Below are 72,089 nucleotides of genomic sequence, written 5' to 3' on the forward strand. Positions count from 1 at the left end.
GTGCATGTCAGAGCACAAACCAAGCATGAAGTCCAAGGAATTGTCTGTAGACCTCTGAGACAGGATTGTCTCGAGGCACAAATCTGGGGAAGGGTACAGAAAAATATCTGCTGCTTTGAAAGGCCCAATGAGCATAGTGGCCTCCATCATCCGTAAATGGAAGAAGTTCGGAACCACCAGGACTCTTCCTCGAGTTGGCCTGCTGCCTAAACTGAGCGATCGGGGGAGAAGGGCCCTAGTCAGGGAGGTGACCAAGAAGCCGATGGTCACTCTGTCAGAGCTACAGCATTCCTTGGGGAGAGAGGAGAACCTTCCAGAAGGACAACCATCTCTGCAGCTATCCACCAATCAGGCCTGTATGATAGAGTGGCCAGACAGAGGGCACTACTTAGTAAAAAGCACATGGCAGCCCACCTGGAGTTTGCCAAAATGCACCTGAAGGACTCTCAGACCATGAGTGACAAAGATTGAACTCTTTGGCGTGAATGCCAGGTGTTATGCTTGGAAGAAACCAGGCACCGCTCATCACCAGGCCAATACCATCCCTATAGTGAAGCATGGTGGTGGCAGCATCATGCTGTGGGGATTTTTTTTCAGCGGCAGACACTGGGAGACTAGTCAGGATAGAGGAAAAGATGAATACAGCAATGCACAGAGACATCCTGGATGAAAACCTGCTCCAGAGAGCTCTTGACCTCAGACTGGGGCGACTGTTCATCGTTCAGCAGGACAACGACCCTAAGCACATAGCCAAGATATCACAGGAGTGGCTTCAGGACAACTCTGTGAATGTCCTTGAGTGGCCCAGCCAGAGCCCAGACTTGAATCCAATTGAACATCTCTGGAGAGATCTGAAAATGTCTGTGCACCGATGCTTCCCATCCAACCTGATGGAGCTTGAGAGGTGCTGCAAAGAAGAATAGGCAAAACTGCCCAAAGATAGGTGTACCAAGCTTGTGGCATCATATTCAAAAAGACTTGAGGCTGTAATTGCTGCCAAAGGTGCATCAACAAAGTATTGAACAAAGGCTGTGAATACTTATGTACATGTGATTTCTTAGTTTTTTTAATTTTAATTAAAGTTGCAAAAATCGCAAAAAAACTTTTTACACGTTGTCATTTTTGGGAATTGTGTGTAGAATTTTAAGGGCAAAAATGAATTTATTCCAATTTGGAATAAGGCTTTAACATAACAAAATGTGGAAAAAGTGAAGCGTTGTGAATACTTTCCGGATGCACTGTATATGCATATGCCTCTATTTTTCTCTGATGACAATGTAGTAAACTTTGAAAAGTTGATGCAACCTGCTATTGTCTAAAGTAAGTTCCAGAGTGTTGCCTTCTGTGATATATACAAGTATATATATATTAGGGGTGAGCGGGTTCGGATTTCTGAAATCCGAACCCCCCCGATCCGAGGCCGATCCGAGTCAGGCTCGACTTTTCCCGCCTGACTCGGATCTGAAATCGAGGCAAAACGTCATCATCCCGCCTTCCGAGTCTCGCGGGTTTTGGATCCTATATAAGGTACCCGCATCGGCGCCATTTTCTCACTCGGCTGTGGACGGTGAAGAGGGAGGGTGGGAGTTAGGGCTGGCTGGGCTGTGTAGTGTAGTGCAGAGTAGTGTTGTGCTGTGCTGTGCTGCGCTGTGCTGCTGTTGTCCACTACTTCAAAGTCCATAGGGGCTGGCTGTGTTGTGCTGTGCTGCTGTTGTTAATAGGGGCTGTGTCCACTACTTCAAAGTCCATAGGGGCTGGCTGGACTGTGTTGTGCAGTCAGTTCTCCATAGGGGCTGTGTCCACTCCAAAGTCCTGTGCAGTGTCCCAGTCCTAAAGGGGTGCTGTAGTGTTGTCCAGGGGGTGCTCTGTCCATCAGGGGTGCTCCCCCCAAGTGCTAAAAAAAAAATATTTTCTGTGTTTGTGAATTGTGTGTGCAGTAGCCGCACGTGCATCAACAAAGTAGTGCCAAGCGTGCGCCTGTGTCATAAGTAAAGGGCCGGCTGGCTTGACCGTTAAAGGGTGCTGTAACCCCCAAAGTACACTCCAGTCCAAACCAAAAAAAAAAGTATTTTCTGTGTTTGTGAATTGTGTGCGCAGTAGCCGCACATGCATCAACAAAGTAGTGCCAAGCGTGCGCCTGTGTCATAAGTAAAGGGCCGGCTGGCTTGACCGTTAAAGGGTGCTGTAACCCCCAAAGTACACTCCAGTCCAAACCAAAAAAAAAATTATTTTCTGTGTTTGTGAATTGTGTGCGCAGTAGCCGCACGTGCATCAACAAAGTAGTGCCAAGCGTGCGCCTGTGTCATAAGTAAAGGGCCGGCTGGCTTGACCGTTAAAGGGTGCTGTAACCCCCAAAGTACACTCCAGTCCAAACCAAAAAAAAAATTATTTTCTGTGTTTGTGAATTGTGTGCGCAGTAGCCGCACGTGCATCAACAAAGTAGTGCCAAGCGTGCGCCTGTGTCATAAGTAAAGGGCCGGCTGGCTTGACCGTTAAAGGGTGCTGTAACCCCCAAAGTACACTCCAGTCCAAACCCCCAAAAAAAAATTTTCTGTGTTTGTGAATTGTGTGCGCAGTAGCCGCACGTGCATCAACAAAGTAGTGCCAAGCGTGCGCCTGTGTCATAAGTAAAGGGCCGGCTGGCTTGACCGTTAAAGGGTGCTGTAACCCCCAAAGTACACTCCAGTCCAAACCAAAAAAAAAATTATTTTCTGTGTTTGTGAATTGTGTGCGCAGTAGCCGCACGTGCATCAAAAAAGTAGTGGCAAGCGTGCGCCTGTGTCATAAGTAAAGGGCCGGCTGGCTTGACCGTTAAAGGGTGCTGTAACCCCCAAAGTACACTCCAAACCAAAAAAAAATATATTTTCTGTGTTTGTGACTTGTGTGCACTGTGGCTGCACGTGCATCAACAAAGGAGCAGCGCCAAGCGTGCGCCTGTGTCCCATAAGTAAAGAGCCGGCTGGCTCATTTCTTAAAGTGTGCTGTAACCCACAAAGTGCACTACTCTCCAGCAAAAATAAAAAAATATTTTCTGTGTTTGTGTGCGCTTTAGCCGCACGTATATATCAATATAACATAAATGGAGGACCAAACTTTCTCCGATAAAAATAAAATAGGGAAAGATCAAGAACCACTTCCTCCTAGTGCTATTGCTGCTGCTGGGAGTTGTTCATCATCCCAGAGAGGAAGTAGGAACATCACTACTTTTACTAAACAATTGACCCTCCAACAGTCCCTAGCGATGAGGATGAAGTACGACAGCAGTCATCCTTAAGCAAAACGTATAACTGAGGCCTTGACTGCTATGTTGGTGTTAGACGTGCGTCCGGTATCCGCCATTAGTGCAGTGGGATTTAGACAATTGATGGAGGTAGTGTGTCCCCGGTTCCAAATCCCGTCTAGATTCCACCTGCATCCTCAAAGCAGCAGCGACAAGCGTGCGTCTGTCTGTTAAAGGATTACATCGGTGACAGCATCCAATTAGGCATGTCAGACAGTCCGTACCTGTACTGGCAGGAAAAAGAAGCAATTTGGAGGTCCCTGTACAAACTGGCTCTATTTTACCTGAGTTGCCCCCCCTCCAGTGTGTACTCCGAAAGAGTGTTTAGTGCAGCCGGGAACCTTGTCAGCGAAAGGCGTAGGAGGTTGCTTCCACAAAATGTGGAGAAGATGATGTTCATAAAATGAATTATCAACTCTTCCAGGGAGACCAGCCTCCAGAACGTACAGAGGGACCTGTGGTTCCAGCGGGGACGAATTAATACTCTGTGAGGATGAGGATGTACACACTGAAGAGGGTGAGGAATCGGTGGATGAGGAGGATGAGGATGACATCTTGCCTCCGTAGAGCCAGTTTGTGCAGGGACAGATTAATTGCCAGCTTGTTTTGTGGGGGCCCAAACGAACCAATCATTTCAGCCACAGTTGTGTGACAGACCCTGGCGCTGAAATGATTGGTTTGTTAAAGTGTGCATGTCCTGTTTATACAACATAAGGGTGGGTGGGAGGGCCCAAGGACAATTCCATCTTGCACCTCTTTTTTTTCTTTGCATTATGTACAGTTTGGGGCCTTGTTTTTCAAACTGCCATCCTGTCTGCCACTGCAGTTTCACGCCTAGATGGGTCACGTGTTTGTGCCGCCCACTCGTGTCGCTTAGCATAGTCATCCAGCTACCTCGGTGCAACCTTTTGGACATAAAAACACTATTGTGAGGTGTGAGGTGTTCAGAATAGACTGGAAATGAGTGGAAATTAAGGTTATTGAGGTTAATAATAGCATAGGAGCAGAAAAACCTACAAATTCTGTGATTTTATGCTTTTTTTCAAAAAAATACAGATCCAAAACACAAAACCCAGAACCCAAAACACGGAAGGGTGGTTTTGGCAAAACCAATCCAGATCCAAAACACGAAGAAAGATCCAGATCCAAAACCAAAACACAAAACACGAAAAGTGGCCGGTGCACACCCCTAATATATATATAGTATATGCGTGTGTGTTTACTATATGTAATATATATTATTTATGGAAAACCAGGCAAAAAGTACAATAAAAAGTATTTAAGCAAGATTTATAAAATATAAATTGTAGTCGGCTAGATGACTGACTACTGCTGGAACCGTTCTCTATAATCTCAGCTATACCACATTGTAGCGTGTAGTGTGTGTCAGTAGGCTAACAGCATGAACTCTAACATGTGAAATGAGGAATTTGGGGGGCAGTTATTATCCCTACTACAGCATTGTTTTCAAAGTATAATGTTCTATTATGCATTTGTGGTTAACTTAAGCTCAGATTTCTATTGAAAACACAATAAGAGAATACCGCAGGCCATGAAAGGATGAAAGACAATATTCATTTAACGTAAGAAATATCAGGCAATTCCTGTAACAGGAAAGTGTTACTTTAGAAATCCCTGTAGAAAATCCTTTGTTTACTATGCTAAACAATAAAAATCCTGACATACTAATATTGCAATTGGAATTAATTTGAGAATCAGACATAAAAACAATCAAACTGGTGCGTATGCACAGTGAAATGCTATCCAAAGCATTGTGTTACATTACGTCCTTTATCATTAATTACAACGTGTAATGTTAACAAATTTTCAGTTGTAGACGGATCCCTGAAACAGAAAGTATTGAGATTAAATTATTTTAAAAAGAGAAAGATTTTAAAAACCTCAAGTAACTTTAATGTTATACATTTGGGCTATATTGATTACTTAAAGGTAGACTACTGTAACTCCCATAATTTAAATTTAAAGATAGAAATCATGAAGGTAAATGTATTGCCCAGTGCTATCCAGCTCCCATAGTTGATGATATCCATGGGGGGATTGGCCAATAAATCTTATCTATGAGACTTTTCACAATAGGTCAGTGAGTGAGAAGCAGCCAATCATCCTTTTTTTTCCATGCAATTCCATTTATAATTTAATATTTTTTGGCCACTAAGCAGGAGGCTGGGAAAGAGGTGCTCGTTATAGCCCTGACTTGAAATTACAAGCATAATGTGCATGGCAGAGCATGGTTTTGAAAGAACCACAATTTCTTATTTTATTGTTGATGTAATAGAATCCAGTATTTAATCATGTACATTTTGCTTTTTGGATTGTATGGTGGACACAAGGATGATTTCTGTATTGTGCAACGATCACATGGGTGATCTATGTATTGTATGGAGGCCTCAATGGTACTTTCTGTATTGGGTTATCTGTATTGTGTGGCTGCAATAAGAGTGATCCCTGTGTGTCCCTGAGTGACCACAGTGATTGTGTGGTGGTCAAAGGGGTGTTCTCTGTATTGTGTTGCAGAAACACAACACATCTCTATTGTTTAGTGGCCACTAGGGTACGCTTTGTATTGTACAGGAGTTAATAGCTTTCTGAATACTAGCCAAATGGTTCTGGTAAATGTTTTATATGATTATAGCTCTTTGACATATCAAGTTTTCATATATTTTATTGACTATATATAATCACAACCACATTAGACAAACCATATCTGCAGAGTTTGCATCACGTCCAATTTCCTGTTGCTGGGCCACTTTGTTGTGTTTACCACCTAGTCGAAAAGTTGCAAGACAATCACCAAGTAACCACAGATATACCCACTGGGCTTAGACTGTGTGTAATTGGTTAATTTTTCATACATTATGCACCTATAGATTTTCCAAACAGGACTAAATGGATAATAATTAAATATGGAAAGGGAAAGAATTTGATCTGTGGGAAATTCTATTTGAAGAGAAAGAAGATATTAATACAAGTGGCGACAGGTAGAACATAAATGGTGGCATTACAGTTAATGTATGAGTACAGAGATGGAGATCAAGATGTGTCCTGTCTTACGGTTGGTTCAGTCGCGCAAAGCATCATTCTTGCTCAAAATGTTATCATTTATTTGCATAAATAAAACAACAGGGAGCGAAAATCCTATATTGTTATCTTACACCGATCAAATTGATGTGTGAGTGCAACATTGGTATATTGTGCAACTGAGTCTGAATCTATGTAAGTAGGGCTCTGATGCAAGCGGCCGCTGCTTTTTCTCACACCAAGTTTCATTGTGCTTCATCTGGGACTTTGTATGTCTGTAAAGCCAATTCCTTTGCCATTAAAGTTGCAGCCTAGTGTCTAGTACACTGTGAGTGGCATTTCGCAGCATCTGTGATGCATAATTTACAGAAAAAATCAGTACGCTACCCTTCTCGGAGCGTCTCAGTTGCGTTTTAGCATCATGCGCTACGTGTTGTACGGACAACCAGTAGGTGAGGGCACATCTGTACAAAAATGGTAATAATTTTGGCATCTATTATTTAAGGTATTAGGAAATGAAGAATAAACTAAATTATGGAAGGCCAGTTTTTAATCTTTATTGAAAGAAGAAGCCGGATAAAGCAAAGGAACTGTAAACAAGTGGTTGGAAAAGCAAAATAAAAATCAGAAGAAAGGATAAAATTAGTAGAGAACCACAATAAAAAAACACATTTACACCTGTGCAGTGGTGGAAAGCATTATGATCTGTAGTTGTACTCAAAGGGGGGAATTCAATTGAACGCGTTGTTGTTTAGCTCCGGAAATGAGTGCATGGAGCTATTTCATTCGCCGCGCTGTAAACCTGCGACTAGAGGATTTCTGCACGAACCCTCCTGAGGTGCATAGAGCCCTAAACTTAAATTGGAAATTGCTGTTTACTGTGACTAAACCTCGCCAATAGTCATGGTAATCTGTATCACCAAGTGTCGGCTGCAGTGCGGACAATTGAATAGCTCCAGGCACTTATTCCCTGAGCTAAACATTGTGTTCAATTGAATTCCCCCTCAAAGAGTCTACTTTGACTGATAAATATATATGTAAATTTTGACCCTACCTTTCTCGTTATAGTCAAAGGTTCACCTATTAATAATATAAACAATAAACAGTGAAAAAGTAACAGAAAAGTCTGCAAATTGTGGCAGCTTCAACAATTCCTATTTGAAACTAAAATTGTGCTTTGTGTTGAATCTAAATATGATTTGCATGCATAAAAATTAAATATCTATGTTTCTTTAGAGAAATATTTTATATTATTTTTTTTTTAAATGTATTCATTTAAAAGCATGGAAATCAATAGGTATCCCAAATTAACACAAAATGTTTCAGGCATTTTTCATTTAATTATTATTATTTTTTTTGCATAATCTGTCCTTTATTACCACTGATTTCCTACTTCCTTTATGCTTAAACACAAAACAAAATGTACTTGGCGGTTAGCTTCACATTTCATGTTGGCTATAATCATTTATACGGGTTTACATTTAAATCACTGTTTAATAACACTAATTATATGCATTGTTCACAGATAATGGATAACAATATTGGTATAATATAATCCCATGTTCCCTAACAATATCCTTTCCCTTTTGCATGAAAACACATTGAAATTGACTTTAGCTTTTAATTAATCTTGTATGAGATTGCTCAATACCGGATTATCTATATATACATATTCTTGAAATACAATACTCGCATGAAAGTAAAGTGGTTATTACACAATCCTTTTTTTTTACTAGTTTCTTTTTATACACATAATAAGTATTTTGTTTTTCCGGGGCATTATATTGCAGAAGGCAAATATGTTAAATTATTTCTAAGATTAGAAATATACATTTAAACTTTCAGGTAAATAAAAAATCTGTATATATATATATATATATATCTCTATATATATATATATATATATATATATACACACTATATATATATATATACACATATACACTGTATATATATATATATATATATATATATATATATATATATATATATATAGGGAAAAACAGCGAAACAGCGGCACTCTCAGGACTTGAAAAATAAATGAGAATCACGACTCCAAGAGATCAGCGTCCAACGTTTCAGTCGGTGTGACTCCAAGAGATCAGCGTCCAACGTTTCAGTCGGTGTGACTCCAAGAGATCAGCGTCCAACGTTTCAGTCGGTGTGACGTTCTTGATAAAAGTCACACCGACTGAAACGTTGGACGCTGATCTCTTGGAGTCGTGAGTCTCATTTATTTTTCAAGTCCTGAGAGTGCCGCTGTTTTTCCCTATATACTTGGTCCATACACCATTAGAGGGCACCCAGGCAGGTACTGACTACACTGTGGAGTGCCGGCGTTATTTATATATATATATATATATATAACAGTCACAAAAACCGGCACTCAAGCTTAGTTGTAGGCTATAGACCAGGTGCACAAACCTAAATGGAGGATATGTAAAAAGCGCAGGGATAGGAGGCACTCTAGGACTTGTAAATGATGTAGACAGCAATACTCAATGCTAAGCAACGTTTTGGTATACAAAAACCTTGTTTCAAAACATAACACAATACACATAAACATAGAGAAGTATTTATAGAACATGAATATCACATACAGGGTCCAGACATGGGAGATGACTGGAGGGTGAAAAACATCACAGCCACGGCGGGCTGTAGAAACTAAATACTGTAGTTAAAGGTCTTTGTATACACTTGGTGTGCACATGCACTCGCAGTACACTCTGCTAAGTTCTGCTGTGTGTTTTGTTTACCCCCCGTTGCCATGGGCTGACTGGGCGTGTGGTGATGTCATAGGTGAGTGCTGGGCGTCGCCGCAAGGCAGCAGCAGCATGGGCTGTTGGGCACTTAATTGGTGAAGGTAATGTTATATAAGGTGAGTTATTATGTTACTCTGCATAGCCTGATGACAGTTTGAAATAAACCGAAATGTTACTTAGCATTAAGTATTGCTGTCCAAATCATTTACAAGAGCCGGAGTGCCTCCTATCCCTGCGCTTTATATATACAGTATATATATATATATATATATATATATATATATATATATATGCACACATACAAAGACACCCCCCTTTACAAATCCTGCATTTGCCACTGGCAAGGGCAGTACAACTTTTGCCCAGGATTGGGAATGGGTAAGTACAGCATGGCCCCATCCTGAGATGCCGCCATGGTGTTATGCTTTCATCTAAAACTGCGGTATGCCGGCCAGTCGCTTCCTCCATACTTGAATATGGGGAAGCAAAATCAGCCGAAAATAGCGATACCTACTACATAAATAGCCCAAAGCTGTGAAAAGCCCTTTTATCATGGCTGATAAAGGGCTTTTCACAGCTTTATAAATAGAACCTTTCCATCTTGTTAGATAAGGTGACACAGCCAAAATGTTCTATGAATGAAACAGTGCTTGATACGTTTCCTACACAACCTTCCAAGCAATAGAGGTGAAAGGGAAAAAGTTTTTGTGTCAGAAAACTGTCCCCGCTGCTACTCCTCAAAATAATTAATTAATAATTTTAGTCAACAAAATTAAAAAAAAGTCTCTGCATATGGCATTTCAATATGTGTTTTTGCCTATTTTACGGATGCTAAATTCAGTGGAAAAATCTGATTTTTTTCTATCATGTTTCATGTCACATTTATTAGATATAAACAAAAAACAAAAGCAGCAATAGCTATATCTGAAAAAAGAAAGTGAAAATTTCAATGAATCTCTTTTGAATTTAAATATTCTTAATATAGTCATTTATAAAATACTAATAAAACTACAGAAATACTTAAAACTTTCAGAAACTAAACTTAATAATCCAAATTAGGCGTAATGTAATTGTTCATAAAAGATAAAATGTAAAAAAACACTTTGCTTTAGGGAAATAGGATGTTGATGCTTTCTGTTTGTCTCAATGGTCTCTCTAAAAAGGAACCAGCAGTAGGGATGTAGTCTGGAAGCTGACGGTCTAAATGCCGACCGCCGGCTTCCAGACTTTCTAATCCCGGTGTGGTACTAATGACAGGCGTCGAATACTTGACGTATGTCATTATCCATACGCCGGAAGACCGACGCCCAGCATACCGAACGAAGGTAAGACGGGCATCGGGGGCGGACAGCCGTGTCTTAGGTTTAGGGCTCCCAGGGGGACTTAGGGTTAGGTACCCCCCCGGAAGGGTTAGGTTTAGGCTAGGGGAAGGGGGGTTAGGGTTGGGCACCCCCGGTGGGAGGTTAGGGTTAGGCACCCCCCCCCGGGGGATTTAGGATTAGGCTGCCGGGAAGGGTGGGTTAGGATTAGGCACTTAGAGGGGGGATTAGGGTTAGGCACTTGGGGGGGGTTAGGGTTAGGCACACCTAAGGGAGGGTTAAGGTTAGGGGGGGGAATTAGGTTAGCCACCGGCGGTAATACCTATTACACCCCAGCAGTAGACCCCCCATCATTGTAGGGTCCCAACGTCCTTTTAGCGATGCTCCATTGTCTGAATGTCTTGGTGAAAACGTTTCCCCTGTTTATCAGTTACATTATCCAGGTTGTCAGGGAAAAAGTTTAGATGGGAATGTAAAAAGTGAATTTTAAGTGACATTCTACAACCTATATTCTTGTAGTTGTCCAAAAGTTAATTCACTATGTACACGTAGTTAGCCTCTTTTCTGATGCCTAAGAATCCACGCAGATTTGCCTTGAAGGATGACCATGCAGCAGATTTCATTCCCATCAGTGTAGTGTTAAATATTTAATCTGTAAGTAGTTTCCTCATTAGGGGGCCAACCAATACGCCTTCTTTTAGCTTTGCTTCCCTTAACTTTGGGAACATTTCATTAAGATAATTGAAAGCCTGGCCTTCTTTATCCAGAGCTTTCACAAAATTCTTCATTAGTCCCAACTATTCAATTAGACGCGAAAAGTCGGATACTTTTCGCCTGTTGTATTTCCGCCTCATTCGCCTGTTTGGGACGCGAATTTGCGGCATGTCCGTCCCCGTGATTAACCCTTTTCAATTACAGAACAGGTGACAACGCAAATAGGCGAATGCATAGCAGTCGGAAAGTACTGAATAGATTGGGGGAATCAGTCTGTACCCCAAAATAAGACACACTAACACTGGAAATCATGGCAGATGTGTACTATTAGCCCTAATAAAAGTACCTGGTGTCCTTAATTTGTGTTAAAAGCTTTCTAAGAGCATATTTGTAAAAGTGGTGAAAGATGATAGAAAACAGTGTTTTTTGTGGAAAATAAATAGTCCTGTGAAATTTGGGGTACTTGAAAATGGGTGCTAGCAGATTTTAGTGTTTCCAAAGTGTACTTTTAAAAAATGTGAAAAATCCACCTGCTGCATGCACCTGCAATCCAAAAAACACCTGCCCCATCCCATACAGCCCACCAAGAAACCTATTTTGCTACTTTTTATCCTTGTCCCCCCACTTTTTTAATTTTTGCCCCAAAAATTACATGTCTTTTTTGGGTCTTCTGAGGTAGTTATTTTTTTGGGCTTATTTGACCTTTTTTTTTTTTGTGGGGGGGTGTCCAAAGGGTTTTGAATCATTTCCCAACAGTTGCACCCCAAAATAGAGATTTTGCACTTTTTTTGGCCTGCCATTCATTGAAGATACTTTTCCGTCTGTTTCGGTGCATTGAGTTTCCGCTTAGGCGAAAACGTTCTGGAATTGTATTTGGAGATAAGGCGCAAACAGGCGAAAAGCGGCAATAGGCAAAACTTTTTCGCCGATTTCGGCTTTTCGCGTCTAATTGAATCCGGTCCTAAATGTGAAGCGGAGGTAAAATGATTTTATGCGGCTCCACCAATGGAGTGCTCTTGACATTTTTCTCTCCAGCAACAAAGGTTTCTCTCTTTCTGGCCACATCTTTGTGATATAGGGATTGTTAGTGTCTCTGCTGTCCCATAGACACAGAAAACAGCAGACCTTGCCTTGAGGAAGAGCTACATACTCGAAACGCGTTGGAGGTAGAGTGGAGTCAGTTGGAGTGCGGAGGAGCCAAAACCACAAAATTGGAAACATCGGATGCTGGGTCCAAAAGGTTCTGAGGCCTTGATTTATATGCACCTGATATACCACTTTCTGGTAAAGCCTTCATCTGCACTCTGTGTGCTTTTTTATCTATCTACTATATAAAAACGAAAAAATGTGTCCTTCTGTCTTTCTCTACAAATCCACAGTTTACAAGCCACGATTGTGAAATTTTACAGGTCCTACTTCCTTGGAAGACCTTAGGACTGTTGATGGGGAAGTTTGTCACACTTTTCGTGAGGCCTGCCTAAGGAGAGGTTTGTTGGAGGATGATGTGTAAACAAACATTCTTAAAATCCCGGGCAACGCCGGGTACTCCAGCTAGTGTGTTATATTTTTGGAATAAATCTTGTGTCAATTATATTACGCTATGTTGGGATTTCTTTCCTTTTTCATATTTTCTTGAGGTTATATTGTCCTGGAGGATGTGTGGAATAATCAGCACGCAAATTATTCTTTAAGGGAAGTATTATTTCTTTAAACCATTTTTATGTCAATAAGGATATAGGTACAGTATATGTGATTAGTGTTAAGTGCCAGAATTTGCCCCCTATGTCATATATTACTATTTTTTCCGTTTCCTTGGTTGAAACTGAGGTGGTGAATTAGGCTGCTAAACATCTATACATTGAGTGCCATTTTTTTGTTTCCATATATATTATATAGGGGTATATTTACTAAGCTGTGTTAGGAGATAAGGTACCAACCAATCAGCTCCTAACTGCCATGTCACAGGCTGTGTTTCAAAAACGGCAGTTAGGAGCTGATTGGCTGGTACCTAATCACTGTTCACTTTATCCCCTAACACAGCTTAGTAAATAGACCCCTTAGTCACAGAAAACAGCAGGACTTTGTGTATCCACCTTGAAAACCTAATAGCAGTGCAACTACCTTTAAGTCACAACATAGATTCCATCCATGATCTTTATACTTGATTCTCTTCAATAACACATCCATACCTTCATAAGTTTCTTTCATGTCCACTGCATAGGCCAGAGAAATTTGAATTTGAAATTTTGAATTTTTTCACAATTTTTCAAAAACCTTACCTGATATTACATTTTTGATGGTATATATGGATTCTACGCACAAAATTACATGGTGATTGATATATATCATGTGAGATGCTAAATGGCTGTTGAGTAGTGATTTGGGAACCTTGATATTATTGCTGTTTAATACACCTGCAACTGCTTCCGCTGATGCATCTAAAAAAATTATTGCACATTTTGTCATTTAGTCAACTTAACTCAATAGTTCATGTGTTTAATTGTTTGAGGTATCAACATTAACATCAGTTACATTTTGCAATGTATTAGTCTACCATTGACGTATCTCTTAATACTTGGAAACTATAAACTAATAAAACTATAGTTGTATTCTGTGGAAATCGAATTATATTATCTTATACACAATGGACTAGATTATTGCAAATATGATTGTAGGCTGTCTAGTTGCATTGAATCACGGATGAAGGCATGGGAACGGGGGGGGGGCTCGCCCCCCAAACACTTCAAAGGAGCGACGGTCGCAGACTTTCAGGGCTGTGCAGCTCTATAGTAGGCTGCACCGCACATTACACTTCCTCCTGCGTGCGGTGCAGGGGCTATAAAGCACAGCCCTGACAGTCCGCGCCCCGGTCGCTTAAGTAAGATGGAGGGGAGGAGGTGTGGACTGGGGAGAGCCGGCAGTGGCGTCACAAGGGGGGTGTGGGGGGTGCGGCCCGCACCCGGGTGTCACCCGACGAGGGGTGACACCAACGTGCAGACTCCCCTTCAGTGACAGGAGCCGAGTGCTGCACTGTAGCATTAAGTGCAGCACTCGGCTCCTGACATTGTAAGGGAGCCGGGACAGCAACAAGGCACCTCCTGCACCCCCCCTCCAGTAGCAAGAACGGGACCACCGGTGTTCAGGTCGCAAGGCCACGCCTCCCACGAGGCCACACCCCTTTTCGGTAGCGAGCGGCACAGGTGACACCACGGGGAGGGATGCCACTGAGCGCCGGAACAATTTAATGTGCCCCCCCAACATAAAATTGTTCCGACGCCCCTGGTGAAGGTTATGAAGGGTTAATATGGAATGTAGTCGGCATCTTGGCGCACACAATGCCGACTGTCAGAATTCCGGCAGTGAGTATTAGGGTTGGGGGGGAGGGGTTCTTAGTGTTAGGCACTAAGGGGGGGGGGTTAGGGGTAGGGTTAGAGGAAGGAGTAGAATACTTACCTGCATGCATTGGAATTCCAGAATTGGGATTCCACTGCTGGAATTCTGATCGCGGGCATTATCAGCGCCAGGATTGTGTACCCAACCCGTTAATATTTTAGGATTGATCTAACTGCATGTTGATTATTAGTGTAACAAGCTCTCACCTTTCTGCTGACGTAAAGTGTTATATTACGGATGATAATGTCAGGCTAGTCTTCTCTGGCACAGTGCCCACACCCAAGTTTTCTGCTTAATAGCAATTAATGATGGGGATTAGTTATCTACCAGAAGTAGCTTCAGTAAACTATTACTCTAGATGTAGTGAACCCATCCCATCACCAGTATGGCAGAGGATCTAAGTCGCACTAGGTGTCTCGCACCATATGGCTCAAAAAGGATTAATGAATGAGGACACATCTGCACCTCCTTTTGGGTACATGTGCTGTACTGTGTGTTCTCAGTATAGTATCGTCAGACCTCTCTCACTGCACCGCATTGTGTACAGTCACTTCTATTATCTATCTTATATACCAGCTGTGCTGATCCTCTAGCTCACTGACATCAGTCACCGCAGCTTTAGTGTGCCATCTCTTGAGCTTTCAAAGCCTATGAAGTCTTTACAGAAGGCATACCTCTATTCTCAGCACTGACATTAGTTAAGACACTTCTCTATTCTAACTTGTTGAAACGTTTCAACACACATGTAAAGTAGATCAGCATTTCTCAAACTGTGTGTCAATAGTTGCTCCCTGGTGTGTCACGCGCAATGACAGTATGCTGAAATAAAACAAAAGGCCGGGTCCCGTAGGACACGCTCTGGCCAATCAGCAGAGCGAGGGGAGGAGAGTGCGCTTTACAGCTGTCCCCATTGCTCCAGCACGAGTTCTGGCCAATCAGCAGAGCAATGGGAGGAGAGTATGCTTTCCCGGTCTCTGCCCTGCTCCAGGATGCATTCTGACCAATCAGCAGAGCAGGCACCCGCAGACTCAGTAAGGCGGGAGACGAGACTAAGAGGAAATGAAGAGTAAAGGAGTAAACTACAATGGTTAAAGAGAATCGGGATGAAAAAAGGTGTTTGGTATTTAAAGAACCTATTGGAGTGAGTGCTTTAGGTATAAGGTTCATTTACATTTATATCTTACATTTTTTTTGTCACTTATTTAGATGTCACTCTTGTAACAGCAGAAAAAAGTTTGAGATGCTGTGATACTCTCAAACAATACAATAGACTAGCCTTACACCCAAAGTAACAAAATAAATTAACATATGATTGTACAACTTGTGTTCATTTTGTGGGTATGTTAAATGTTGAAGATTGTTTAGCAAGATTACAAATAGCTTAAAACTAAGGAGCTCATTCAGACCCGTTCGCTAGATGAGTTCTTTCGCTCCCTGCGTATGCAAATTTAGCTAAGTGATGGCATGACAAGGCATAAGTACGCCCACTATGTCTTGGCGCGTGATCACTTTGTGTATGCAGATGCCCACCTGCCTGTCTTAAGACGCCCACTAACGTACGTCATCTCCTGGAAGTGTATGCAAGCATCGTACATCGGGTACCATCGGACGCGACCGCATCGCTTGAGGTTGACTATACCCTACCTCAAGCACTGCGATCACTTGAATGTAAAAAACAGCAAGGTGACGTGTACAATGACGCTTCCTTTAATTATGCACGCCTTTGAAACTTCGTTGAGACGCTCAGGCACGCCTGCATTCGCACCTCCATTCCCCCGTTTCTAGTGGCCAGCCCGTCACCACACACACACGGCTTCTCCTGTCACTCACTATGCTGGGCTGTCTATGCTCGGCGAATGAACGCATCTTGATCTTTCGCACTGGTTCGCGCACGTGCACTGCGATGCATGCGCAGAGTGCGAACATCGGCCAGCTACGAGCGAACGCATCTTAGCGTCCGGGTCTGAATCAGCTCCTAAGTCTGTAGCAAATACACCATAGCTTTTGTTACACAACCAGATTGGCTGTACAAGACCCACCTATCATGTTGACAGGCATCATATTGATGGCTCCTCCCTCCCGGGTTCCCTCAGCCATATCTGACGCTTTTTGTATATCTATGATATACATTTTGATATGACTATAGGGTCTAATATTTATCAACATTTCATTGTAAAATTTCTTTTCTATGCTTTTTGGTTTTTCGCTAAGACCTAGTTGGACTCATCTCAATGTATCCTGTTATTGTTTTCATGTTCCGAAGTGACTTTACTTTTTATATTGTCTTATTGAACATTTCTTTGTACTGCACTGCCTCAATAAAAAATGTATTAAAAAAAAACCAAAAACCTAAGTCTGTGCTATTCTTATTTACAAGTCTTAAATAATATATATCGTGATTTCTTGACTGGAAAACTGAATTAGATTACCTGTTTATAAATTTTCCAGTGGTATATGAATGCATCATTAATTATACATAAATTATAATAATATGAATCATTAAGATTCTAAAAAAGATTAATAGTATATTTGCTTCAGTATTATATAATTAAAACCCTCTGTGCTATGGAAAACAGAGGGGGAATAGAGTGTTCCATAAAACTGACCAATAAAGGGTATTGCTTGGACATTTTACTAATACAACTATAAAGAGAGACAAGTCTGAAATACAAGTGTAATTGCACCTTAAAAGGACTTTTAGCTTATGTGCATGCTAACATGCCAGGTGTCTCTAGCATGGGTCTACCACAACCCTCATATTAGTACACCTTTGGAGGGGCGAGCTCAATACCAGGGGCACCTACAGTTCAAAGGAACCATAAATTCTACCCCCCCAGAGCTTCAATGCTTGCTCTCGCCTCAATGACAACCAAAAGATCAGTCAGCACCTGTGTTGCAAATATAGACAGAACCATTTAAGCTGTAACTGTTTCTAGTTATCAGTGCAGATCAAGAAGCTATTACAGTGCCAGTGTGGATGGTTCTTTAGATATTTAAGTGCCTGGAAGTCAATAGTTCTCCAAAAGCAGGAGAGGGGATCCTAACTAAAAATGCATTTAAGGTAGAATTGTTCTGTACAATAGGATGATAAAAGAACACTTACAGAAAAGATACAGTACTGTAAAGTAAGAAATAAAAATGTATTTATTATTGAAGTTGTTGGTTTTGGTGATAGCGGTTGCTAGGGCATTTATACCATAGCATCAGTAGGCCATGACCCTCCGCAGTCTGAGGCTTCCAGGGGGAAACTGAAAATGCGGGATCTGAACAAGACAATGACAAAAAGTTTAAAGATTAGTTACAGAAATTGATTTATTTATAAATGTGTTTCTACAAAGCATAAAGAGCTATAACTGTTTATTTATTTACTTAAGTTTGGTAGAATGATGCAATGAAAGGAAGCTCAATAAATAAAATATATTTCAGGTTTGGTAAAGTTGCTACGGTCTGTAACTTGCTAGACTTGTGGCATTATCAGGACATTTCTAAAATCGAGAGCTGGAAAAGATATAGGGGAAAATTTATGGAAAAATAATTAAAAATATAAATAGTTGTGTTGAGATGAGTAACCCAATCAGATGTTTGCTTTCATTTTGTAAACTTAGCTAGAAAAATTATAGTGAATGTGGGTGATATGGGAAGCATCACCAGGTTTCATAAATGTCCTCCATAGTTCCTTCCAAAGTCCTAGGGTTATATTTACTAAAGTTTGATTTTTAGAAGTGAAGTTGTTTCCCATAGCAAGCAATCAGAGTCTAGTTATTATCATCTAGAAGGTGCTAGATAGCTGATAAGTAGAATCTGATCGGTTGCTATGGGCAACAACTTCTAAATAGCTGCACTTTAGTAAATATCCCCCCTAGAGAGAGGAAATCATTTATGAAGCACACCTGATGCAGCGCAAAATTACTGGCTTTTGCTTCTTTGCGGCTCAATAATACATCAATGTGTACACAGCGCATGCGCGGTATAATCTTTAGGTAGCGCAGAAGAGGAAAACAATAATAAACTGTTGGTGTGAGACACCTTACTTCCCGATGCTTCAAAATATAATTTATTTAATAGTGAAAACCCACCCACAACTGCAACAAGTGAACCGAGAGGTAACAGGAGTTCTTCACAAGACACAAAGCAATTAGTTAATTGGAAATAAGCTCTGATGTGGGTGGTAATATTTATTCAATCAATTTAGGGCATAAACGAAGATCCACATAAAGTTGTGAGCAAAGCAAAAAGAATAAGTACTATCTGGAACAAACCATGCTGCAAAGCAACGGCTGCACATACATTTACTTTTTGTTGCATGCAGGGTAAGTACTGGCTGCTGTTGCATGTAGCCCACACATGCTGGGCAGCTTTATTTTTAGACTGTAATTTATGTATTAGTTAGGGTACACCCCCTCTCGCTAATCTAAGGGGTAAATTTACTAAGAATGTTGGGTTGAATTGGGCTTTTCATGCACGTTTGGCCCGAGCTGACAACTTGGAGATTTACTAAGGCAAACACGCTGGGAACCCGCATGCCAAACACGACTTTGGGCCGGATTCTCGGATGGACACTAATGCGATAGCAGCAGCTGCAATTTCACATGGTCCGCAGCTGCAAATATATGCTAATAGTTCCAAAGTTTAGCCCACTGCTGGCTTCTCACCTGCGTCCGATGTCGCGTACCAGCGTAAATATCTGTAACATCTGCGCACATCAACCAGCCATGCAGCCCTTGCGGAAGGTCTAACCTGTCTCAAATACAGAGGCTCTCCTGACACGCAGAGGGTTCTCATGCTGCGTAGGAGATAGCAATGGCCAATTTATGCATGCCCATGTAACTGCATTTAAACGGTCAGACACGCCTGCCTTTTTTTAACCCCCCCCCAGTTACCCCCTCCAACCGCTGACTACCTGTCATTCACTTTGTGAATTCGTTTTCTGCATGTGGAATCGCAAGACAATTGCTTCGCGTGTGCAGTGCGACTTGGACGCATGCGCAATAGCAGAAAAAAAATAGCTCGTTCAGCGTAATAATAAAAATCGTCATTGCGTACATCTCATATAGGCCCTTTATTCGGCAATAGAACATCAGAGCAAGCACAGACATCGTAAACCTAAACTACTGAAACAGTAAACACACACTCACCACACACACCCAAGGTACATACAAACAGTGACGAGACAAAAACAAAAAGGACACTGCATACACAAAGAGAATACAAACCGTAGAAAAAACTACTTACAAACACAGAAAGCTCAAAAAAAAATGCCCCAAACTCCTCCAAAATAGACCAAAAAACAAATTCTCTCTCTCCTTTCTCCACCAGAACAAACTCCATCCACATATTCCCACCACAGTGCACGTGTTTGAATGGATTGAGGGGTGTTTATTTGGCTTTGGTGATGGCACAGTCGCATCTGATGCCTTCTATCAATGGAAAAACTATAGGAAGTGGTTTCATCAGGTTCAAGCCTACATTTGTATGCGGAGTCTGGCATAATTTCTACTGTCCAATAGAGCTCGCGGCACGACACAACAAGATGGGTAATGCCATTGAAACACAATAGGCAAACGCGCTTGTTAGTAAATCCGAGTTTGAGCATAAAAATCTCATGCGAATCCCAGCATTGCCCAGAATTTTTGTACATTTTTGTAAAATTGTGTTTATGCCTGATTATTAAAATGGAAGTGCTATTACTAGCAAGACATGACTAGTAAAAGCACTGACCTTTTAATTATTGGGCATAAACACGAACAGAATAAATAAACCCCCAAATCTCTCTGCACATGTTACCACTGCCCCACCTCCAGTGCAGCATGGCTTTACCAAGATACACAGTTACTTGCCCTTTTTAGTTTTGTTCCCAACTCAAAATCAGCCCCAAAATATGAAAGAAAAAAAAATCTGATAAATAAAAACAATAAATAAATCAAATAACAATAAGCAAAATACTTATAATTAATTATGTTACTATAGTAATTTGTTTGCTTTGCGTCAGCCCCTCATTGAAGAGAACTATAAAATACTGTAGGAATAACTGGAGATCTTTGAATTTCTTTCAAATTAGTTTTTTTGGATGTGTTCATCGAATCACCTTTAAAGTTTGAAAATGTATTACAAGGTCTCAAACTTTAGATAGCCTAAAATATTTTGCCAAAATTTGAATGGCGCACGCCGATTACATCATGATTGGGCTTGTTTGAGCTTAAATGACTTGATTGTAATGTATTTTTGAAAGTATGAGGCACTTAGCCCAGTTCACAATAACCACGCATGTTATCTGAGCGTAATGGACCATGAACCTGCCCAGTGAGGACATGCACCCGTGTCTGAGCAGTCCTGTAAATATATTTGCCGTCTAATATTGTGGTCCCAATGTTTAAAGTCAGTCGGAGCACATTTTTATCATCTAAGGTAGCACAGTGGTCCAATGGTTAGCATTACTGCCATACAGCCCCATGTTCTCCCTGGGCCTGCGTGTATGGTTAGGATAATGTCTTTCTGACCAAAGTGGACCCTAGTGTGTGTGTTTCATAAATAATTTAGAATATGAGCTCCAATGCTGCAGGGACTGATGTGATTGGTTACATAGCACAGGCCCTTCCGAAATATATATGGAAAGTGATTTGAGCGTGATTGGGAGAAAAGCAATATATAAATAATACAATTACTATATACAGTTGGTTGCATTACTTCAATTCAAAGCTGTGAAATGGGACCTACCTGCAGGATGGTGAAAGTTGGCAGAGGCCCGGATTTAGGGGGTCATTCAGACCCGCTCGTGAGCGGCAGTACGCTCGCAAGCGGGTCGATGTTCCCCCACTGCGCATGTGCACGACGGAGGGAGCTCCGTCGTGCGCATGCGCGAGACCCGGCGAGCGACGGGCTCTCCATCGCTCCGGGTCTCACACCAAAGGGGGCGTGCTGTCGATGTTGATTGACAGCACGCCCCCTTTGGTGGGCGTGCCTGCCAGACGGAGGCGTTCCCATGGGAACGCCTACCGTCTCTAGCCGGCCCCACTGACATTACTAGTGATGTCAGTGGGAGTGATTTTGGCTCTGATAGAGCCAAAATCACTCCAGGGCTTGCGGCAGCGAGACCCTACCGCAGGGTCTCCGTCGCAAGCCATCATCATGGATGCTCGCTATAGCTGTGGGTGGTAACCCGCGGCTATGCGAGCATCCATAAGGATGCTCCAAAAAAAGGTAGGATGGCCCTGATTCAGAGCGAGCGCTCTGGTCAGAGCGTTCAGCTCTTTAGCTGGCAGTGTACTCAGAAGAGATGTTAGTTGTTGGCTCTGTGGAATATCGCAAATAAATAAATGTAATCACAAGAAATATCATATATATATATATATATATATATATATATATATATATATATATATATATATATATACACACTGTATATATTTATTTTATATACCTACCAGACAGTGCAGCATAAAACAAATAACATTTTGTACTTATTAACTAAAAACACATCTAATGATTTCACTCCTGTTTGGCAACATTCAGTAGAGTAGAAATGTTACAGCTACAAAACAAGTCTATTTGGTTACAGCCATGGAACACACAGGTTTATTCGTAAGGGAAATCTCTGGTTAGCATTGCTGCCTCAGTTATTGTTATCTAACAGCTTGCATAGTTTTCCTCTGGTTTCCCCAGTTTCCTCCCACAGTCCAAAAACATACAGGTAGGTTAATTGGCTCTTGATAAAAATGGACGCTAGTGTGTGTGTGCCATAAATATTTTACACTGTCATCTCCAATGCTGCAGGGACGGATGTGAACGATTCTATAGCGCTGTCCCTTCTGCAAAATATAAGTACTGTACAGTAATGTGCTTTGAGCGTAATTGGTAGAAAAGCGATATATAAATAATACAATTACTATATAAAGTTGGTTGCATTACATGGGCACCACACAGCGAGAGCGCAGTCATGTGTGTATATTCCTTCTATTCAAAGCTGTGAAATGGGACCTACTTGAAGGTTGATGAATGTTGGCAGTGGGCCGGATTCGCAGTCCGTATGCTGGGCAGCGTAGGCCGGCTCAGCAGTTATATTTGGGCCGATGTTTGCTCCAGGAATACTTTCATCTGAGCTGGCTGGCAGTGTGCTCAGACCAAAAGACTTGGCAGTTGTTGGCTCTGAGAATATATAAAAGAAATACATTTAAGCACAAGCAGCATCATATATAAAAATGCTTTATTTCATATACTTACCAGACAATGCAGCACAAAACAAATCTAATATTGCTTTTAGTAAAATATAAACACATTTATTGATGTGACTCTTGTTTGGAAACAATTAGAATATAAGTGTAACAACTACAAAACAAACTATTTAATTTCAACAATGGAACACACTGGTTCGCCGATTTAATTACAGTTACCCTCAAAGCGAGGATACAGATGGGTGGGAATATTGGGCCTGATTCAGAGCCAGTCGTAAGCGGCCGCTCGTTCGCTCCGAGCGATGTTTGCCCAACTGCGCATGCATACGGATCGTAATACGCATGCGCGAACCAGTCAGTGCGGCCGAAAATCGTTTGTTCGCTAAATAGCGAATGCCTGCTATTTTGAGTGACAGAATGAGGCGTATGTGGGTGGTAACAGGGGAAGGTGCTTGAAAACGGGGAGTGGAGATCCGATCGCAGGCGTGCTTAAAGGTCAAAACGGGCGTTTTATGGGTGTGCATAATTAAAACAGCAGCGCCATTGACCACGTCACTGGGTTATTTTATAGCCAGAACTGCTCGCAAAATTGTGGTAGCAAAAACCAACCATAAGAATAGCGAGCAGCTCATACCCTGGTCGATGTACTCGATTAATCTAATAAATAGCGGACATGACTTAGGATGCGAGCGGCCAGGGGGCGTAGTTATCCAAAAAACGACCGCAAGTTTTGTTCGCTTGTTCAGACCTAGAGGCGTGAACAGACCGCAAACAGCGAACGGTTCATTTGAATAGCCAGCCCTATTTTCTGGACGAGCGAGCGCTAATTGCGTCCGGCTCTGAATCAGGCCCATTGTCCGCTAGTGGATGCCTCTATCTCGAGGTTGCCAAAGTCAACACCATACAAACCCCTGGGCTACAGATATTATGGATGGAGAAATTGGGAGGATGGAGAGCCTCGTTACGTCCCTTAGGCCCAGCATGACATGCACGTCGTGTGTGTAATGAGAGCTGTGGACGGACTATTATATGGTCTAACTCTTAGCCGGGTTACAGGCTATTTGACCAAGAGCAGAGTTGCTCATCATGGTGGATCAGGCTGAGGACGCCCTGAGCAAAGCAGGATAATGTGATACTACGCTGTACTTAGCGGTGACACTTTCCCTTCAATATATGTGACACACATCCCAGTACACTAGTCACGCATGTTAGATGAGCACATGAACCATTAACCTGCCCAGTGAGGACATGCACCTGTGTATGAGCAGTCCTGTAATAGTAAAATCAACTGTGCATATATAGATGTGACGTGTAATGTTGTAGTTCCAACACTTGAAGTCTACCGACAACACATTTTTATCATTTAGGGAAACACAGTGGCCCAGTGGTTAGCATTGCTGCCTCACAGTTATTGCTATCTAACGGCTTGCATAGTTTTCCTCTGGTTTCTCCAGTTTTTTCCCACAGTTCAAAAACATACAGGTAGGTCAGCAGTTCTCAAACTGTGGGTCGTGACCCCAAAGTGGGTCGCGGCCATCTCAGCTTGGGGTCGCGACTCACATGGGGTGAGGTTGATGACCCCTCTGAGGAGAGTGAAAACAGTTTAACTGTCTGTTATTTCAGACTCCTCGGATCACTGGCTGAGAGATCCGAGGAGTCATCAGGCAGCCCCGTCCCACCCCAGTGCTCAGCTACTCTTGTCCTCCTGCCCAGCAGCAGAAACTAACACACAGGCAGAATGCCTCAGCAGCAGACATACTCAGAGGAGTCAGCTGCCAGACTCTCTCTGCAGTCTGTGCAGATGTTGTTAAGTAAGTGCAGCCTGGGGGACCACTGCTGCCAGGGTGGGAGGACACAGAATGTGTGTTGATTGTTGTGTAGGGAGAAGAAACTTCAGCAGGAGGAGGAATGAGGGGAGTGCTGAGCACAGACCATATGGGGGAACAGGGGAGCACACAGTGTGGGAACTGGAGGGGGGAACAGAATTTTTTTTAAATTAAAAACCCATTGCCTCCCCCTTGTCATCCACTGACTCCCCTTGAAACACACTGCACCATCTATCTTTCTCATCTACTACCTCCTCCTGTTACCCACTGGTTCTCCCTGTTACCCACTGTGTCCTATGTCACCCTTAGCCTCCCACTACCTCCCCAGTCACTCACTTTCTATCCTGCCACCCTTTGCTGTTCCTTGCCACCCACTGCCACCTCCTGTCACCCACTGCCATCCTCTGCTTCTCCCTGCCACCACTGAATCTCCGTCACCCACCAACACCCTCTGCCTCCCCCTGTCACCCACTGGTTCTCCCTATTACTCACTGTCTCCTATGTCACCTATTGCCTCCCCAGTCACTCTCTGCCTTTCCATGCCATGATCTGCCTCCCCCCTATCACCCTCTGACTCTCCCTGTCATCAAGTCACCCCATGCCACCCTCTGTCTCTCCCCATGTGAGCCACTCATTCTCTCTGTTACCCACTGCCTCCTATGTCACCCTTTGCCTCCCCAGTCACCCACTGTCTTCCCAGACACCCTTTGCTGCCCCTTGCCACCCACTGCTTCTCTCTTTCACCCACTTCCTCCCCATCACCCACTGCTTCTCGCTGCAACCCACTGCCTTCCCCTCACCCACTGCCATCCTTTGCTTCTCCCTGCCACCCACTGCCTCTCCGTCACCTGACACCCTCTGCCTACCCCGTCATCCACTGCTTCTCCCGATTTGCCACTGCCTCCTATGTCACCTATTGCCTCCCCAGTCACCCTCTGCCTTTTCATGCCACCCTCTGCCACCATCATCCACTGTTTCTCCCTGTCAACCACAGCTTCCCCGTTATCCACTGCCTCCTACATCACCCTTTGCCTCCCCAGTCACCCACTGTCTCCCCAGTCACTCTCTGCCTCACCTTGCAAGGACAGGGGCTTCGAAAGGAGCTCGTCCATGCAATGTCTAAACTAAATGATCGCATTAGCGCAGTGGCGTAAGTTCACACCAGATGCCCGGAGGCACGTTATAATTTGGTGCCCCCCTAAAACAAAAGGGAAAATAAATGTGGTGAATATCTATCTATCTATCTATCTATCTATCTATCTATCTATCTATCTATCTATCACTTATGCACAAATACAGAATAGCCTTAAGTGGGGTGACTATATTGTGGGCAATAGAGGAGGCGCCTCCATTGTCTCCCATAGTTCTGCCCCTGCATTAGCAGATACCTCACTTCAGTTTTGCGTCTCCATAGTGCTACTGTGCATGAGCGGTCTGCTGACCACACGTGTGGCAGTCATTCTGCAGTAACTTGCTGGGGTCCTGTGATAATTTTTATTGTTAGACGGGGTCCCATAGCAAAAAAGTTTGAGAACCCCTGAGGTAGGTTAATTGGCTCTTGATAAAAATGGACGCTAGTGTGTGTGTGCCGGAAATATTTTACACTGTTATGTCCAATGCTGCAGGGATGGATGTGAATGATTATATAGCGCAGCCCCTTCTGCAAAATATAAGTACTGTACAGTAATGTGCTTTGTGTGTGATTGGTAGAAAAGCGATATATAAATAATACAATTACTATATAAAGTTGGTTGCATTACATGGGCACTACACAGCAAGAGTGGGGTCACGTGTGTATATTCTTCAATTCAAAGCTGTGAAATGGGACCTACTTGAAAGTAGACGAGTGTTGGCATGGGCCAGATTCCCAGTCCGTATGCCGGGCAGCGTAGGCCGGCTCAGCAGTTTTTTTGGGCCGATGTTTGCTCCAATAATACATTCATCTGAGCTGGCTGGCAGTGTGCTCAGATGAGATTTGGTAGTTGTTGGCTCTGTGGAATATAGCAAATAAATACATTTAAGCACAAGCAGCATTGTATATAAAAATGTTTTATTTTATATACCTACAAGACAATGCAGCATAAAACAAATCACATTTTGTACTTATTAAACTATAAAACTCATCTAATGATTTGACTTCTGTTTGGAAACATTAACTAGAACACACATGTTACAGCTACAAAATAATGCCATTTAGTTACAACAATGGAACACACTGGTTTATTCCTAAAGTCCAGGTCCCTTGCCAATTATTGCCAGTCACCCTCCTAGTGAGGATACAGATGGGTGGGAATATCTTCAGCTTGTGGATGCCTCTATCTCGAGGTTGCCAAAGTCACCACCATACAAACCCATTGGCTACAGATCTTATGGATGGCGCAGTTGGGAGGATGGAGAGCCTCCTTACGTCCCTTAGGCCCAGCATGACATGCACATGTGTGTAATGAGAGCTGTGAACTATTATATGGTCTATTATCTAGTCTAACTCTCAGCCAAAAGGTCGACATGAAAATGGTCAAAACAAAAATGGTCGACACATGGATTTGTTTGTTTTTTAGCCCTAATCTTCACCCTAACCCTCCTGGTGCCTAACCCTAACCGTAGGGGTAGGTGCCTGACCCTAACCGTCCCTTCTAGTGCCTAACCCTAAGGCTCCGGTAAGTGCCTAACTCTAATCCTCCCTCCTGGTGCACACCCCTAACCGTCTTTGTAAGTGCATAACCTTAACCATGGGGGTAAGTGCCTAACCCTAACCCTCTAGTAAGTGCCTAACCATAACCTTAAAAAAATATATAATGTGTCAACTATTTATGTGTCGACCATTCCCATGTCGAAATTTTGACCCTGTCGACCATTTGTACCTGTTGACCTTTAGTTGTCGACCCTGTCGACCATTTGTACCTGTCGACCTATTGTCTGTCTAAAGGTGCCTACACACTTGGCGATGTGCTCACGATCCGACATTGTGTCAGAATTCCCCTTGAACTCTCCCCAGCAGTTCCCCGGCAAGCCGTGGGCACGATTTGGTGTTAAAAACTGTCCAATGTGACAAACGATCTATCGTGTCTCCAGTGCATTGTGACTGAGATTGTAAGATCTGCCCTACAGCACGGCAGATCTGAATATGCGATGTACGACCTGCGGGGACACGCATCGGCATCGTGATCGTGAGTGGACACTCACGATCTGGGCATATTTTACACAATTTGTCGTCACGATGCATCGGAATCGGGCAAATCGTGTAAAATATCGCTAAGTGTGTAGGCACCTTAACATCTGGTGTCTACCTATACATTGTCTATCTAATTACTGTCTATCTACAGTCCAGAACCCGGTGCAGGAACTAAAATTATTATATAGCATAGCCCATTCTGCAAAAGTTATAATGTGCTTTGAATGTAATTTTCACGTCCCGCTCCTCTGGATCAGATTACCTTGTTCATATGGCATCCTGGCATGTCCTGTGGTCCTGTGTGATTGCCATGTCTCCTGGTTATCCCTGTGCATGGCATTTCCTGCATTGCCTCTGTTTTAAGTTTGGCTGTGTGACTAGGCCCAGCTCAGTTTGGGTGCAGCCATCTTGACTCTCATCATGTGATCACTCCTGCACTTATCCTGGATCATGCATTACACCACATGGTCACTGCAGCCTATCCACTCACAGGACAGCCTGTTTGAACCCTTCCACTTCACCAGCACATAGATCAATAATTCATTGCCGATTACCTGGTTCTTGGTCTGCAGCTATTTTGCAGTCTCCACTTGTGGTTCCTGTGTTCCTTGTGTGTTAAGGTGCGTACACATGGTCAGACAGGGTGACGATCAGATATCGTTGTCTGATCATCCTGCATGTGTTGGATGTTCGATATCAAAAATCCAACACATGCATCAACCCCCCAACGACAATAACGACCCGCGATCAATGATCGCGAGTCCCTATAGTAAACAGGCTAACCTAGTCAATATCGTCCAGGTTGGCCTGCATGTACGGGTGATTGTCGATATCGACCATTCGTGCGCCCGCATATCGACCATCGTTTGCTCGTTTGAGGGGCCAGAAACTGGACGATTTGAATGATAGTGATATCATCGTTTTCATTATCGTTTAAATCGTACAGTTTATCTGACAGTGTGTATGCAGCTTTAGTTCTGCTAGATTTCTCTGCTGTCTGCAGCTACTCAGGGGGTCATTCAGACCCGGTCGTTAGCGCCGATGCGCTCGGACCGGGTCGATGGCCCCCCACAGAGCATGCGCATGACGGCGCCGGCGCCGTCGTGCGCATGCGTGAGACCCGCTATGACCGACAGCGCCGGTTGTAGCGGGTCTCGATCCAAAGGGGGCGAGCTGTCGATGTTGATTGACAGCTCGCCCCGTTTGGAAGGCGGGCCGGGGGGGTGGCAGTCCAAACGGAGGCATTCCCATGGGAACACCTACCGTTTGGGGGCGGCCCCACTGACATCACTAGTGATGTCAGTGGAGAGCTTCCGGTTCAGACAGAGCTGAAAGCTCGCCGGGGCATACGTCAAGGGAGACCCTACCCTAGGGTCTCGTCGTAAGCCCCGATGGTCGCGATGGTCTTGACCATCGCGACCATCACCTTAGGTGGTCGTAAGGCTGTGGGTGTTAACCCACAGCCTTACCACCGCAAAGGAGGACGTCTTGAAAATTCAAGACGTCCTCCCCTCATTCAGACCGACCCCACGCTCTGTGCGACCGGCTCTGAATGAGGTCCTCAGTGCTTTCTAGTATCAGTGCTACTGTAACCTTCAGCTCACCAGGCTACAGTGAAACCTAGTGACTCCTGTTTTCTTACATTGCTAGGATTCATTCTACAGTTCTGCCTCTGTGCCTGCGACACAATGCTTCTGAGAGACTCACTACTAATTGAGCTTTCCACCTGCGGAGCTTGATCTAATCTAATCACCTGGAGCTACAGCCTGCTACGTCCCAGACTTGCAGTATCCTATACCAGATCCAGCCTGGTTAATCCTGCTTCCAGCGTTGACCTGCTCTGCAGCACTACTGCTTCCAGCAACACCAGTTTTTGTTTGGTATTTTTAGTTACCTGTTCTAATCTGTCCAGCATTACTAAACGCAGCTCTAGTGTTACGCATTACCGGTTCCAGCCCGGTCAGAGGCAATGCCGGTCCCAGCCTGGCATCCATATTGTCTAACTGGTCCCAGCCCGGTACCTGTGAGTGTTAGCCGGTCCCAGCCAAGCATCCATATTGCATAACCAATCTCAGCCCTGTACCTGTAAGCATTAGCCGGTTCCAGACGTCATCCATATTGTCTAACCGGTCCCAGTATGGTTACTGTGAGCGCTAGCTGGTTCCAGTCTGGCATCCATATTGTCTAACCGGTCCCAGCACACTACTTGTGAGCGTTAGCCGGGTCCAGCCCAGCATCCAGCACTACCAGTCCCAGTCCGGTCACCTACTGGTTCCAGTCTAGATTCAATACCGGTCCCAGTCCAGTCACCCCCCTGTTCCAGGACAGCTCCGATTCCATAAATCTCCCAGTGCCAGCTGGCCTACAATACTGGTCCCAGTCCGGTCACCTCCTGGTTCCAGTCCAGATTCAATACTGGTCCGAGTCCAGTCATCTCCCAGTTCCAGTCCGGCTCCGATTCCAGTCATCTCCCGGTTCCAGTGCGACCACTCTAATAAAGGGCTTTCCTATTAACTCTACAATTTAAGCACCACATACACAGTCATCACACGTCAGCTCCACCAATAATGCCCAGTGGTCCCAGTACCTGTGCCCACACAAACAAAACCCTGATTCCTGACAGTGATTGGGAGAAAAGCCCTATATAAATAATACAATTATTGCCTGAAATTGGATTCATTACATGGGAACAGCACAGAGAGAGCATCATTACATGTATATTTTCTAAAACTGAAAACATGGTAACAGGTCCTACCTTAGGGGCGGCGATGGTGCAGAACAGGTCGGCTCAAAGGATGGTATAGACCGATGTTTGCTCCACCGGTACTTTTAGTCGAGATGGCTGGCAGTGTGCTCAGTCCGAGCGACAGGATAGTTGTTGTTGGCTCTATGAAATATATCAAATAAACACATTAAAGCAAGAGCAAAATATTTAAAATATTCCATGTTACATACCTACAAGACAATGCAGCATAAAACAAATCACATTATGTATTTATTAAACTAAAGACACATCTAATGATTTCACTCCTGTTTGGAAACAATCTTTAGAGTAGAAATGTTACAGCTACAAAACAAACCTATTTGGTTTCAGTAATGGCAGACACGTGCAGGGGCGTTTCAAGAGAAGAGGGGGCCCATGTTCAGTCTCCGTCATAGGCCCCCTCCTCTCAGTTCAGCAGCGCACTGAGCGCAGTACAGGCAGCGCCACACTTATAGACTCTAGGCACTAGAGTGTGCCCAGAGTCTATAGCACATGAGCAGGTCACTGGGAAAATGGGTGCGGCAGCCATTTGCCCTGTACTGCGCAAGTGCATAACAACGGGAAAATGGCCGCGGTAGCCATTTTCCAGACTTTTTTACAGCGATGTCGCCGACGTGGGACTCTGGAGTGGTAAGTATAATACGGGTGCAGGGTGTGCGGTGCGGACCTCCCCTGGACCCAGGGGCCAGTGTGCACTGCACACCCTGCACCCATTATAAATACGCCCCTGCACATGAGTTCCAGAATTTTTTGGCAGTTACAGGTTTTCTAGTGAGTATGCAGATCAGTGGGAATATCCTCAGCTTGTGGATGCCCATATCTTGAGGCTGCCAAAGTCACCACCCTCCCATCCCTGGGGCTGCATCGCTTATGGATGGCACAAACAGAAGGATGGAGAGCCTCCTTACGTACATTGTCGTTACTGATGGGGATTCTCTTAGGCCCAGCACAACATCCACGTGTGTTTAATGACAGCTGTGGATATATGAATGTTCTACCCCTCAACAAGGTTACAGGCTAACTAACCAAGAGCAGAGTTGCTCACCAAAGTGGATCATGCTAAGGATGCTATTAGGGCACAGGTTCTCAAACTCGGTCCTCAGGACCCCAAACAGTGCATGTTTTCCATGTCTCCACACTGAATCAAGTGAAATAATTTCTCCACCTGTGGACCTTTTAAAATGTGTCATTGAGTAATGATTACACCTGTGCACCTGCTGGGTGACCTGCAAAACGTGAACTGTGTGGGGGTCCTGAGGACCGAGTTTGAGAACCACTGTATTAGGGCATAGGTTCTCAAACTCGGTCCTCGGGACCCCAAACAGTGCATGTTTTGCAGGTCTCCTGACAGAATCACAAGTGAAATTAGCTCCACCTGTGGATCTTTTAAAATGTGTCAGTGAGTAATGAACACACCTGTGCACCTGCTGGGTGACCTGGAAAACGTGACCTGTGTGGGGTCCTGAGGACCGTTTGAGAACCACTGTATTAGGGGAACAGAATAAATGTCATACTACTCCATGCTTAGCGGTGACACTCTCCCTTCAATGTATGTGACACTCATCTCAGTACACTAATCACACATGTTAGATGGACCATGAACCTGCCCAGTGAGGACATGCACCTGTATATGAGCAACTCTTCTAAAAGTAAAATCAACTGCGCATATATATATATATATATATATATATATATATATATATATATATATGTGACATGTAATGTTGTGGTTCTGACACTTGAAGTCTACCGACAAAACATTTGTGTCATCTAGGGAAACACAGTGTCCCATTGGTTAGCATTGCTGCCTCACAGTTTTTGCTATCTAGCGGCTTGCATAGTTTTCTTCTGGTTTCTCCAGTTTGCTCCCACAGTCCAAAAACATACAGGTAGGTTAATTGGCTCTTGAGAAATGGACGCTAGTGTGTGTGTGTGTACCGGAAATATTTCACACTGTCATCTCCAATGCTGCAGGGATGGATGTGAATGATTCTATAGCGCTGTCCCTTCTGCAAAATATAAGTACTGTACAGTAATGTGCTTTAAATGTGATTGGTAGAAAAGCGATATATAAATAATACAATTACTATATAAAGTTGGTTACAGTACGTGGGCACCACACAGCGAGAGCACAGTCACGTGTGTATATTCTACAATTATAAGCTGTGAAATGGGACCTACTTGAAGGTTGACGAATGCTGGCAGGGGCCAGATTCGCAGTCCGTATGCTGGACAGCGTAGGCCGACTCAGCAGTTTTTCTGGGTAGATGTTTGCTCCAGGAATACTTTCATCTGAGCTGGCTGGCAGTGTGCTCAGACCGAAAGATTTGGTAGTTGTTGGCTCTGTGAAATATATCAAATAAAAATACATTTAAGCACAAGACACTGCAGCATAAAACAAATCTCACTTTGCACTTATTAAACTATAAACACATTTAAATGATTTGACTCGTTTGGAACCATTAATTGGAGTAGAAATGTTACAGCTACAAAACAAACTATTTTATTTCAACAATGGAACACCCCGGTTATTGTAAGTTCCAGGTCCCTCGTCGATTTATTGTCAGTTACCCTCCAAATGAGGTTACAGATGGGTGGGAATATCCTCCGCTTGTGGATGCCTCTATTTCGAGGTTGCCAAAGTCACCACCATATAAACCTCTGGGCTACATCACACTTGCCAACTCTTCCTGATGGTCAGGGAGACTCCCTGAAATAGTAGCAATCTCCCTGATTGCACCTTATCCCCCTTATGAAGCGGTTATTTAAAAAAAGAAAACAAAGATCCCTATGGCTACATAAATTTCGGAAAAGTATCAGTGTGTTTTCATCGACAAGTAGATTTTACTAACTGCTCACTTACATTTGGCTATAAATCAATTTTATGACACGCCGCCCAGATGGAGCAGTACACGCCCACTTTAACGCAGTCTCCTCTATGTTGCTTTCACAATCTCCCTGAAATACTTATGCAAAAGTAGGCAAGTATGGGCTACATCTCTTATGGATGGCGCAGTCGGGAGGATGGAGAGCCTCGGTAGGCCCAGCATGACATGCATGTGTGTGTAATGAGAGCTGTGGACTATTATATGGTCTAACTCTCAGCGAGATTATAGGCTAATTGACCAAGAGCAGAGTTGCACACCACGGTGGATCATTCTCAGGATGACACTTTCCCTTCAATGTATGTGACACGTATCCCAGTTAACTAATCATGCATATTAGATGAGCACATGGACCATGCTCACCTTACCTTCCACAGTCCAAAACCATACAGGTAGGTTAATATGATCTTGTAGAAAATGGACCCTAATGTGTGTGTGGCAAAGAATCTAGACTGTAAGCTCCAATTGTACAGGGACTCATATGAATGATTATGTAGCACGGCCGCTGCTGCAAAAGTTAGAATGTGCTTTGAGCATAATTGGGAGAAAAGTGCTATATATAAATAATACAATTATTGCCTAAAATTAGTTGCATTACATGGCACCGCCAGGGGCGTCTTAAGAGAGGAGGGGGCCGGTGTGCACTCACTGTGCGAGCCCCCCTCCTCTCTTCCCGGTAGCTGACAGCCGACTGACATGGCTGGCTATCCACCGGAGCCTTAGTAGACTCTGGGCACTAGAGTGTGCCCGGAGTCTACTGCACATGCGCAGAACACCGGGAAAATGGCCACGTTGGCCATTTTCCGGTGTTCTGAGCAGCGCTGACACCCGACGCGGGACCACGGACATGTAAGTTTAAAAAAAAAATGGGTGCAGGGTGTGCGGTGCGGGGCGCCCCTGGACCCGGGGGCTCATGTTCCCCGCACACACTGCACCCATTGTAGATACGCCACTGCGTCACCGCACAGAGAGAGCATAGTTACATGTGTATTTTCTTCAATTCACAACATGGCTACAGGTCCTACCTGAGGGGCGGCGACGGTGCAGAACAGGTCGGCTCAAAGGTTGGTTTAGACAGATATCTGCTCCACTTGTACTTTCATTAGAGATGACTGGCAGTGTGCTCAGTCCGGACGATGGAATAGTTTTTGGCTCTATACTGGACTGCAATTGTACAGGCTTGCATTGAAGAAGGCCTTGAGACAAAATGAGGGCTCTGTAGATGGCTTGGAGTTCCAATACATTGATTTGCAGAGTCGACTCTACTGATGTCCAACGACAGTGGTAGGAGTGTTGGCCGGTCACTGCGCCCCATCCTCTGAGACTTGCATCTGTTGTAAGAAGTACCCAGCCCGGGATCCAAAGGGGGAGACCCTTGGTCAGGTGGGATGTCTGTAACCACCAGGAGAGGGACAGACGAACCTCTAGAGAGAGAGAGAGAATCATTGTCTGGGATCTGATCCGCTACTGTTCTACCTGGAGAGGATCAGTCATTGTAGGGGTCTGGATGTAGAAGGTGGATACCATGGATTCCAGAATCTGCATTGCAGCATGAAACCGACACTCAACGACTGCGTAGGAATCTGCATAGCCGTAATTGAAGTGTGGAAATTTTGTCCGCCGTCAAGGAAGATTCTTTGGGCTTGAGAATCGAGCAGAGCCCCCAGATGAACCATCCTTTGTGAATGGTTCAGGGAGGACTTCTTCCAGTTGATCAACCAGCTGTGCCTCTGTAATAGAGCAATGGTTATCTGCATAAAGAATCTCTGGAAAGCGTGCTAAGAGCAGTAGGTCATCCAGGTATGGTAGCAGTCTGTCTCCCTGACAATGCAGGTACGGTGCCATGATGGCCATAATTTTGGTAAAGACCCGTGGAGCAGTTACCAGTCGAAATAGAAGAGCTTGAAATTGAAAATGTTGCTGTAGGACAGCAAACCGGAGATATCTCTGATGAGAGGGTGCTATAGGTACATGTAGGTAAGCATCCTGAATATCCAGAGAAACCATAAAGTCCCCAGGCTCCATAGCTAAAACAATAGAACACAGAGTTTCCATCTGAAACCTGGGCACTTTGAACTTGTATATGGACTTGAGATTGAGAATAGGTAAATAGGACCCATTTTGTTTCTGAACTAGAAACAGGGTGGAATAATAACTGTTCCCCCGTTGAGAGAGTGGGACTGGAGCTATTACCCCTGCTTGCAGTAAGGAATGAATGGCATTCTGGATGAGCAGGGCCTTGACCGGGTCTGCTGGTGGACCTGTGTAGAATAATTGGTGGGAAGGCCATCTTAGAAATGAGAGGGCATACCCATGACAGACCACTTCTTGTACCCAGGCATCTGTGGTGGTCTGACACCAGAATTGGGCGAAGCAAAGAAGTCGGCCTCCTACTCTGGGATCTCCCAGGGGGGAGGCCCAACCTGTCATGAGGAGAGCATGTCCTCCGGTTTGGCAGCTGGGTGTCTGGTACCACAAGTCTGTTTGTTCCTGGGTTTTGCAGCCTTAGTGGAAGCCAAGTGTCGAGGAAATTACTGACCCTTAGGTTTTCCTAGGGACCAAAGGATCTGAAGGATGTTGTCCGGGGTTTTGTAGTAGTTGCCGAAGGCAGGAAAGCAGACTTAGATGCTGCTAACGTGGCTACAATCTTATCCAATTCTGGACCACACAGAATGTCTCCAATGTAAGGCAAACATTCCAAGGCCTTCTTAGGGGTAAAATTTATTAAGATTCAAGTTTGGTCGAGATTTCAATCTCGGGTGAATTTAGGCATGTTTTTCATCTCGCAAAAAGACAACTCGGGTGAGTTTGGAAGAGATCTCTCTTTTCACTGTTAAAACTCGGGTGAGATCGCAAACTCGAATCAACTCACCGGTTGCTCACCTTACCTCCCAGGTTTCAAACCATACTGGTGGGTTAATTGTATCTTGTCAATAATGGACCCTGATGTGTGTGTGGCAAAGAATCTAGACTGTAAGCTCCAACTGTACAGGGACTCATTTGAATGATTACGTAGCACAGCCGCTGCTGCAAAAGTTATAATGTGCTTTGAGCATAATTGGGAGAAAAGTGCTATATATATATAAATAATACAATTATTGCCTAAAATTAGTTGCATAACATGGGCACCTCTCAGAGGGAACATAGGGCCTGATTAAGAGCCGCTCGTAAGCGGCCGCTCGTTCGCTCCGAGTGATGTTCGCACAACTGCGCATGCGTATGGGTTGTAATACGCATGCGCAAACCAGTCATTGTGTGCTCGCAAAATAGCGAATGCCTGCTAATTTGAGTGACAGAATGAGGCGTTTGTGGGTGGTAACAGGGGAAGGTGCTTCAAAACGGGGAGTGGAGATCCGAACGCAGGCGTGCCAAACGGTCAAAACGGGCGTTTTAAGGGTGTGCATAATTAACAAAGCAGCGTCATCGACCACGTCACTTGGTTGTCTTTTAGCCTGAACTGCTCGCATGATTGCGGTAGGAAAATCCTACCACAAGCACTGCAAGCAGTTCATACGCCTTTCGATGTACTCGATTAATCTAATAAATAGCGGAGATGACGTAGGATGCAAGCGGCCAGGGGGCGTTTTTTAAAAAATAGCGCGCACATGTTTCGTTTGCTTGTTCAGACATAAAGGCGTCAACAGACCGCAAAGAGCGAGCGCTCTATTTAAATATCCGACCCCTTTTTCTGAACGAGCGAGCGCAAACAGCGTCTGGCTCTAAATCAGGCCCATAGTTACAAGTGTATTTTCTTCAATTGGAAACATGGCTACAGATCTTACCTGAGGGGCGGCGACGGTACAGAACAGGTCGGCTCAAAGGTTGGTTTAGACCGATATCTGCTCCACTTGTACTTTCATTAGAGATGACTGGCAGTGTGCTCAGTCCGGACGATGAAATAGTTTTTGGCTCTATGGAATATATCAAATAAACACATTAAAGTACAAATAAAATAAAAGTCACATTTTTAAAAATATTCCATTGTATATACCTACCAGGTAATCCAGCATAAAATGAGTTCTGGTAAAACTTACCTTTGTTAACTCTCTTTCTTTGAAGTCCATATGTTCCACAGGGATTCCTTGGGGTGTAGGTAGTGGTTAAGGACAGGACACCAAACAGTTAAGCTTTTGAGCTCCCAGAAGGCTCCGGTCCTTCCCCCAAGGGTTACCTCGGGGATGTCCCAAAGCAGTATGCAAGGGTGTGGATGCTCCTGTGCTGAGAGGAGAATCCTGCATCCACAGTAAGCATCCTGACAGGCAAAGGTATCGAAGGCATAAAACTTAAGAAAGGTGTGGACAGAAGACCACGTGGCTGCCTTACAAAGCTGTTCAGCTGAGGCACCACGGCAAGCTGCCCAAGAGGGACACACAGAGCGAGTGGAATGAGCAGTGACAGAAGCCGGTACATGAAGGTCCGCCTGTGTGTAGGCCTGTCAGATAGCCATATGAAGCCATCTGGCCAAAGTCTGTTTTGTTGGCAGGTCAACCCTTCTTGTGGAATCCATAAAAAAAATAGAGTATCTGTTCTCCGAAGAGAATTGGTACGGTCCACATAGATCCTGAGGGCCCGGACCTCATCTAATGAGGCCTCACCTGCCGAGAGGTCTGGTGATTGAAAGGCCGGGACTACAATTTCCTCATTAATATAGAAATGAGAAACAACTTGGGAAGAAAACCAGAGCGAGCCCAAAGAAAAGCCCTGTCGTGATGAAATATTAGAAATGGGGAGTGACAGGAGAGCGCCACCAAGTCTGACAACCTATGGGTGGAAGCTATAGCTAGAAGAAAAAAAGTCTTCGCTGTGAGCCACTTGAGTTCCACAAACAGAGGGCATTAAAGGGCCTGGAGAACCAATGACAAATCCCACAGAGCCACTGGTGGGACATAAGAAGGTTGTATACGGAGGATACCCTGAAAGAAGGTGTGGACATCCTGTAGAGAAGCAATTCTGCACTGAAACTAAATAAATAGAGCAGAGACATGTACTTTCAATGAGTTAAGGCGAAGTCCAAGGTCTAATCCAGCCTAAAGGAAGGCTAGGACTTGAGAAACCCTAAACTCCTGAGAGTCATAGCTTCTAGTGGCACACCACTGGAAGTATGTATGCCACACTCTGTGATGGATGGTCTGGACCACAGAGTGAGAAAACCCTTTGGAACTTAGGAGGGATATTTCATGAGCCACACCATCAAAGACAGACGACCCAGGTCCAGGTGAAGGCAGGGACCCCGAGACAACAGGTCCAGCCGTTGAGGAAGTAGAAACGGGGCATCTATGGAGAAGATTGGAGTACCAATGCTGTCTGGGCCAAGCTTGTGCCACCAGCAAGACTGTGCCTCCGTCTTGCTTGAACTTCTGAAGGACTCAAGAAAGAAGGGAGACTGGAGGGAAGAGATACACCAGCAGCTCATGATTGTGTCAGGAGGTCATGAGGTCCACCTCCGGCAGGCCCCACCTGTCCACTAGGAGTTGAGAGACTTCTGGGTGGAGAGAACATTCCCCTGCATACACGTTGCGACAGGTGAGAAAGTCTGCTTCCCAATTGAGTACTCCAGGAAAAAACACTGTGGAAATGGCCTTGATATGACCTTTGGGCCATGTGTGAATGCGGTACACTTCTGCCATTGCTGACCGACTTTGAATGCCTCCCTGGTGATTATACCCAGGCATCTGTGGTGGTCTGATGGCAGAATTTGGCGTAGCAAAGAAGTTGGCCTCCTACTCTGGGATCTTCTAGGGGGAGGCCCAACCCATCAGGAGGAGGTTTTGTCCTCCGCTTTTGCTCCTGGGTGTCTGGTAGCCCAAGTTTGTTTGCTCCTGGGCTTTGCGGCCTTAGTGGAAGCTGACTTTCTAGGAAATTAGAGACCATTGGGAACCTTAGGATCTGCAGGACATTGTCTGAGGATTTGTAGTAGTTGTTGAAGGCAGGAAAGCAGTCTTAGATGCTGCTAATGTGGCTACTATCTTATCCAATTCTGGACCAAACAGAATGTCTCCAATGTAAGGCAAACATTCCAAGGCCTTCTTAAGGGTAAATTTACTAAGATTCGAGATTGCAATCTTGGTTGAGTTTAGGCATGTTATTCATCTCGCAAATTTACTATCGACAAACTCGGGTGAGTTTTGAAGAGATCTCTCTTTTCACTGGTAAAACTCGGGTGAGATCGCAAACTCGAATCAACTCATCTTCGTCTATGCAAAATATGCTTATGTCGCAGCCACTGGGAGATGTATGGAGACATTCACCTGCGGCTTTGCTAATCTAAGCACCTGCATAAATGTCACAGTATTGGTCACAGATCAGTCGATCATTGAACCTCTGAGTGACACTATGGCTATTCTGAATGGAACTAGGACAGCGGCACCAGTAAAGCTGCGTACGCGAGCGCTTGCAAGCGGGTCGATTTTGGCCCAGTGTGCATGCGCACGAGGGAGCTGGCTCCATCGTGCGCATGTGCGAGACCCAGATAGCGACGGGCAAGCCGTCGCTATGGGTCTCGCTACAAAGGGGGCGTGCTGTCGATGGTGAGTGACTGCACGCCCCCTTTGGTGGGCGGGCCGGGGGCGTGGCTGGCCAGACGGAGGCGTTCCCATGGGAACGCCTACCGTCTGGGGCCGGCCCCACTGACATCACAAGTGATGTCAGTGGGAGTGCTCTCGGCTCTGATACCACAAGGGTCTCGTCGCAAGCCCGATGCTCGCGATAGTCTTGACCATCGCAACCATCTTTTTGGCCGCTCACTATAGCTGTGGGTGGTCACCCAACAGCTATGCGAGCGGCCGGGAGGCCGCTAAAAAAAAACAGAGGGACGGCCCTGATTCAGAGCAAGCGCTCTGTCAGAGCGTCCGGCTCTGAATCAGGGCCAAAGACCGAGTCACTGGATCCAAAAACTCCCATAAAATGGCTGCGACGTGCCTGCGCTTTTCTTACCACCACTCTGTTACCACCCACACACGGCCCATAACCGTCACTTACTCTGCATCTAAATCCTCTCTGCGAGTGACATCATTGAGGCACTGGATGCAGACAACACTGACTCAGGCTCTCAGTGCAGAGTATCTCACCATGGTGGATCATGCTCAGGATGCCATGAGGGGAGCAGGCTAAATGCATACATGCCGACTATCTGGCTGCCCCTTCCGGAAGGGAGCAGCCAGATCGGCATTACTGGGGGGCGTGGCCAGCAAACACGGGCGGGGCCAGGTGATAAGTTTTTGCGGGCGGGGGCGGAGCCACGCGAGCGCGTCATTTTGGCCCCGCCCCCGCTACACACTGCCGATATTACAGCCAGTGTGAAGCAGGGGGCGGTGCCAAAATGACGCGAATCAAGTCACCGACCCCCTTCGCTGCCGGGGTTATAGAAGTTATTGCAGTGGGACAGGAGGGATCCACGGCAGCCGGGAGACTTGCCTGCCATCCCGGGAGGTCGGGAGCGGCACCCGATTTTCGGGAGGCACCCGACAAAATCGGGAGGGTAGGCAAGTATGGCTAAATGTCATACTACTCTGTGCTTAGCAGTGACACTTTCCCCTCAATATATGTGACACACATCCCAGTACACTAATCACACATGTTAGATGAGCAGATGGACCATGAACCTGCCCAGTGAGGACATGCACCTGTGTATGAGCAGTCCTGTAAAATTAGAATCTACTATGCAAATATAGATGTGACGTGTAATCTACTGTGCATATGTAGATGTGATGTGTAATCTACTGTACATATACAGATGTGACGTGTAATCTACTTGGGAGAATACAATTATTGCTCAAACATGGACATCGCACAGAGGGCCTGATTCAGACCCGCTCGCGAGCGCTATGCGCTCGCAAGCAGGTCGATGGTGGCCTAGTTCGCATGCGCACGACGGAGCCGGCTCCATCGTGCGCATGAGCGAGACCCGGATAGCGACGGGCAATCCGTTGCTCCGGGTCTCGTACCAATGGGGGCGTGCTGACGATTGTTGAGTGACAGCACGCCCCCTTTGGTGGGCGGGCCGGGGGCATGGCTGCCCAGACGGAGGCGTTCACATGGGAACGCCTAACGTCTGGGGCCGGCCCCACTGACATCACAAGTGATGTCAGTGGAAGTGCTTTCGGCTCTGTTTGAGCCGAAAGCAATCTGGGGCTTGCGGCAACGAGACCCTACCACAAAGATTTCGTCGCAAGCCCGATGGTCGCAATGGTCTTGACCATCGCGACCATTTTCCTGGCCGCTCGCTATAGCTGTGGGTGGTCACCCACAGCTATGCTAGCGGCCAGGAGGCCGCTCTAAAAAAACAGAAGGCCGTCCCTGATTCAGAGCAAGCGCTCTGTCAGAGCGTTCGGCTCTGAATCAGGCCCAGAGAGAGCATACTTACATCTGTATTTTCAAAGTATGGCTACAGGTCCTACCTGAGGGGCGGCGACGGTGCAGAACAGGTCGGCTCAAAGGTTGGTTTAGACCGATATCTGCTCCACTTGTACTTTCATTAGAGATGACTGGCAGTGTGCTCAGACTGGATGATGGCATAGTTTTGGGCTCTATGGAATATATCAAATAAACACATTAAATTACATTTTTAAAAATATTTCATTGTATATACTTACCAGACAATTCAGCATAAAACACATCTATAAACACATTTAATGATTTTACTCCGTATTGGAAACAATTATTAATATAGAAATGTTACAATTACGAAACAAACTATTTTATTTCAGCAATGGAACACACAGGTTTATTGGTAAGTTCCAGACCCATGCAGAATTTTTGGGGAGCTATAATTTTCTTAGTGAGGATGTGGATCAGTGGGAATATCCTCAGCTTGTGGATGCCTCTATCTCTAGGTTGCCCAAAGCTAACAGCGTGCAAAGCCCTGGGCTGCATCTCTTATGGATGGCACAGATAGAAGGATGGAGCGTCTCCTTATGTCCATTGTCGTTGCTGCAGGGAACTCTTTTACAACATCCACGCATGTGCAATGAGCTGTGGATATATGAATGCTTTACCACTCAGCAGGGTTACAGGCTAATTGACAAAGGGCCTTATTCAGAGTTGTATGCTAGTCCCGCTGCGGCTGCAACATTTTATACAGCTGCAGTGCAAAAAATGAGTTATGATAAAACTTACCTTTGTTAACTCTCTTTCTTCGAAGTCCATAGGGTCCACAGGGATACCATGGGGTGTAGGTGGTGGATAAGGACCGGACACCAAACAGTTAAGCTTTCAATTGCCAGGATGCAACTGTCCCTCCCCCTTAAACCCTGCCCCTGAGGCAAATCAATTTGTTAACAAACCCAAGGCAGGAGGAGGACAGGAGAGAATGAAGACTAGTACACAGAAGAATCACACTCTCATATCAAAGAGACAGGAAACCGTTGACCAGAAACATAACCCATAGCAGTCAGGTGCGTCAGGCCGGGCACCCTGTGGACCCTGACTTCAAAGAAAGAGAGTTACCAAACTCTAATTTTTTCCTTCAGGATCCGTAGGGACAGAAGACCACGTGGCCGACTTACAAAGCTGTTCAGCTTAGGCACCACAGTGAGCTGCCCACGAGGGTCCCACAGAGCGAGTGGAATGAGCAGAGATGGTAGCCGGTACAGGAATGACCTCCAGTGTGTAAGCCTGTGAGATAGTCATATGGATCCATCTGGCCAGAGTCTGTTTGTTGGCTGGCCATCCCTTCTTGTGGAATCCATAGAGAACAAATAGAGTATCTGTTTTCCGAGGAGAATTGGTACGGTACACATAGATCCTGAGGGCTCGGACCACATCCAATGAGGCTTCACCTGCCGAGAGGTCTGGTGACTGAAAGACCGGGACTACAATTTCCTCATTAATATGGGAACAAAAAACACCTTTGGTAAGAAAATGAGGGCGTGTCCGAAGAACAGCCCTGTCCTCATGAAAAATCAGAAATTGGGAGCGACAGGAAAGCAACCCTAAAATCTGACACTATGGGCGGACGCAAGAGCCAGAAGAGAGTCTTCGCTGTGAGCCACTTGAGTTCCACTGAATCCCGGCGTTCAATCAGAGGGCCTTGAAGGGCCTGGAGAACCACTGACAAATCCCACGGTGCCACTGGATGGACGAAGGGAGGTTGAATACGGAGGACACCCTGAAGGAAGGTGTGAACATCCGGCATTGGAGCAATTCTGCGCTGGAACCAAATGGACAGAGCAGAGACATGCACTTTCAGCAAGGCCAGGCAGAGTCCAAGGTCCAATCCTGCTTGAAGGAGGGCCAGCACTCTAGAGACCCTAAAAACTTGAGGGTCAAAACTTCTGGTAGCACACCGATAAGGGCAGAGGTTGGCTTACACGCTCTGAGCATTGTCAGGACCACCGAGCTAGAAAATCCTTTGGACCTTAGAAGGGATTTCTCAAGAGCCACGCCATAAAATACAGATGGGCCAGGTCCGGATGTAGAAATGGACCTTGAGACAACAGGTCTGGATGTTGAGGAAGTAGGAGAGGACCGTCTAAAGAGAGGCTGTGAAGATCGGTATACCAAAGATGTCTGGGCCAGGCCAGAGCCAGAAGCAGGACAGTGCCTCTGTCTTGCTTGAACTTCCAAAGAACTTGAGGAAGAAGGGAGACTGGAGGGAATAGGTATGCCAGATGGAAGGTCCACTTCACCGACAAGGAATCTACAAAGGCTGCTTTGGCATCCCTTGTTCTGGACCCGTACACTCACAGCTTGCGATTGTGTCGGGAGGCCATGAGGTCCACCTCTTGCAGGCCCCACTCGTCCACTAGGAATTGAGTGGAGAGACCATTTCCAGGCATGCATGTCGTGACAGCTGAGGAAGTCCGCTTCCTAGTTGAGAGCTCACAGAATTAACACAGCGGAGATGGCGGGAGGTGACCTTCGGCCCATGCGAGAATTTTTGACACTTCTGCCATTGCTGACCGACTTCAAGTGCCTCCTTGGTGATTGCTGTAGGCCACTGCTGTGGCATTGTCGGATTGCCCTTGTACAGGCTTGCCCTGAAAAATGTCCTCAGCCAGAGTGAGGGGTCTGTAGATGGCTCGGAGTTCCAATATATTGATTGTCATGGTCGACTCGACCGATGTCCAATGGCCCTGAAAGAAGTGTTGACCAGTCACTGCTCCCCAGCCCCGGAGGCTTGCATCAGTTGTAAGGAGTGCCCACTCCGGGATCCAAAAGGGGTGACCCTTGGCTAGGTTGGACATCTGTAACCACCAGGAGAGGGACAGATGAACCTCTGGAGAGAGAATCATTGTCTGGGATCTGATCCAATTGGGACAGCCATTCCATATGGAGAGCATTAGGTGTTGCGGAGGCCTGGAATGGAACTGAGCGTACTCCACCATGTCGAAGGTGGATACCATGTATCCCAAAATCTGCATTGCAGAGTGAACTGAGACACGGTGACTGCGGAATAATCTGCACACTGGTTGAAGTGTGGAGATCTTGTTGGTTGTCAGGAAGATTCTCTGAGCTCGAGAAACCAAAATAGTCCCCAGATGGACCATCCTTTGTGAAGGGTTCAGGGAGGACTTTTTTCAGTTGGTTAACCAGCCGTGTCTCTGTAGGAAGGCAATGGTTATCTGAAAATGGCATTGAAAAACCTCTGGGGGGTGTGCGAAGAGCATGAGGTTGTCCAGGTATGGTAGCAGCCTGACTCCCTGACAACGCAGGTGGGCTGCCATGACTGACATACTTTTGGTAAAGACCCGTGGTGCTGTAGAAAGTCCATAGTGCTATATATAAATAATACAATTATTACCTAAAATTAGTTGCATTACATGGGCACCGCACAGAGAGAGCATAGTTACATGCGTATTTTCTTCAATTCGAAACATTGCTACAGGTCCTACCTGAGGGGCGGCGATGGTGCAGATAGGTCGGCTCAGAGGTTGGTTTAGACTGATATCTGCTCCACTTGTACTTTCATTAGAGATGACTGGCAGTGTGCTCAGTTCGGACGATGGAATAGCTTTTGGCTCTATGCAATATATCAAATAAACACATTAAAATAAAAGTCACATTTTTTAAAATATTCCATTGTATATACCTACCAGACAATCCAGCATAAAACACATCTATAAACACATTTAATGATTTCACTTTGGATTGGAAACAATTATTAGAATAGAAATGTTACAATTCAGAAAAGGAGAGTTATGGTAAAACTTACCCTTGTTAACTCTTTTTCTTCAAAGTCCATACGGTCCACAGGGAGACAATGAGGTGTAAGTGGGATTTGGAGGGCCAGACACCAACAGCAAAGCTTTTTCAATCCCAGGATGCTCCGGTCCTTCCCCCTATACCCCGCCCACAGCCTGAGGGCAACTGAGTTTTGTTAACAAGCCCAAGACAGGAGCAGGATAGGAGAGAAGGAAGACTGGTACTCTGAAGAAACACACTCTCACACAGAGAAGGAAACAAGAGACCAAGATAATAAACCCATAGAAGGCAGGAGCATCAGGGCGGGTGCCCTGTGGACTTCAAAGAAAGAGTTAACAAGGGAAAGTTTCACTATAACTCTCCTTTTCTTCTTCAGGGTCCATAGGGATCCACATGGAGACAATGGGGATGTCCCAAAGCAGTTGTTCAAGGGCAGGGACACTCCTGATCTGAGAGGAGAACCCGGCACCTGATGGAAGTATCCTGAGAGGCAAATGTATCAAAGGCATAGAACCTAAGAAAAGTGTGTACAGAAGACCACATAGCTGCCTTGCATAGTTGTTCAGCAGAGGTGCCATGGTGGGCTACCCACAAGGGACCCACAGAGCAAGTAGAATGAGCAGATACTGTAACCGCCACAGTAAGGCCAGTCTGCGTCTAAGCCTTTGAGATAGTCATGCAAATCCATCTGGCCAGAGTCTGTTTGTTAGCTGGCCATCTCTTATTATGGAATCCATATAAGATGAAGAGGGAGTCTGATTTCCTGATTGAACTATTATGGTCCACGTAGATTTTCAGAGCACGGTCCACATCCAAAGAAGCCTCACCCGCCGAGAGGTCTGGTGATTGAAATGCCGGAACCACAATATCCTCATTAAGGTGGAAACGAGAAACCACCTTGGGAAGGAAGCCAGGGCGTGTTCTAAGAACAGCCCTGTCCTGATGAAAGATCAAAAAGGGGGAGAGACATGAAAGTGCCTTTAAATCCAATACCCTATGGGCAAATGCTACAGCCAGAAGAAACAGGGTCTTTGCAGTGAGCTAATTGACATCTACCGATTCTAGGGGTTCGAATGAAGGATCCTGAAGTGCATAGAGAACCACTAATAAATCTCACGGAGCCACAGTAGGGACAAAAGGGGATTGTATACATAGAACACCTTGTAGGAAGGTGTGATCATCGGGTAGAGGAGCAATTATGCGCTGGAACCAGATAGAGAGAACAGAGACGTGCACTTTCAGAGATGCTAGTTGGAGTCCAAGATCCAGTCCAGCCTGAAGATAGGCAAGTATTCTATAAACATTTAAAACTTGAGTAATATAGTAAAATAACAGTAGTAAAGTGCCTCTGGCACTAATCAATGATGTGGAAGAAAAAATATAAAATAAATTATACTATACTTGGGTAAGTGGAGGTCGTTCTGATTAACCAGCAATGACATATAAAAAAGAGAAAAAAAAAGGAAAAACATAATAGTGAAATTCGGCTTGAAGTAAAGAAATTTCTAAATTTATTAACATAATTCAGCTAAGAAGCCATAAAATTCCATAATTAGCTTAGAAGCCATAAAAATTGTACAATGGTGACAAACAAATAAGCTCTATAAAAGAGCACAATATAGAAACAAATAATATGAGATATGGTAAGAACTTACCCTTGTTATCTCTATTTCTACGAAGTCCATAGGGTTCCACAGGATACCTTGGGGTATAGGTGTGACGTCAGTCGCAGGGCACCAAAGAGTTAAGCTTTCAGCCTCCCAGGATGCACTAGGTCCCCCTCCTATACCCCGCCCCCGAGCCAAGGCACCTCAGTTAGTTACCAAGCCATAGGCCGGAGGAGGAGAAGGAAGAGAGAGAACAAAGATCTGGACACATACAAGAATCACATTCTCACCAGAGGGAGACGGAAAACCGGTGACCAGAGCAAAGCCCATCTGCAGCACAGGTGCGACAGGGCGGGAGTCCTGTGGAACCCTATGGACTTCGTAGAAATAGAGATAACAAGGGTAAGTTCTTACCATATCTCATATTTTCTACTTCAGGGTCCATAGGGTATCCACAGGATACCTTGGGGATGTCCCAAAGCAGTATCCTTTAAGGGTGGGGACGCTCCTGTGCAGAAAGGAGAATCCGCCGCCCGAAGGAAGCATCCTGAGAGGCGAAGGTGTCAAACCTGTAATACCTCACGAAAGTATGGACAGAAGACCACGTAGCAGCCTTGCAGATCTGAACTGCCGAGGCACCACGTCGAGCTGCCCATGAAGGACCCACAGACCTAGTGGAATGAGCCTTCAGAGAAGGAGGGACCGGTAGGCCTTCATGAAGATAAGCTTCAGAAATAGCCATACGGATCCAGGCTGCCAAAGTTTGCTTTGAAGCAGGCCAACCCTTTTTACGGAAGCCAAAGAGGACAAACAAAGCGTCCGACTTCCTAAACGAAGAAGTGCGGTCAACATAAGTCCTTAAGGCCCGCACAACATCCAAAGAGGCCTCACCCACGGAAAGACCCGGTGAGTTAAAGGCCGGAACAACTATTTCCTCGTTAATATGAAACTGGGAAACAACTTTGGGAAGAAACTCGGGCCGAGTGCGGAGCACTGCCCTGTTCCCATAAAAAACCAAGAAAGGGGGTCTACAAGAAAGAGCCCCTAACTCAGAAACACGTCTGGCCGAAGCAATGGCCAGAAGGAAAACAGTCTTAGCTGTTAGCCATTTAAGATCCACTGAGCCCAGTGGTTCAAACGGCGGTCCTTGGAGAGCCCTCAGGACCACAGCCAAATCCCAAGGCGCCACAGGTGGAACAAAGGGCGGCTGAATGCGGAGAACACCCTGCATAAAGGTGCGCACATCCGGGATTGTAGCAATCCTACGGTGAAACCAGACAGATAGGGCCGAAACCTGTACCTTCAAAGAAGCAAGGCGAAGCCCATGATCTAGTCCCGCTTGCAGGAAGGCGAGAATCCGAGACAGACGAAACTCCCGGGGTGCATAACCTCTCGGTCGACACCACTGGAAGAACGTATGCCACACGCGATGGTATATCCTCGCGGAAGACGGTTTCCGAGCTCGTAACATGGTCCGCACCACCGAGCTGGAAAACCCCCGGGACCTCAGCATGGCCGTCTCAACAGCCACGCCGTCAAAGACAGCCGAGTCAGGTCCGGGTGAAGGCAAGGACCCTGAGACAGAAGGTCCGGTCGTAGCGGCAACCGCAGAGGAATGTCCACGGACAGACCCTGAAGGTCTGAGAACCAGTGCCGTCTGGGCCACGCGGGAGCTATCAACAGGAGCGTCCCTCCTTCCTGTTTGAATTTCCGGATTACCCGTGGAAGAAGGGAGACCGGAGGGAACAGGTATGCGAACCGGAACGTCCACCGGACGGACAGAGCATCCACCAGAGACGCCCCTTCGTCTCTTGTGCGAGACCCGTACACCGGCAACTTGTTGTTGTGCCGGGACGCCATGAGGTCGATTTCTGGAAGACCCCACCTGTCCACCAGTAGTTGAAAAACGTCCGGGTGCAGGGACCATTCCCCCGGATGAACGTCCTGGCGACTTAGAAAGTCCGCCTCCCAATTGAGCACTCCCGGGATGAAGACCGCTGATATGGCCGGAAGATTGCGCTCCGCCCAAACCAGGATCCGAGAGACCTCTACGAGAGCCGCCCGACTGCGAGTTCCTCCTTGCCTGTTTATGTAGGCCACGGTGGTAGCGTTGTCCGACTGGACCTGCACCGGGCGACCCTGGAGAAACCGCTGTGCCTGCTGGAGAGCATTGAAGACCGCACGGAGTTCCAAGATATTTATTGGAAGCTCCGCTTCTGTCGGCGTCCACCTGCCCTGGAACAAGTGTGGACCCGAAACTGCTCCCCAGCCCCGAAGACTGGCGTCCGGTGTCAACAGGACCCAATTTGGAACCCAGAACGGACGTCCCTTGTTGAGGTGGGTCGTCTGTAACCACCACGTAAGGGACAGGCGAACCTCCTGGGTGAGCACAATCGTCTGGGACTTCAGAGACTGAGTCAGCCCGTTCCACTTGGACAGGATCAGGTGCTGCAGAGGTCTGGAGTGAAACTGGGCGTATGCCACCATGTCGAACACCGACACCATGGAGCCCAGTAACCTCATCGCCGAGTGTAAGGACACCCGGCGGCTGTGCAGACAACTGCGCACCCTTGACTGTAAAGCAGAGATCTTGTCCTCCGTCACGAAGATCCTTTGCTGTCCCGAGTCCAATAAGGCTCCAAGATGCAGAATCCTCCGAGACGGGATTAGAGTGGACTTCTGCCAGTTGATTAGCCAGCCGTGCCGTTGCAGCAGTGCAATGGTCAGGTCCAAGTGGCGTAACAGGAGCTCTGGAGATCCTGCCACCAATAACAGGTCGTCCAAATACGGCAACATGCGGACTCCCTGCAGCCGCAGAGAAGCCGCCATGACCGCCATCACCTTGGTGAAAACACGTGGTGCTGTTGCCAGGCCAAAAGGTAACGCCCGAAACTGGAAGTGGTCGCTGCTGATTGCAAACCTGAGGAACTGTTGATGGCGCCAAAGAATAGGGACATGCAGGTAAGCGTCCTGTATGTCCAATGACACCAAGTAGTCCCCAGGTTCCAGCGCCAGAATGATGGACCGTAGGGTCTCCATCCGAAACTTCGGGACCCGCAAAGACTTGAGTGCTTTGAGGTTGAGAATCGGACGATATGACCCATTGGGTTTCTGTACCAAAAATAGACTTGAATAGAAACCCTGGCCCCTCTGGGAGAATGGAACCGCCACTATAACTCCAGCCTGGAGCATAGTGTGCAATACCTTCCGCAGCTCCGTAGCCTTGTTCCGGTCTGATGGGAGACCCGTGGTGAAGAATCGAGCCGGGGGTCTGTGCCGGAAGGAGAGGGCGTATCCGTGGGAAACCACCTCCAGAACCCAAGTGTCTGTCGTAGTGGTCGACCAACACTGGGCGAACTGTAGCAGGCGGCCTCCCACCCTGGGATCCCCCAAAGGGAGGCCCGGACCGTCAGACCGCAGGCTTGTCATCTGGCTTGGGGGCCGGACGTCTGGTACTCCATGCCTGCTTCCGGGGCTTGACCGATTTCTTAGGGCCAGCCTGTCGAGGAAACGACTGTGGTTTGGGCCTGCCCTGGGCCCTAGATGACCGAAAGGACGATGGTCCCGAACCAGAAGGAGCAGCGGCCGACGGGAGACAGGCAGATTTGGCTGCCGCCAGCGTGGCCACAATCTTATCCAGATCCGGACCGAAGAGAACTTCTCCGGTAAACGGCAACGCTTCCAGACCTTTCTTGGAATCTACGTCCGCCTTCCAGGATCGCAGCCACAAGGTGCGACGAGCAGCTACCGCTGCTGAAGAAATTCTAGACACCAGAGTACTAATGTCTAGAGCCGCCTCGTTGATGTAGGTGGCCGAATCACGGAGATTGCCAATCAACTCCGCCTGATCGGCCGGACAGTCGGATTCAAAAGAAGCCTCTAATGAATCCGCCCAGCGCTCCATCGCTCTGGCAACCCAGCAAATGGCCATAGCCGGCCGTGCTGCCCCCCCTGCAAGGGAATAAGCGGACTTCAGGCAGATTTCTACCTTGCGGTCCGTAGCATCCTTAAGGGAGGACATGGATGGCATCGGCAATGTGGCACTACGGACAAGACGGGTCACGTGAGAATCCACCTGTGGAGGGGATTCCCACTTCGCAAAATAATTATCCGCGAACGGATAAGCCACCGCCAGGCGTCTCTGCGGCTGGTATCTTTTGCCAGGTTGTTTCCACGCCTCCTCTAAATGGTCCACCAACTGACCCGAAAGAGGAAAGACTGTGGCATCGCCCTTCACATCTTTGAAAAAGGCATACTTAGATTTAGCCGCTGGGGGAACTTCGTCCTCAATCACCAAGGCTGTGCGGACCGCCCGAATAAGTCCAGGAATATATACTTTGGACTTAGCATCAGCGTCCTTAGTATGGAGAGGTTCCTGATCGTAAGGATCTAGAATCTCCCCATCATCAGACGTCCCTTCGTCATCCTCATAAGGAGCGGACAGAGATGCCACCGGCCTTTTATGAGACCGCATCACAGACTCCCCTTGCAGCACATCCGACAAGTGCTGTACAGAACTCGTCAGGGAGTTAACCCACGCTGGCTCCTGAGAACCCGGGAGCGGGGAAATAGGGAGACTGTGGGGTACCACCAATTGTCGTGGGAACCCCTGCATGGGTGACGACACCACAGACTGCTGGGACAAACCCATCGGAGTAAACGCGGGCTGCGGAGCTAACTGGCCCACTAAAGCTGTTAACGCCTGAGCGAAACAAGCCCAGGGCGGCTCCTGTACCGGTGCTGTAACCGTAATAGGCCGCGCCATGGACAAACACTGCCGGCAAAGGCCCTCCGCGCTACCCTCCCCCTCCGCTAACGGTACTTTGCACGTGGTACACTGTAGCCGGAGGGGAAAATCACTTTCAGACATGATGGCACCACGTATGTGACCTCTCTCACCAATTAAGTATTAAATAGGCGAGAGACCACCCTGCAGCACCGCACCGCAAGGGCTTTAGCAGAAAGAACAGGGACAGTAATAAAGCTGACAGTTTAGAGAAGAAAAGATTACAAGCAGCAGCGCTAGCACAGTCACATACAATGCAGAAAAATAACAATTCCTGCACTAACAGCGCTGATCACTCAACTACACAGACACAGGGCCTGGTAGGACACAGCGCTGCATACACAGACCTGACCACAGCGGAGGAGAGGTATGCGGGGGGACCCAGACCACGATGCTTCCTTCCAGCGCTTCCAGCAGCGTTCACCATGCGTTCTGGAGAAGATGGCCGCCGAGGAGCAGAGAGGAGGCTGGCCTGGGGGAGGAGCGCTGCCACAGGACCAGTCGGCAGCATGCAGAGAGGGCTGTGTGCAGCGGGGGAGGCGCCGGCTGTGAGACAGGGAAGGCGCGCTCCCCTGGCATGCATTTAACCCCTGGGACGCCGCAGCGCTACCGCTCTGCTGCGGTCCGCTGTCCCAGGGGGTAGTGGAAGCGCAGGTTGGTCGCCTGGCTCCACGCTGCAGCCAGTCCCCAGGGAGCCCCCTGCCTGGGGACTTAGGACCATGTGATCAGCAGGGACCCACCGCGGGACCCCGCTGCTTACCTCTGTCCCCCTTGAATCCGGCCATGGTCCGGAGCATCTGGGGTCACCGCTAGCTGTGACCCCAGACGCCCACCAGCATCCCCGGATCAGTACCGGCGTTCTGGTACCGGCGGGGTGTAGGGAAGACAGCATGGACGTCAGGACTGACTGTCCATGCTGTTCATCCAGTTGTGCAGCCACAGCTGCATGAAGAATAAGCTTCAGGGGCTCTTCTAGCCCCCACTCCAACAGGTGCACCCGACTCCGGCCGGGCACCAAACTAAACTGGGGGCGGGGTATAGGAGGGGGACCTAGTGCATCCTGGGAGGCTGAAAGCTTAACTCTTTGGTGCCCTGCGACTGACGTCACACCTATACCCCAAGGTATCCTGTGGATACCCTATGGACCCTGAAGTAGAAAAGCTCTATGAGGAGCACAATGTCTAAAAAATATATATGAAGTGTCCGTATATAAGGACCCGTACCAGCAGTTAATGGTAAAAAACAGCATTTTGTTTGCAAGCAGGGGAATCCGGAAAGGCCCTGCGTGACTCATTGTTTCTCCAAAGGTCCCCTGGATTGGGTCTGGTTCCACAGCATGCAATTTGCTTATGCGTTTCGAGCGGTAATCTCTTTATCAAAGGACGCCAGTACTGAGCGAATTGAAGAAGTCGGCCTCCCACTCTGGGAGCCCCCAGGGAGAGGCCTGTCCCATCAGGCTAAAGGCTTGTCCTCAGGTTTGGTAGGTGGACATCTAGTAGCCCAGATCTGTTTGGTCATAGGCTTGGAGGCCTTAGTGGATGCCGATTGACTTGGAAAGGACTGACATTAGCTTTTCCCTAAGAACAAAAGGACCGAAAGGATGACATTCAAGACTTCTCAGTAGATACAGAAGGCAAGAACGTAGTATTGGAAGCTGCCATGGTAGTCACAATCTTGTCCAATTCTGGGCCAAACAGGATCTCCCCAGAATAAGGCAGAGACTCCAATGCCTTTTTAGAGTCCAAATCTGCCTTCCATGAGCGAAGCAAAATAATATGGCGGGCTGCCGCGGAAGTAGTAGATGCCTTGGAAGCTAGGAGACCAGTACCCAAAGCTGCTTCACCTATATAGGAGTCTGCAAAGCTTTTTCAATCCCAGGATGCTCCGGTCCTTCCCCCTATACCCCGCCCACAGATATGATATATGTAGGACAGCTGTTCCTTCAAAGCATCAGAAAGAAATGTATCATCTAGGGCCTCTACACAACTCTCCATGGTTTTGCCACCCAGGCCATAGCCCTGGCAGGACGAGTAATAGCTCCCGTAAGTATACAGATTTCAGGCAAGCTTCGATTCTTTTATCCGTGGTCTCCTTTAAGAAGGTTGCAGTATGGATAGGTAAGGTAGTATTTTTAATTAAGCGTGTCAAGCGGGAATCCACTGCAGGGGGAACTTCCCATTTAGTGCAATCAGAAGCTGGAAAGGGGTAACAGGAAATTAAGCGTTTAGGCAGCTGAAACCTTTTATTTGGCATATTCCATGCCTCACTCATATGATGATCAGAGTGAGGAAATTCTGGCAAAACTACCTTCTGCCATTTAAATAGTGTCTCTTTTGCCTTAGGAGTGGGTTCTGCCTCTTCTATCTGAAGAATAGATTTTACAGCTCTCACAAGTGCAGGAATATTCAATTTAGAAGGAGGTTCCTCGTCTCCCGAGGGGGAGTCAGAGTGAGAGAGGTCTGCATCTTCTGCCTCCCCAGATGATAAATCAGAATCTGATTGGTGGACTGGGAAGAAAACACAGCACGCTTAGTAGGTTTACTAGGTAAGGGTCTCTCCTTTTGCAGATTGTTTTGATAGGCTGTAGAGGTATAAAGCCAGACTCTGCACTGACGTAGAAAGTACGTCTACCCATGGGGGAGGCAAAGGATTTACAAGGAGTACCTGTTGTGGCCATCCCATAAGGGGAGCTACCACAGGGACCGCTAGGTGGTCTGCAATTTTTGCCAGCACCTGTGAAAAGGTATCCCAGGGTGGGTCCTGAGGAGAGGACAGTGGGGCTGATGGGCCTGGTGCAGTATAACAAGATGCACAAAGACCATCCTGAATGAGGTCCTTTGAAGCTAAGCCTGCTGAGCAGGACTTACACCAGAATAGGAGCAGCATGCTGCTTGTTGTTCTTGCCTCTGCCAGACATAGCTGTAAGAAGAAATGTAACACACAATCTGGCACAGTGCAGGGAGCAACTCAGATGTATGTGCAAAATGGCACAGTGTAGTGCGCAACAGCAATGTATAGTATGTGATAGCCCTCACAACAGAGGCAGAACTATGGGAGACAATGAAGGCGCTTGCCGCCGGGCTCCAGCTCTGCAGGGGCACCTCTTCAATTGTCCACAACATATTCACCCCACTTAGGGCTATAATTATATGCCCGGAGTATATCGTGACGGCCGCCCAATACATGGCACCCCTTCCCGGCACCTGAGAAGTCACCATACACTAGTGGAGAGCTCCGTGTCAGACCATCAGCTGCCGTCTTCTTCTATCTATAGCCTGTCTGCATGCGAATTGCTATATTACAGTGTCAGCGGCTGTGATGGGGGGGCAGCAAATTATAACTTACCTCCGGGCATCTGGGATGAACTAAAGCCACTGCTTTACAAATATAGGGAGATGTGAGGTACATTGAACCCCCTATACCTTAGTATGCCAGGGTTATAGTGGAATAAAGGGAAAGATATAAGCTGACAGTTATGGAAAAAAGGAAATAGAGAGCAGCACTAGCACAAGTCACATACAATGCAGAATGTGCAATATAACTGCAGTGGGCACTAAAATCAACTACACAGACCGCAGTGGCTGGTAGGATATAGCGCTGTATAACCTGGCCCTTGGGAGAGGGCCGCTGCTGCAAAAGTTATAATGTGCTTTGAGCATAATTGGGAGAAAAGTACTATATATATAAATAATACAATTATTGCCTAAAATGAGTTGCATTACATGGGCACCGCACAGAGAGAGCATAGTTACATGTGTATTTTCTTCAATTCAAAACATGGCTACAGGTCCTACCTGAGGGGCGGCGACGGTGCAGAACAGGCCGGGTCAAAGGTTGGTTTAGACCGATATCTGCTCCACATGTATTTTTATTAGAGATGACTGGCAGTGTGCTCAGTCTGGATGATGGAATAGTTTTTGGCTCTATGGAATATATCAAATAAACACATTATAATACAAGTCACATTTTTTTAAATATTCCATTGTATATATATACCTACCATACAATCCAGCATAAAACACATCTATAAACACATTTAATGATTTCACTCCGTATTGGAAACAATTATTAGAATAGAAATGTTACAATTATGAAATAGAGAGTTATGGTAAAACTTACCCTTGTTTATCTCTTTCTTCGAAGTCCATAGGGTCCACAGGGAGACAATGAGGTGTAAGTGGGACTTGGAGAACAAGACACCAACAGCAAAGCTTTTTCAATCCCAGGATACTCCGGTCCTACCCCCTATACCCCGCCCACAGCCTGAGGGCAACTCAGTTTTGTTAAGAAGCCCAAGACAGGAGCAGGATAGGAGTGAAGGAAGACTGGTACACTTAAGAATCACACTCACACAGAGAAGGAAACAAGTGATCAAGAAAATAAACACATATAAGCCAGGAGCATCAGGGCGGGTGCCCTGTGGACCCTATGGACTTCAAAGAAAGAGTTAACAAGGGTAAAGTTTACCATAAATCTCCTTTTCTTCTTTAGGGTCCATAGGGAGGCAATGGGGATGTCCCAAAGCAGTTGTTCAAGGGCTTGGATGCTCCTGAGCTGAGAGGAGAACCCGGCACCTGACGGAAGCATCCTGAGAGGCAAATGTATCAAAGGCATCGGATCTAAGAAGGGTGTGGACAGAATATCACATAGCAGTAGTTCAGCAGAGGCACCACAGAGGGCTGCCCACGAGGGACCTACAGAACGAGTAGAATTAGCAGATACTGTAGCCGGCACATGAAGGCCAGTTTGCGTGTAAGCCTGTGAGATGCCATGCAAATCCATCTGGCCAGAGTCTGTTTGTTAGCTGGTCATCTCTTATTATGGAATCCATTTAAGAGAGAGTCTGATTTCCTGATTGAATAGTACGGTCCACGTAGATCTTCAGAGAACGGACCACATCCAAAAAAGCCTCATTTGCTGAGAAGTCTGGTGATTGAAAGGCCAGAACCACAATTTCCTCATTAAGGTGGAAACGAGAAACCACCTTGGGAAGGAAGCCAGGGTGCGTTCCAAGAGCAGCCCTGTCCTAATGAAAGATCAAAAAGGGGGAGCGACATGAAAGCGCTCCTAAATCCGATACCCTATGGGCAGATGCTACAGCCAGAAGAAACAGAGGGCCTGATTCAGACCCAGTCACTGCTGTCGATGTTCGCTAATCTGCGCATGCGTATGCATCGCAGTGCGCTTGTGCAAATTACTCATAGTGATCGGGACCTGCTCGTTCGCCCTGCAAAGACAGCCCACTGTAATGAGTGACAGGAGAGGCTGTTTGTGGGTGGTAACAGGGGCAGGGCAGTAGTAACGGAGGAGTGGAGGTGCGAAAGCAGGCCTACCTGAGTGTCTCAACGCCATTTGAGAGGCATGCATAATTAACAGGCAGCGTCATAGTACACGTCACCAGCCTTTTTTTTACACTGAAATCCTCACAGTGCTTGTGGTAGGGTAGAGGTAACCACAAGTGCTGCGATCACTTCCTATGGTCCTCGATGTACCAATGTTTTAATACACTTCCTGGAGATGACATGCACTAGTGGGCGTCTCACCATATGCTAATGGGTGTCTGCATACACAAAGTGATTGCTCGCCAAGACATAGTGGGTTTGCTTATGCCTTGCTGTGCGATCGCCTGCCTTGACGTCAGTTAACTGAATTTGCATACGCATGGAGCGAGCGGCCACATCTAGCGACCGGGTCTGTATCAGGTCCAGAGTCTTTGCAGTGAGCCACTTGACATCTACCGATTCTAGGGGTTCGGGATCCTGAAGTGTGTGGAGAACCACTAACAAATCTCACGAAGCCACAGGAGGGACAAAGGGGGGTTGTATAGATAGATCAACTTGTAGGAAGGTGTGATCATCCGGTAGAGGAGCAATTATGCGCTGGAACCAGATATAGAGAACAGAGATGTGCACTTTCAGAGATGCTAGTTGGAGTCCAAGATCCAGTCCAGCCTGAAGAAAGTTAAGTATTCTATAAACTAAGGGGACACCATTGGAAATATATATGCCATAGCTGGTAATAAATCCTGGCAGAGGCCGGTTTACGAGCTCTTGTAATGGTCTGGACCATAGAGCTAGAAAATCCCTTAGATCTTAGGAGGGATGTCTCAAGAGCCAAGCCGTTAAAGACAGACGGGCCAGGTCCAGACGTAGACATGGACCTTGAGACAACAGGTTGAAGAGGAACTTCTATGGAGAGACTTTGAAAATCGGAGTACCAATGGTGTCTGGGCCAAGCCGGAGCCACCAGCAGGACTGTGCCCCCTTCCTGTTTGATCTTCCAAAGAACCTGAGGAAGAAGGGAGACTGGAGGGAAGAGGTACGCCAAATGGAAAGTCAACCTTACAGATAATGCATCTACAAAGGCTGCGTGAGGGTCACTTGTCCTGGCTCCATACACTGGAAGTTTGTGTCCTGAAGCCATGAGGTCCACATCTGGTAGACCCCATTTGTCCACCAGGAACTGAAAGACTTCTGAATGTAGAGACTACTCCCCTGCATGCACGTCGTGATGGCTGAGAAAATCTGCTTTCCAATTGAGAATTCCTGGGATGAACACTGCAGAGATGGCTGGGAGATGGCATTTGGCCAATGTGAGAATGCACTTCTGCCATCACTGTCTGACGTCAAATGCCTCCTTGGTGATTGAGGTAGGCCACTGCCGTGGTTTTTTTTTACTTCACTAGTACTAGCCTGCCGTGAAGAATATCCCGAGCCAGGGTGAGAGCTCTGTAGATGGCTCGGAATTACAAGACATTGATAGGCAAGATTGCCTCGGCTGGAGTCCAGCATCCTTGGAAGGAGTGCTGGCTGGCTACTGCACCCGACCCGGGGAGGCTTGCATCCATGGTCAGCAGTGCCCATTCCGGGATCCAAAAGGGGCGTCCCTTTTTCAAGTGGGATGTCTGTAGCCACTAGGCTAGGGACAGGTGAACCTCCGGCGGGAGGTCCATCATCTGGGATCTGAGCAGAATCAGGTGTTGTAGGAGAGAATCAGGTGTTGTAGGGCCTGAAGTGAAACTGAACAAACTCCACCATGTTGAAGGTGGACACCATGGATCCTAGGGTCTACATTGCAGAGTGAATTGACGCTCGCCGATTGTGTAGTAGTCTGCACACCTGATGCTGTAACACCGAGATTTTTTCTGCTGTCAGAAAGATTCTCTGAACCTGAGAGTCTAGGAGGGCCCCAAGATGTACCATTCTTAGATAAGGTGTCAAGGAAATCTTTTTCCAGTTGATAAGCCAACCATGCGTTTGTAGAAAGGCAATGGTTACCTGTAGATGGCTTTGAAAAATTTCTGGGGAGCTGGCCAACAGCAAGAGATCATCTAAGTATGGGAGCAGTCTGATTCCATGACGATGAAGGTAGGATGCCATCTTGGTAAAGACCCAAGGAGCAGTAGAGAGGCCAAAAGTCAAAGCTTGAAATTGGTAATATTGCTGTAGTATAGCAAACCAGAGATATTGTTGATGAGCAGGCTCTATAGGTACATGTAGGTAAGCGTCCTGAATGTCTTGAGACACCATAAATCCCAAGGCTCCATAGTCAGGACAAAAGAGAGTAGGGTTTCCATATGACACCTGGGCACCCTTATAAACTTGTTCAGAGACTTGAGGTTGAGAATAGGCTGATGAGACTCGTTGGGTTTCTCAACTAAGAAAAGGGTAGAATAATAGCCCTTCCCTCGCTGTGAGGAGGGGAACTGAATTATTACTCCTGAGAGCAGTAAGGACTGAATGGCCTTTTGGAGCAGCAGGGCCTTGCCTGGAACCGATGTAGGTCCTGTGCAAAAGAACTGCTGGTGGGGACGCTTATCCGTGGGAGACCACTTCTATTACCCCGGAATCTGATGTAGTCAGACATCAGAACAGGGGCGAATTGGGAGCCCCCAGGGAGAGGCCCACCCCATCAGGCTGAAGGCTTGTCCTCAGGTTTGGTAGGTGGACGTCTAGTAGCCTAGGCCTGTTTGGTCCTAGGCTTGGAGGCCTTAGTGGATGCCGATTGACTTGGAAAGGACTGACCTTTAGCTTTTCCTTGAGGACAAAAGGGCCGAAAGGATGACATTTGAGGCTTCGCAGTAGATGCAGAAGGCAAGAATGTAGTATTGGAAGCTGCCAAGGTAGTCACAATCTTGTCCAATTCTGGACCAAACAGGATATCCCCAGAATAAGGCAGAGACTCCAATGCGTTTTTGGAATCTGAATCTGTGTTCCATGAGCAAAGCCAAATAATACGGCAGGCTACCACGTAAGTAGCAGGTGCCATGGAAGCTAGGAGACCAGTATCCAAAGCTACTTCACCTATATAGGAGGCTACATCTCTAATGTGAGATATGTAGGACAGCTGTTGTTTCATTGTGAATAAATATCCTTACTGTCTCACACGATGGGAGTTCGTTCTCTATGATTTATGTTTGAGGGTCTTTGGAGAATCGATCATAGTGGGACAAGTAATTTCCTTGATTAAACCTAGAAGACCTTCCAAAGATACCTTTACGTGTACTCATCTCACTTATTTGAGCTGAGCATACTTTTGTCGGAATATATCAGTCAGCATCGATTGTTTGAAGCTCTCTGAAGACCTCAGTTGATGCTGTTACACAGAAGAACTATTTATGGCATAACTTGATTAATTAATAATTTTTTTCAGACCAGCGCTGGGTGGCCTTCCCCTATTTTACTGTATATGTGTTACGAGGTTAAGAGTTGGTGACTCTTTGGGTTGGACCCCTGCTGCTGTTCTGTTAGCACAAGCCACATACCAATTCTTCTTCTTCTAGGGCCTTTGCCCAACTATCAATGGCTTTTGCCACCCAGGCCATAGCCCTGGCAGGACAAGTAATAGCTCCTGTAAGAGTATACAGATTTTAGGCAAGCTTCAATTCTTTTATCCATGGTATTCTTTAAGGAGGTTGCAGTATGGATAGTTATGGTAGCGTTTATAACTAGGCGTGTCACGTGGTAATCCACTGCAGCGGGAACTTCCCATTTAGTTCAATCAGAAGCTGGAAAGGGGTAAAAGGAAATTAAGCGTTTAGGCAGCTGAAACCTTTTACTTGGCATATTCCATGCCTCACTCATATGATGAGATAGCTGATCAGAGTGAGGAAATTCTGGCAAAACTACCTTCTGTCATTAAATAGTAGCTCTTTTGCCTTAGGAGTGGGTTCCTCCTCTTCTATCTGAAGGATAGATTTTACAGCTCTCACAAGTAGAGGAACATTCAATTTAGAAGGAGGTTCCTCGTCTCCCGAGGGGGAGTCAGAGTGAAAGAGGTCTGCATCTTCTGCCTCCCCAGATGATAAATCAGAATCTGATAGCTGGGTGGACTAGGAAGATAACACAGCATGCTTAGTAGGTCTGTCCTTTTGCAAATTTTTTTTGTAGGCTGTTGAGGTATCATGCCAGACTGCACTGAGGTAGAAAGTACGTCTACCCATGGGGGAGGCAAAGGATTTGCAGGGAGTAACTGTTGTGGCTATCCCATTAGGGGAGAGGACACCGGGGCTGATGAGCCTGGGGAAGTATAACAAGATGCACAAAGACCATCCTGAACGAGATCTTCTGATGCTAAGCCCACTAAACAGGACTTACAAGACACCAGAATAGGAGCAGCAAGCTGCTTGATGTTCTTGCCTTTGCCAGACATAGCTGTAAGAAAAAAATGCTCACTGCACTGTGCCAGATTGTGTGTTACAACTCAGATGTATGTACAATATGGCACAGCAATGTATAGTATGCAATAGCCCTCACAAATATAGGGAGATGTGAGGTACAATGAACCCCCTATACCTTAGTATGCCAGGGTTTTAGTGATATAAAGGGAAAGATATAAGCTGACAGTTATGGAAAAAAAGGAAACAGACAGCAGCGCTAGCACAAGTCACATACAATGCAGAATATGCAATATAACTGCAGTGGGCACTAAAATCAACTACACAGACTGCAGTGGCTGGTAGGATATAGCGCTGTATAACCTGGCCCTTGGGAGAGGGCCGCTGCTGCAAAAGTTATAATATGCTTTGAGCATAATTGGGAGAAAAGTGCTATATATAAATAACAGGAGATATGGTAAGAACTTACCTTTGTTATCTCCGTTTCTACGAAGTCCTTAGGGTCCACAGGGATACCTTGGGGGTATAGGGCTTGGCTCCAGCCAGGTGCACCACAGAGTTAAAGATGTCCCTCCCTGGATGCACTGGGCCCCCTCCTATACCCCGCCCCCAGGCCAAGGCACCTCAGTTTTAGTATCAAGCCACAGGCCGGGAGAGAGGAAAAAGGAAGAAGAAAGTGTGGAACACACAAGATTCACATTCTCATAGAAAGGGGATACAGAAACTGGTGACCAGTACAACACCCTGCGGAAGCACAGGGAGTCAGGGCGGGCGCCCTGTGGACCCTAAGGACTTCGTAGAAACGGAGATAACAAAGGTAAGTTCTTACCATATCTCCTGTTTTCTACCTCAGGGTCCTTAGGGATCCACAGTGATACCTTGGGATGTCCCAAAGCAGTATCCTTAAAGGGAGGGGACGCTCCTGTGCCAAGAGGAGAATCTGCCGCCCGAAGGAAGCATCCTGAGAAGCAAATGTGTCAAAGGCGTAATGCTTGATGAAAGTATGGACAGAGGACCACGTGGCCGCCTTACAAAGCTGAACAGCTGAGGCGCCACGTCGAGGTGCCCACGAAGGTCCCACAGATCTTGTAGAATGAGATTTCACAGAGGGTGGCACTGGAAGTCCCTCATGAGTGTATGCCTCAGAGATCACCATGTAGATCCAGCGTGCCAAAGTCTGTTTATTGGCAGGCCAACCCCTTATGAAATCCATATAGGACAAACAAAGAGTCCGATTTTCTCAAAGAGCTGGTATGGTCCACGTAAATCCGCAGAGCCCGTACCACATCCAAAGAAGCCTCACCAGCTGAGAGATCAGATGAATTAAAGGCTGGGACCACAATTTCCTCGTTAATGTGGAAACTAGACACCACTTTAGGAAGGAATTCGGGACGGGTACGAAATACCGCCCTATCCGAATGAAAAATTAGAAATGGGGGACGACACGAAAGAGCCCCCAAATCAGACACCCTTCTGGCTGAAGCAATAGCCAAAAGGAACACTGTTTTTGCCGTAAGCCATTTCAGATCCACCGAACCCAAAGGTTCAAATGGAGGATCCTGTAGCGCCTTCAGGACCACAGCCAGATCCCATGGAGCTACCGGATGGACATAGGGAGGCTGGATGCGAAGGACACTCTGCATAATGGTACGGATATATCAGGCCGCGTAGCGAACCTTCGTTGAAACAAAACCGACAGGGCAGAAATATGCACCTTCAGTGAAGCAAGGCGTAGACCTAAATCCAAGCCTGCTTGAAGGAAAGCCAAACACTCTCGATATTCTAAACTCGCGAGGATCGCATGCTTTAGGGCAACACCACTCAAAATAGGTATGCCACACCCTGTGGTAAATTCTAGCTGAAGCCGGCTTACGAGCATGTAACATGGTATTGACCACCACTCTAGAGAAACCCTTGGACCTCAAGAGGGAAGTCTCAAGAGCCACGCCGTCAAAGATAGCCAACTCAGGTCCGGGTAGAGACAAGGACCCTGAGACAATAGGTCCAGCCTCTGAGGTAACAGCCAAGGAGTGTCGATGGATAGACACTGGAGATCCGAGTACCAACTCCTTCTGGGCCACGCAGGGGCCACCAGCAGGATCTTGCCTCCTTCCTGCCTGAACTTTCGAATTACTTGGGGCAGCAGGGAGAACGGAGGAAACAGGTATGTGAGTTGGAAGTTCCATCGTGCCAACAGAGTGTCCACCAGGAGAGCTCCTGTGTCTCTTGTTCAGGATCCATACGCCCACAGCTTGCGGTTGTGTCTGGAGGCCATGAGGTCTATTTCGGGAAGACCCCACTTGTCCGCCAAGAGTTGGAACACCTCCTGGTGAAGAGACCATTCCCCCGGGTGTACATCGTGGCGGCTGAGGAAGTCCGCCTCTCAGTTGAGCACACCCGGAATTAAGATGGACGAAATGGCCGGAAGATTACCTTCTGCCCAAGTCAGAATGCGGGACACTTCCTTTAGAGCCGCTTGGCTTAGAGTTCCTCCCTGACGATTTAGATAAGCCACCGTGGTGGCATTGTCTGACTGAACCTGCACAGGTTTCCCCAGCAGGAACGGTCTTGCATGCTGCAGCGGCCTGAACACTGCTCGAATTTCCAATATATTGATTGGCAGGTCCGATTCCTCTGACGGCCACAAGCCCTGGAAGATGTGTGGGCCTGTCACAGCGCCCCAGCCCCGAAGGCAGGCATCCGTTGTTAGAAGGACCCAATCCGAAATCCAAAATGGACGTCCCCTGCTGAGATGAGACTTTTGTAACCACCACGTCAAAGACAGGCGCACTTCCGGAGTGAGCCTGATCATCTGCATCTTTATTCGACGGGGATTTCTGTCCCATCTGGACAGGATCAACATTTGTAGAGGTCTGGAATGGAACTGGGCATACTCCACCATGTCGAACGTTGACACCATCGAACCCAGTAACTTCATTGCTGAGAGAAGAGACACTCAGCGACTGCTTAGAACATTGCGTATCTTGGACTGCAACAGGGCTATCTTTCCTCCGTCAAGAAGATCCTCTGTTGCTGAGAGTCCAACAATGCCCCGAGATGGACCATTCTCTGAGAAGGAATTAGAGAGGACTTCTTCCAGTTCACTATCCAGCCATGAGCCTGCAATACTGATATTGTCAGTTGTAGATGGCTGCAAAGGACTTGTGGCGACCCTGCCAACAACAGAAGATCGTCCAAGTAAGGTAACAGGCGAACTCCCTGCAACCGCAGGTGTGCCGCCATGACCGCCATTACTTTTGTAAACACCCGAGGAGCCGTGGAAAGGCCAAACGGTAGAGCCTGAAACTGATAATGGAGGTCCGACACTGTAAATCTGAGGTAACGCTGATTAACCCTGGCAATGGGGATATGCAGGTAAGCATCCTGAATATCCAGGGACACCATAAAATCCCCAGGCTGCATAGCTAAAACAATAGAATGCAGAGTCTCCATTCGGAACCGAGGGACCCTTAAAAACTTGTTCAGGGACTTGCGGTTGAGTATAGGTCGGTATGATCCATTTGGTTTTTGAACCAGAAAAAGGTTGGCGTAATATCTCAGGGATAACAGAACAGGTTCTATTACTCCCATCTGAAGCATAGAACGCACCGACTCTTGGATCGCTCGAGCCTTTGTTGGATCTGAAGGATGTGCTGTTACAAAGAACTGATGAGGAGGCCTTCTGCAGAAGGAGGGCATATCCCTGAGATACCACCTCCCTTACCCAAGTGTCTGTGGTGGTTTTGAACCAACATTGAGCGTATTGCAGAAGTCTGCCTCCCACCTTGGGGTCCCCCAAGGGGAGGCCTAACCCGTCAGGCTGAGGGTTTGTCGTCCTGCTTGGCAGCTGGACGTCTGGTACTCCAAGCTTGCTTCTTGGTCTTAACAGTCTTTTTGGGACCTGAAGGTCTTGGAAAAGACTGAACCCTAGGTTTTCCCAGAGGGCGATAGTGCCGAAAGGACGGATTTTTAGACCCAGACGGAGTCGAGGCTGAAGGTAGACATGCAGATTTGGCAGCCGCCAACGTGTCCACTATTTTATCCAATGCTGGTCCAAACAGGACCTGCCCATTGTAGGGTAAGCATTCCAAGCCTTTCTTGGATTCAGCGTCCGCCCTCCAAGAACGTAACCACAAGGAGCGTCGAGCGGCCAAAGCCGCCCAGAACTCCTAGAAGCAGGCTCAAATCCAAAGCTGCTTCGTTAATGTACGTAGCGGAATCCCGAAGGTTACCCACTAACCCAACCTGTTTGCTGGTACCCTCAGCAGCAAATGATGCTTCCAAACGTCCGCCCATCTTTCCATAGCCTGAGCCACCCAGCAGACAGCCATAGCTGGTCTAGATGCTCCTCCAGCAAGGGAATAGATAGACTTTAGGCACACCTCCACTTACTGTAGTATCCGTCAGAGAAGACATAGACGGCATAGGCAAAGTTGCGCTCTTTACTAAGCGCGTCACATGAGAATCCACCTGAGGAGGAGACTTCCATTTAGTGAAGACCAGACGCTTGTGAGGTTGAAATCTTTTCCCCAGAGATTTCCAGGCTTCCTCCATGTGATCAACTAGCTGACCAGATAGAGGGAATACTGCTGCAGCTCCTTTAACCTCTTTAAAATAAGCATGAGTAGGTGCTGCAGGTAAGTTGTCGTCAGTAATTACCATGGCCGCACGGACTGCCCGTATGAGGCCTGGAATGTAAATACAGAAATTCAAGTATCTCAAAAATCTTTAATCACTGCCAAACAGAAAAAATTACAAACAAAACAGTATTCTTTCTTATATACATATTGGGTGTAATTTACATCCAATAACTATTACTAACAATGTAAAACATGTCTTTCGGAACAAAAATAATTTTAACAATCTGCCCACGATGGGTGTAAATTGTTACAAATTAGGGAAAATTGTTGCAGATAAAATAATCTATACAAAATCTTAATATAAGAAGCGTTCATTAGAAAACTTTCACAAAATCACATTTGGCATATATTTGGTATATAGGGCCTGATTCAGACCCACTCGCGAGCGGCTGTCCGCTCGCAAGTGGGTCGATGTTATGGACTGAGCATGCGCACGACGGAGGGAGCTCCGTCGTGCGCATGCGCCAGACGCAACGAGCGAAGGAAAGTCCTTCGCTCGTTGTGTCCGATCAAAGGGGGCGTGCTGTCAATGTTGATTGGTGGGCGTGCCGGGGGCGTGCCTCCCTGACGGGGGCGTTCCCACGGGAACGCCTCCCGTCAGAAGCCGGCCCACTGACATCACTAGTGATGTCAGTGGGAGTGATTTTGGCTCTGATAGAGCCAAAATCACTCCGGAGCTTGCGGTTGAAAACCTCAACTGCAGGCTCCGGCTCGCAATTTCGATGGTCGCGATGGTCTCGACCATCACAAAGCACGCTCGTATAGCCTGTGGGTGGTGACCCACAGCTATACGAGCGTCCAGGAGGACGCTCCATGAAAATGGAGCCCGGCCCTCATTCAGAGCGTGCGCTCTGCTCAGAGCGTACGGCTCTGAATGAGGGCCATAGTCTGATAACGATGACAGAAATCACTCATCGTCTTCACTGCTGATTTCTGATTTGCAATTAGTGCAAGTAACTGCTACTGCATCACGTCTTACGCAAGCAATATAAGCCCACCCTTTACATGCAATACTCTAAAGGTGCATACACACTAGACATAGGCGTCTTTATAATGGGTGCAAGGTGTGCGGTGCACACGGGCCCCTACTTGAGGAGTGTCAGTGTCCGACAAATCTAGAATTTCGCCATCATCAGACGAGCCGTCATCCTCATCATCCTGAGCAGATGGATATGACAATTACGGTCTTTTAGCAGGTCTAGATTGATCCTGCTGAGAGCCCCGCACCCCAGAATCAGACAAACCTGGGTCAGCCTGATTAAGGACATGCTGCGGGGGGCACTGCATTACTATCGGCCCCGGAACTCCCAGAACAGGAGGCGGGACTACTGCCTGCTCTGCAAACCCCAATTGTGGAAACGCAGGAGGGGCTGCAAGCCTATTTACAAGAACAGTCAGGGCTTGTGCAAAGCAAGCCCAAGGTGGTTCCTGAGAGGTGCTGGGTACAGCAGAAGTACCAGGGATGGCCAAACATGCAGCACATAACCCATCCTGAAGTACCGCCCCCTCCCCCACACCTGTTTTACATCTGGAGCAGGAAAATAGGAGAGGTGCTCCTCTAACAGAGTCCTCACTGGTCATAGTGGTATGTGACACTCCTCTCTTTAAACTGTGAGGTAAATTCCTACCCTGACAGTACTGGCACTGAGAGGGCTGGTCAGGAGGAAGAAATAGGGATAGTAAAATGGCTGACAGGAGAAAAGATCACACACACAGCGCTAGCACAAAGTCACATACAATGCACAGACTTACAGTCTGGCAGTGATAGCGCTACATACGCTGACCTTATACTGGGAGGAGAGGCATGTAAGGGGCACCCAGGCTCCGCACCCTGCACCACAGCGTCTTTGCTCATAAAATGGCCGCCGGAGGATGAAGGGAGGCGGGCCTGGGGAGGATCACTGCCTCAGCCCGCCAAAACCACATGTAAGGCGCCGGAGAGCAGCGATGGGGAGGAGCCTCCTGTGCGCTACAGGGAAGGCATCCTCCCCTGGCAGGCCATTAATCCCCCGGGATGCTGGAGCGTGTTCCGCAACGCTCCAGCCCCGTATCCCTGGTGGTCTAGTGGAAAGCGCAGGCATCCGCCTGGCTCCACTATACTGCCATCCCTAGGGAGCCCCCAGCCCTGGGGACGCCGGACTGTGAATCAGCGGGCGCCTACCGCAGACGCCCGCTGCTTACCTTATGTCGCCCCCCGTAGATCCGGCCACAGTCCCAGGCCCCCGGGGGTTCCGCTAGCTGGAACCCCCAAGAGCCCGCCGAGCTTCCCGGATCGCTAATGGTGGTCGGCGCCGGCGGTGGTGTCGGAGCGGTAGCATGGATGTCCGCTGGACAGTCCTATGCTACCGCTCTTGAAGATCTTCAGGGGCTGTTATACACAGCCCCCCTCTGCGATGACCCAGCTCCCGGCCGGGCACCTACTGAAACTGAGGTGCCTTGGCCTGGGGGCGGGGTATAGGAGGGGGCCCGGTGCATCCTGACAGACTGACAGATTAACACTGACAGATTGGCTGAATAATTAGAGCCTCATGAATAATACTGTAAGGCTTCATATGATATATGAACATCAGCGTCTGCCCTCCAGCGTTTGCTTTATCACTGCCCAGCTGATATGATACTTCAGCCGTTATGATCACTAGCAGAGTTTAGTGTAGAAGCAAAGCGGGTGAGCTATTAATGCAGAGTTCCCATATAGTATATAAACATCAGCGTCTGCTCTCCGGCGTTTGCTTTATCACTGCCCGGCCGATACCGTACTTCAGCCGTTTTAGTCACTAGCAGAGTTTAGCGTTAGGGCCAAGCAGACAAACTTTTAGTACGGAGTTCCATACATAGTTCCATACATAGACATTGGCGTCTACCCTCCGGCGCTTGTTTTGTCACTGTCCGGCTGACATAATATTGCAGCCGTTTACAATCACTGGCAGAACTTAGCGTTGGAGGGGAATGGGTGAGCTGCTAGTGCAGAGTAGCGATGCGCATTTCGCCTATCGCTTAGTCATGGAATCCTCAGCCGGGCAGTGATAAAGCAAACACCGAAGAGCAGACGCTGATGTTTATATACTATATGGGAACTCTGCATTAATAGCTCACCCGCTTTGCTTCTACACTAAACTCTGCTAGTGATCATAACGGCTGTAGTATTGTATCAGCTGGGCAGTGATAAAGGAAAACGCTGGAGGGCAGACGCTGATGTTTATATACTGTATGAAGTTCCATAGTATTAATCATTAGGTTCTATACAATCAGTCAATCTGTTAGTGTTATTTGAATCAATAAATAAAGACAGCAGTATTAAATATGACTACCTAAAGACATTTAACACTTTCCGATTTAATAGTTACTCTCCTCCGACGCTAAAACCTGCCAAGGATTATAACAAGGCAGTAATCAAACAAGCGCCGAAGGATAGACGCTGGTGCATGTGTATCATATGTAATTCTCACTACAGCAGCTGTAATATTTGTATCCATTGAAAATTAACATTGGGTTTGCAATAATCTAATGCAATATTAGTTTAACAAAGTTGCTGTTTGGGAGAATAAACCCTGTATATTATTATGGGTGAGATACCAAGTGCATTATATTTATACTCATAAACTGATTCAATTTATTATCTGTTTAATATTTTGCTAAGCTTATTATAAATATTTTATTGAAGGGATATTTTAATGAATACCTAATAAAGGTTAATTTTTAAAGATTTTTTCTCGAATAGTGCACCACTATACTGCCTTTCTTTTCTTTTTGTAATATAGCCTTGTTTACTGGCAGAAGGTAGCACACCCCTTATATGTGAACAATTCTAATATAAGGGGTATCTCGAGACCAACCGGTGCAGTAGATTTTTGATGTGTTTAAGAATGTTCAACAATAAGGAAGATTTATTCAAAGATTTAAATAAATCAAGTTAGCAATTTACAGTATATACCAGCAATGCAACACTTTACGATGCAATTTAGTACACACTGTCTTAGATTAGAAAACATACACGTGAATCCTTAAATTTTATTAAAATTGGAACTCTGGATTCTCGAACACATCACCAATCTCCATCACTATCAGACTGCTGTAAGAGAGGGTAAATATACATGCATGCAAATCAAAGCATATCAATCCGAAGCTGCATTAATAAAAGAACCAGAGGGCCTGATTCAGACCCGCTTGCAAGCGCTATGTGCTCGCAAGAGGGTCGATGGCTGGGCAATGCACATGCATCTGCACAAGCCCTGGAGCGAGTGAGAAATTCACTCGCTCCGGGGCTCGCTACAAACGGGGCGGTTGTCGATGTTGATCGACAGCTCGCCCCGTTTTGTAGGCGGGGAGGGGGGGGTGGCTGGACAAACGGAGGCGTTCCTGAAGGAACGCCTGCCGTTTGAGGGCGGCCCTGCTGACATCACCAGTGATGTCAGTAGTGAGCTTCCGGCTCTGTTAGAGCCGGAAGCTCACTGGGGCTTTCGGCAGACAAGACCCTACTACAAGGCTCTCGTCGCAAGCCCGATGGTCGCGACCATCGCAATCATCACCTGGCCACTCGCAAAAGCTGTGGGTGGTCACCCACAGCTTAACGAGTGGCCAGGAGGCCGCTTTTTTTAAAAAAGCGGCCGCCCTGATTCAGAGCGAGCGGCTCTGGATCAGGGCCAGAGCTCACTGTTACTGTGTGCACAAAAAAATAATATATATATATATATATGATTTTTCAGTTCCTTTTGCATACAAAAGATTGTCTAGTTTTAGTCGGTATTTACCAAAAGTGCCCGGGATGACTGTGGAAAATTCAGGTATTAGGAACCTAACGATACTGTCAACTGTATTAAAGCTTATTTGGAATAAATGACAAGGTGAATGTCTCCTGCTTTTTTATTCTCCTTTCCTTTCGATTACATCTGGTCAAAGTTAGTTATAGTAGCTTTAAGGTATAATATACAGCTAATCATTAGTTTGCAATTTTCTGTGACATTATCCTGGCTATTCTCCTCTTATGGCGTTAATACTGTGACCACTTTATTGACTCAACAAAAGTGATGCAGGGACACCGGCAATTTATTAGATGACTTCTACGCTGGCTGTTAATGCTCCTTATGCTCTACAGGGGATGTAGTTATTAGACCAGCAGACGAGATGCCGCCGGTCTATTTCCCGGTGGGGGACTTAAAATAGGCATCGAAAAACCGATGCATATCTTAATCCTGACGCCGGAATGCAGAAAGACGGCAGACCGAATAAGGAAAGTCCGGGGCGCCTTAATACTTAGCCGTGGGAGAAGGGGGGGTGGTAGGTTTAGGGACTCCCGGGGTGGACTTAGGGTTAGGCACGCCCTGGGGAGGGTTAGGGTTAGGCTAGAGGGAGGGTGGGTTAGGGTTAGGCACCAATGGGGGGCGGTAAGGGTTAGGCGCCTCCCGGGAGGGTTAGGTTTAGGGTGCGGGAAGGGAGGGTTAGGTTTAGGCACCCCCGAGGGGGACTTAGGGTTAGGCACCATTCCTGGGAGTTTTAGGGTTAGGCACCACTAAAGAAGGGTTAGGTTTGAGGGGGGAGGGTTAGGGTACTTACAAGCCCTAGGCCTGTATTCAATTTGGAGCGAAAAGCCGTTTTCGCGCGTTGCGGGAACTCCCCTGCAGCCTTCAGACAGTCCCCCAAAGGTAACCTGAGTCAAAAAATAAAAAAAAAACCATTAAGGACACCCCAAAAAATTACTTTGTACACCAATTTTTTTTTTCGCCCCCTTTTTCAAAGTTAAAAAATAGCGAACTTGACTCTGGGGGGGGGTCCCCAAGTATGCCCCATGTGTTTTTTTGATTGCAGGTGTTTGCGGCAGGTGGATTTTTCACGATTTTTTCAAATTCACTTTAGCAAATTTTAAATATGCTGACCCCCATTTTCAAGTACCCCAAATTTGCTGTGATAAGTTATTTTCTGCAAAAAAAACCCCCAGAATACTATTCTGCATCACGTATAGAAAAACGCTATTTATCAGCTA

General features: G+C 46.6%; 1 protein-coding gene across 2 annotated transcripts; it reads right to left on the reverse strand.

The window, feature by feature from the left end:
- Window positions 1-17,675: 17,675 nt before the first annotated feature.
- LOC148517909 (uncharacterized) lies at window positions 17,676-30,499 on the reverse strand. 2 transcript variants are annotated; one of them, XM_088478077.1, is made up of 4 exons: window positions 27,936-27,990; window positions 26,334-26,492; window positions 22,486-22,649; window positions 17,676-17,770 (listed from the first exon to the last, which is right to left on the reverse strand). In XM_088478077.1, the coding sequence occupies exons 1-4, from the start codon at window positions 27,949-27,951 to the stop codon at window positions 17,711-17,713; spliced, it is 399 nt and encodes a 132-aa protein (XP_088334203.1). In that variant the 5' UTR covers window positions 27,952-27,990; the 3' UTR covers window positions 17,676-17,710. The 2 variants fall into 2 exon arrangements, 1 of the variants encoding a protein (XP_088334203.1); XR_015879244.1 differs by lacking the exons at window positions 17,676-17,770; window positions 27,936-27,990 and adding an exon at window positions 30,429-30,499 and having other exon boundaries at window positions 22,492-22,649.
- Between the last annotated feature and the right edge of the window lie 41,590 nt (window positions 30,500-72,089).

Source organism: Taudactylus pleione, unplaced genomic scaffold (assembly GCF_031769625.1).
Source record: "Taudactylus pleione unplaced genomic scaffold, aTauple2 ptg000206l, whole genome shotgun sequence".
Lineage (NCBI taxonomy): Eukaryota > Metazoa > Chordata > Amphibia > Anura > Myobatrachidae > Taudactylus > Taudactylus pleione.

Bases quoted from the DNA above. Each gene is read 5' to 3' on its own strand.
- LOC148517909 (XM_088478077.1), bottom strand. The intron at 22,650-26,333 runs GTAGGTCCCATT...ATATATTCTCAG, and splicing joins CAACACTCGTCTACTTTCAA to AGCCAACAACTGCCAAGTCT. The intron at 17,771-22,485 runs GTAGGTCCCATT...TGTCTTGTTCAG, and splicing joins CAACATTCATCAACCTTCAA to ATCCCGCATTTTCAGTTTCC.